This window comes from Grampus griseus (genome assembly GCF_964374135.1).
Source record: "Grampus griseus genome assembly, chromosome: 18".
NCBI lineage: Eukaryota > Metazoa > Chordata > Mammalia > Artiodactyla > Delphinidae > Grampus > Grampus griseus.
In genome coordinates this window covers 57495944-57568032 of record NC_139012.1, presented here as the reverse complement: position 1 = coordinate 57568032, position 72089 = coordinate 57495944, and the positions used below count along the sequence as shown (strand labels likewise).

Sequence of the window (72089 nt, the reverse complement as noted above, 5' to 3'; positions counted from 1 at the left end):
TTGTATTCCCACCAGCAATGTATAAGAATTCCTGTTGCTTCAAATCCTTGTCAGCATTTGGTATTGTCAGTGTTCCAGATTTTGGCCATTCTATTGGATATATAGTGGTATCTCATTGTTCTTTTAAAAGAAGCTGTAATTTTTATTTTTTTTATTTTAGAAAATAATGGTGGAATGTAAAAGTTGGAAGAGATGTCATAGGCCATCTGATCAAACCCTCCAGAAGAGGCTGAATTCCTTCCTTCAACAGAAACATTACTCATTCAGGAGAGACAGTCCAACATTTCTCGAAACAGACCCAGAAGTGATTTATTCACTTCCTCCTGACCCAGTAGCCTATTCTTTCTTCAGAAAACTCTGTTCATTTTTCTTACATCAAGAGAAAATCTGCTCCCCTGCAATCTCCCCCAGATGGACATATAAACCCTTCATTATGAAAGACTTCAGGTGTGGAAACAGGTATCATGATCCACCAGCCCTCTGTTGCCCACCTCACCCTTCCACACCATTCTCTTCTGCAGCTCAACATCACCAATTCCCTCAATAGGTATCCCCTCAATTCTTTTATTTTGTTAGAATGTAAAAATAATCAATGACTATACTAGAAAATATATTAAAGCATAGAGTAACAACTCTAGAAGCATGTGGTCTAGTTAAAAAGATGAATGTATGATATGCACACTATAAGAGCACAAAAGAAGGGCACTGAATGAAATTAGGTGGCAATGACACTGAGCTGACTGACGATGAATGAGTAGAAGGATAAGAGGCAGATTCGGAGAAGACATTCTAGAAAAGATCTTGTGATGTTCAGAGCTTGCACCACAGCCCAGAAGTAGGAAAGTGCACAGTATTTAGATGATGATAGGCGTTCTTTTTGGTAAATAGTTTGTATGAAGGACTGGTAAAAGATGAAACTAGAGAGGTGTGTGGAAATCAGATTGTGAAGGGCCTTACCTGCAAAAGAAAATGTTATTTTTGTCCCCAAAGTTATAGGAATACATGTCATTAATGTGTTTAATCAAGGGAGCATTTTTGTTGCTGAAAGTTCACTCCACTGGCAGGTGGAAAAAGAAAGGAGCAACCTAGGATCAAGAAGAGATCAGTTAGGCTATTGCAGAGAAAGAAGTGACAAAAACCAGAGTGGCAGCAGTGTTGGAATGAAAGAGAGAAAAGGAAAATATATTTCAGAGATTGAATCACTGTGACCTGTAATTGATCGAAATTTAGTGGTGAACATCTATTCAACATACTACTGAAGGTCTTGGAGCAATTAGGCAACAAAAAAAAAAAGGCAGCCAAATCAGAAAGAGAAAAGTAAAATGATCTCTGTTTACAGATAACATGTTCCTATACACAGAAAATCTAAAAATTTCACCAAAAACAATCTTAGAACTAATAATGAATTCAGTATAGTTGCAGGATAGAAAAACACACAAAAACCAGTTGCGTTTCTATATACTAACAATGAACCATGCAAAAAGGAAGGTAAGAAAACAATCCCATTTGCAGTAGCATCAAAAAGCATAAAATACTTAAAATAAACTTCACCAAGTAGTTGGAAAAACTTGTACTCTGAAAACTGTAATACACTGAAGAAAGAAATTAAAGAAGAAATTTAAAATGCAAGTAAATGGAAAATATCCCATGTTCATGGATTGGAAGACTTAATATTGTTAAGATGCCCATACTACCCAAAGCAATCTACAGGGCTCAATACTATTCCCATCAAAATCCCAATGGCATTTTTTATAGAAAAAAAATTCTAAGATTCATATGAAATCACAAAAGGCTTTGAATAGCCCAAAGCTACTTTGATCTTGAGATCTTGAGAAAGAAGAATAAAGCTGGAGGCATCCTAATTTCAAAATATATTACAGAGAGGACCTTCAAGATAGCAGAGGAGTAAAACATGGAGATCACCTTAATCCCCGCAAATACATCAAAAATAAATCTACATGTGGAACAACTCCTAATGAACACTAGCAGAAGACCTCAGACTTCCCAAAAGGCAAGAAAATCCCCACATACCTGGGTAGGGCAAGAGAAAAAAGAATAAACAGAGACAAAAGAATAGGGACAGGACCTGCACCTCTGGGAGGGAGCTGTGAAGGAGGAAAAGTTCCCACACACTAGGAAGACCATTCATGGACAGAGATGGGGGTTGGGCGGGAGGGACGATTCAGAGCCACGGAGGAGAGCGCAGCAATAGGGGTGCAGAGGGCAAAGTGGAGAGATTTCCGCACAAAGGATCAGTGCCGACCAGCACTCAACAGCCCGAGAGGCTTGTCTGCTCACCCGCCGGGGCAGGTGGGGGCTGGGAGCTGAAGCTTGGGCTTCGGAGGTCAGATCCCAGGGAGAGGACTGGGGTTGGCTGTGTGAACACAGCCTGAAGGGGGCTAGTGCGCCATAGCTAGCTGGGAGGGAGTCCGGGGAAAATTCTGGACCTGCAGAAGAGGCAACAGACCATTGTTTTGGGGTGTGTGAGGAGAGAGGATTCCTTCCCTTTCTGCCCAGAAGAGGCAGAGCACCACCTAAATGAGCGCCAGAGAAGGCCGCAAGCCACAGCTATCAGCTCAGACACCAGAGACGGGCATGAAATGCTAATGCTGCTGCTGCTGCTGCCACCAAGAATCCTGTGTGCAAGCACAGGTCACTATCCACAGCCCCCACCCTGGGGAGCCTGTGCAGCCCGCCACTGCCAGGGTCCCGTGATCCAGGGACAACTTCCCCGGGAGAACACACAGTGCATCTCAGGCTGTTGCAACGTCATGCCGGCCTCTGCCACTGGAGGCTCACCCTGCATTCCGATTATAACTACCGTACCCCTCCCTCCCCACAGCATGAGTGAACCAGAGCCCCCTAATCAGCCGCTGCTTTAACCCCATCCTGTCTGGGTGGGAACAGATGCCTGAGGGCAACCTACATGCAGAGGTTGGGCCAAAACCAAAGCTGAGCCCCAGGAGCTGTGCGAACAAAGAAGACAATGGGAAATCTCTCCCAACAGCCTCAGGAGCAGCAGATTAAATCCTCACAATAAACTTGATGTAACCTTCATCTGTGAAATACATGAATAGACAACGAATTGTCCCAAAATTGAGGTGGTGGACTGTGGGAGCAACAGTAGACTTGGGGTCGGCTGTCAATGACTGATTTGTTTCAGATTTTTATATTTAATCTTAGTACAGTTTTAGCACCTGTTATCATTGGTGGATTTGTTTATTGGTTTGGTTGCTCTCTTTTTTAATTTTAATTTAATAAATTTTTCTTTCTGTTTTCTCCCTTTCCTTCTGAGCTGTGTGGCTGACAGGGTCCTGGTGCTCTGGCCTGGTGTCAGCCCTGAGGCTCTGAGGTGGGAGAGCCGAGATCAGGACATTGGACCACCAGAGACATCCCAGCCCCATGTAATATCAATTGGTACGAGCTCTCCCAGAGATCTCCATCTCAACACTAAGACCCAGATCCACCCAACAGCCAGCAAGATCCAGTGCTGGATGCCCCATGACAGTCAACTAGCAAGACAGGAACGAATCCCACCCATTAGCAGACAGGCTGCCTAAAATCATACTAAGTTCACAGACACACCACCGGACATGGCCCTGCCCACCAGAAAGACAAGATCCAGCCTCATCCACCAGAACAGAGACACCAGTCCCCTCCACCAGGAAGCCTACACAACCCACTGAACCAACCTCACCCACTTGGGGCAGGCACCAAAAACAACAGAAACTATGAACGTGCAGCCTGTGAAAAGGAGACCCCAAACACAGTAAGTTAAGCAAAATGAGAAGACAGAGAAACACACAGCAGATGAAGGAGCAAGGTAAAAACCCACCAGACCAAATAAATGAACAGGATATAGGCAGTCTACCTGAAAAAGAATTCAGGATAATGATAGTTAATGTGACCCAGAATCTTGGAAATAGAATGGAGAATATACAAGAAACGTGTAACAAGGACCTAGAAGAACTAAAGAACAAACAAACAATGATGAACAACACAATAAATGAAATTAAAAATTATCTGGAAGGAATCAATAGAAGAATAACTGAGGCAGAAGAACGGATAAGTGACCCTGAAGATAAAATAGTGGAAATATCTACTGCAGAGCAGAATATGAAAAAAGAATGAAAAGAATTAAAGACACTCTCAGAGACCTCTGGAACAACTTTAAATGCACCAACATTCGAATTATAGGGGTCCCAGAAGAAGAGGAGAAAAAGAAGGGGACTGAGAAAATATTTAAAGAGATTATAGTTGAAAACTTCCCAAACATGGGAAAGAAAATAGGCAATCAAGTCCAAGAAGTGCATGGAGTCCCATATAGGATAAATCCAAGGAGAAACACACCAAGACACATATTAATCAAACTGTCAAATATTAAATACAAAGAAAAAAATATTAAAAGCAGCGAGGGAAAAGCGACAAATAACATACAAGGGAATCCCCATAAGGTTAACAGCTGATCTTTTGGCAGAAACCCTGCAAGCCAGAGGGGAGTGGCTGGACATATTTAAAGTGATGAAAGGGAAAAAACTACAACAAAGATTACTCTACCCAGCAAGGATCTCATTCAGATTTGACGGAGAAATTAAAACCTTTACAGACAAGCAAAAGTTAAGAGAATTCAGCACCATCAAAGCAGCTATATAACAAATACTAAAGGAACTTCTCTAGGCAGGAAACACAAGAGAAGGAAAAGACCTACAAAAACAAACCCAAAACAATTAAGAAAATGGTAATAGGAACATACATATCGATAATTATCTTAAGTGTAAATGGATTAAATGCTCCAGCCAAAAGACATAGACTGGCTGAATGGATACAAAAATAAGACCCGTATATATGCTGTCTACAAGAGACCCGCTTCAGACCTAGGGATACATACAGACTGAAGGTGAAGGGATGGAAAAAGATATTCCATGCAAATGGAAGTCAAAAGAAAGCTGGAGTAGCAATTCTCATATCAGACAAAATAGACTTTAAAATAAAGACTATTAAAAGAGACAAAGAAGGACACTACATAATGATAAAGGGATCAATCCAAGACGAAGATATAACAATTGTAAATATTTATGCACCCAACATAGAAGCACCTCAATACATAAGGCAAATGCTAACAGCCATGAAAGGGGAAATCGACAGTAACATAACAATAGTAGGGGACTGTAACACCCCACTTTCACCAATGGACAGATCATCCAAAATGAAAATAAATAAGGAAACACAAGCTTTAAATGACACATTAAAGAAGATGGACTTAATTGATACTTATAGGACATTCTATCCAAAAACAACAGAATGATATTTCTTCTCAAAGTGCTCATGGAACATTCTCCAGGACAGATCATATCTTGGGCCACAAAACAAGCCATGGTAAATTTAAGAAAATTGAAATCATATCAAGTATATTTTCTGACAACAACGCTATGAGACTAGATATCAATTACAGGAAAAGAACTGTAAAAAATACAAACACATGGAGGCTAAACAATACTCTACTAAATAGCCAAGAGATCACTGAAGAAATGAAAGAGGAATTCAAAAAATACCCAGAAACTAATAACAACAAAAACACAACGACCCAAAGCCTACGGGACTCAGCAAAAGCAGTTCTAAGAGGGAAGTTATAGCAATACAAATCCTACCTCAAAAAACAAGAAACATCTCAAATGAAGAGCCTAACCAAGAGCAATTAGAGAAAGAAAAACAAAAAACCCCAAAGTCAGCAGAAGGAAAGAAATCATAAAGATCAGATCAGATATAAATGAAAAAGAAATGAAGGAAACAATAGCAAAGATCAATAAAACTAAAAGCTGGTTCTCAAAGAAGATAAACAAAATTGATAAACCATTAGCCAGACTCATCAAGAAAAAAAGGGAGAAGACTCAAATCAACAGAATTAGAAATGAAAAAAGAGAAGTAACAACTGACACTGCAGAAATACAAACGATCATGAGAGATTATTACAAGCAACTATATGCCAATAAAATAGACAACCTGGAAGAAATGGACAAATTCTTAGAAAACCACAACTTCCGAGACTGAACCAGGAAGAAATGGAAAATATAAACAGACCGATCACAAGTAATGAAATTGAAACTGTGATTAAAAAATCTTCCAACAAAGAAAAGTCCAGGACTAGATGGCTTCACAGGCGAATTCTATCAAACATTTAGAGAAGAGCTAACACCTATCCTTCTCAAACTCTTTCAAAATATAGCAGAGGGAGGAATACTCCAAAACTCATTCTACAAGGCCACCATCACCCTGATACCAAAACCAAACAAAGATGTCACAAAAAAAGAAAACTCCTGGCCAATATCACTAAGAAGCATAGATGCAAAACTCAACAAATACTAGCAAACAGAATCCAACAGCACATTAAAAGGATCATATACCATGATCACGTGGAGTTTATCCCAGGAATGCAAGGATTCTTCAATATATGAAGATCAATCAATGTGATACACCACAAATTGATGTATAACAAATTGATGTATAAAAACCATATGATCATCTCAATAGATGCAGAAAAAACTTGCGACAAAGTTCAACACCTATTTATGATAAAAACTCTCCAGAAAGTGGGCATAGAGGGAACTTACCTCAACATAATAAAGGCCATATATGACAAACCTACAGCCAACAACATTCTCAATGGTGAAAAACTGAAACCATTTCATCTAAGATCAGGAACAAGACAAAGTTGCCCACTCTCACCACTATTATTCAACATAGTTTTGGAAGTTTTAGCCATAGCAATCAGAGAAGAAAAAGAAATAAAAGGAATCTAAATTGGAAAAGAAGAAGTAAAACTGTCACTGTTTGCAGATGACATGATACTATACTTAGAGAATCCTAAAGATATTACCAGAAAACTACTAGAATGAATTTGGTAAAGTAGCAGGACACAAAATTAATACACAGAAATCTCTTGCATTCCTATACACTAATGATGAAAAATCTGAAAGAGAAATGAAGGAAACACTCCCATTTACCACTGCAACAAAAAGAATAAAATACCTAGGAATAAACCTACCTAAGGAGACAAAAGACCTGTATGCAGAAAACTATAAGACACTGATGAAAGAAATTAAAGATAATACAAACAGATGGAGAAATATACTATGTTCTTGGATTGGAAGAATCAATATTGTGAAAATGACTATACTACCCAAAACATTCTACAGATTCAATACAATCCCTATCAAACTACCAATGACATTTTTCACAGAACTAGAACAAAATATTTCACAATTTGTGTGGAAACACAAAAGACCCCGAATAGCCAAAGTAACCTTGAGAAAGAAAAATGGAACTGGAGGAATCAGGCTCTCTGACTTCAGACTATACTACAAAGCTACAGTAATCAAGACAGTATGGTACTGGCACAAAAACAGAAATATAGATCAATGGAACAGGACAGAAAGCCCAGAGATAAACCCATGCACATATGGTCACCTTATTTTTGATAAAGGAGGCAAGAATATACAATGGAGAAAAGCCACCCTCTTCAATAAGTGGTGCTGTGAAAACTGGACAGCTACATGTAAAAGAATGAAATTATAATAGTCCCTAACACCATACACAAAAATAAACTCAAAATGGATTAAAGACCTAAATATAAGGCCAGACACTATAAATCTCTTAGAGGAAAACATAGGCAGAACACTCTATGACATAAATCACAGCAAGATCCTTTTTGACCCACCTCCTGGAGAAATGGAAATAAAAAGAAAAATAAACAAATGGGACCTAATGAAACTTAAAAGCTTCTGCACAGCAAAGGAAACCATAAACAAGACGAAAAGACAACCCTCAGAATGGGAGAAAATATTCGTAAATGAAGCAACTGACAAAGAATTAATCTCCAAAATATAGAAGCAGCTCATGCAGTTCAATATCAAAAAAACAAACAATCCAATCCAAAAATGGGAAAAAGACCTAAATAGACATTTCTCCAAAGAAGATATACAGATTGCCAAGAAACACATGAAAGGACGCTCAACATCAGTAATCATTAGAGAAATGCAAATCAAAACTACAATGAGTTATCACCTCTCCCTGATGGTCAGAATGGCCATCATCAAAAAATCTACAATCAGTGCTGGAGAGGGTGTGGAGAAAAGGGAACTGTTGGTGGGAATGTAAATTTATACAGCCACTACGGAGAACATTATGGAGGTTCCTTAAAAAACTAAAAATAGAACTACTATATGACCCAGCAATCTCACTACTGGGCATATACCCTGAGAAAACCATAATTCAAAAAGAGACATGTACCACAGTGTTCATTGCAGCACTAGTTACAATAGCCAGGACATGGAAGCAACCTAAGTGTCCATCGACAGATGAATGGATAAAGAAGATGTGGCACATATATACAATGGATTACTACTCAGCCATATAAAGAAATGAAACTGAACTATTTGTAGTGAGGTGGATGGACCTAGAGTCTGTCATACAGAGTGAAGCAAGTCAGAAAGGGAAAAATAAATACCGTATGCTAACGCATATATATGGAATCTAAGGGAAAAAAAAGAAAAAAAGGTCATGAAGAACCTAGGGGCAAGATGGGAATAAAGACACAGACCTACTAGAGAATGGACTTGAGGATATGGGGAGGGGGAAGGGTAAGCTGTGACAAAGTGAGAGAGTGGCATGGACATATATACACCACCAAACGTAAAATAGGTAGCTAGTGGGGAGTAGCCGCATAGCACAGGGAGATCAGGTCGGTGCTTTGTGACCACCTAGAGGGGTGGCATAGGGAGGTTTGGAGGGAGGCGCAAGAGGGAGGGGATATGGGAACATATGTGTACATGCAGCTGATTCACTTTGTCATACAGCACAAACTAACACAACATTGTAAAGCAATTATACTCCAATAAAGATGTTTAAAAATATATATTACAAAGCTACAATCATTAAAATAATATGATACTAGAAGAGAAAGACCATCTGAATAATGAGTAGAAAAAAGTACAAAAAGGGAAAGGTACAGAATAGGTGTTGGTCCAAAGGAAAGAAAAGTCCAACCACTATAAAATAATCAAATTATATCTAAAGATGTCCAAGTAAACTAGAAGCCTTCACCACAAGAACAATAAGTCTCCTTCACGGGAAAGAAAAGCACTAGCACACCAATTCAATTCCCCAAAATAAAGGGAAGAAAGATATTTTTAAAAAACAGGTCACAATAATGTTCAGCTGAGTCATACTTATAATAAAGGATGTAATAATTGAGAGAAATCTAATAGTCTGCCTTTAAACAAAAAGGGTAAACAAGTAATTCAATCTCTATGGAAGAGAAAAATGGCAGAATTTTTAAAGAAGAAAGGATCTCATTTCCAAAAGATGTTAGTACAAGTTACATAGGTTTTCTGTAGGACTTAATGTTTTTTACAACCATAATCCTGCAAGCCATGGGAATAGTAAAGAATTTAATCATTTAACTAGGCAATTGACTATTGAAGCAGTTTGGTTTTACCAAAAGAAAGAAAAAAATAGACATAATCTTGGAAACTTTTGCCAGTTCAACATTTTTTATAATGAGCCAAACAAATTACCTTCTAGCTAGAAGAAAACTGTGTGAAATTCAGATGGAGAAAAATCAAGTTGGTGTCAAGGAAATGCTTGAATTGATCAATTCCAGCCCTTACAAGCAGGCTGAGGAAAATTTCAAACATAGTCATGAGGTAATGTCCATTATTGGCAGAGAAATAGGCTGTGTGTTCCCATCTCAAATTGTTCTAACTCTTCAATTTACCCTTTTCCAAATAATTTATTCCATAAGGCGAGAATGTTTACCTTCTGATCCAAAGGAAGAGGGCCAATACATTTTTCCATCCACTTGTCTTTTTAAAAATAAGACAAAAAAGAAAAATAATAAAAAGAAAATGTATCAATTCCTAATAGACCCTAATAGCTAGATAGTAATAATGGATAGATCCTAATAGACCTAATTCCTTCTACTAGGGGCCTGCTCACATAGGTTCATAGACAAAATATTCTAAAACCTCACCCTTCTGTTGTGTAAACAAATATCCCCTCCAGAGACAGAAATAACTGATATCTTGTTTCTATATCAAACACACATGTGGGAATAGCTCCTAAAACTCTCTAAGGATATTTGCCCACTGTAAATAAAACATTTTCTGAGTATCTAGACCTGCAGTTGAGGGACTTTTTTTTCTTGTCATTATTTTCCAGATTCCACCAGAGGTCTATTGAAAGTGTTTTCTAGCAGATTCAGCAGTGAAGGCTACCTGAAGAATAGGCCCAACTCAGCTCCGATGCTCCACCATCAAGGTGGGAAAGCAACATCTGCAGCTTTGCTGCAGGGTCTCTGTTGGTGTAAGAAACTCTCAATACTGAGACAGACTTTCAATACTAAGCTTCCATGGAAGGTCTTCCTCTAGTGCTGACAAACTTGGGAATCGTGAAAGGAGGGAACACTGAAGTAACAAAACATTGGCGTTCAGTATTATGCTAACTGGAACTGAAGTAAACCCAAATACCAGACCTCAAGTAGCCAATATGAAACTCACTACAAGAAATGAACAAAACGCAAACATCCTCCAGTGTAAAATGATGGCACAGAAACATTGTTCTGATTCACCAAGCTTTCTAATCCTTTCTAGTCTTTATAATTATCCCAGTTCTTGCTTGAGCATTAAATGTACTCATTAAATTTCTCTCTGTTAGGCTACAGAAAATTAAGCCTTAGTGGGTGGGTTTGTTTTTGTGCCCTTCACATTCCCCAAAAGTTTTGTTTCAAAATCTAAAACTCTATTAATCCACACTAGTAGCCACTAGAATCCTGTCCTATCTTGGACTCTTCGAATGACTTATTACTGTACTCAAGTGAAGCGCATATTTTTTATTTCCTGTTCTAGTTTAGTTTCTCTTTCTTAACATGGGAACGATTAGTAGGGTACCTATAATTTTTCTTAACAGAGTTATGGTAAATGTTCTGCAAAAATTAGCTCACAGATATTTTTTCTGAACAAATATGAAGAGCCATTTCATATTGGAACTGTTATGACACACTTAATAAACGCTGATATAGAAGATTATAGTAATAGCTTCATAGTGGCTAACAGAGCTGAAAGTTGTAATTATACATACACTCCAGCCCTCGGGATACCATATTACTGTCCACAATCCTTTTAACTTCTCAGGAATGGATGACCTGATGATCCATTCGGTTTTGCCTTTATCATCAAAATAGTTTATATCAACAAAAATTCAATCCACTAAAAGGCTATGGACTGTGACTCAGATATTTTAAAAACTGACCAAAGTATCATCCAGTGGACATCTCAGATTCCTACTAGCCCAGGATACGTATGCAAATCTAACTCACTATTTAATATTATAAATGTTATTTTGATGGGCAATCTAAGTCAATGGGTAAAAAGAGTAGAATTATAAAGCAGGACAAAGCATATGTAATCCAGTTTACATCCATTATCGTGGGGCCCAATTCACCAAGATGCTAGCTTTTTGCTACTTAAGGTTACAAGGATTCCAGCCTCCAGTGAGGTATTGGACTGGATCACCTCTGCATTCACTTTCTGAGAAAGGTTGTATAGAATGACAGGAAGGGTTTAGGTTTTAACTCCCTATCCCCGTGTTGGATTTCAGTTTTGTCTGTGGTATCATACTGAACAAATCATTTAATCCTGAGTCTTGGTTTCTAATGTATGAAGTGGGAACAATAAAGCAAGCTTGGAGAATTGTAAATGCTTTTGTTGCATTCGTTCCATGACATTTTGATTTGTTCACAGTTCTGTCCTGGAGCTTCTTGAGGGCAGGGACTGTGTCTTATCCATCTCTAAATCTTAAATGCCCAACAAATACCCAGCAAATGAAAGACACTCAATAAATGAACTATGACCTCTCAGAAACATTTGTCACAATAATAATGACTTCCCATTCAGCAGCAATGCCTCTTTTTTTTTATTATTTTTAATTTTTTGAGAAACCTCCACACTGTTTTCCATAGTGCCTGCACCAATTTACAATCTCACCAACAATACACAGGGGTTCCCTTTTTTCCACATCCTCACCAACACCTGTTATTTCTTGTCTTTTTGATAATAGCCATTTTGACAGTGTGAGGTGATAGCTCATTGAGGTTTTGATTCGTATTTCCCTGATGATTAGTGATGTTGATTAGTGATGTCATTTCCTATTCCCTTTCCCTGCTTCTTGTTTTTTCACAGCACTTACTCTTTAGCAGTGACTTTATATTATAGATCTATTAATTTATTTGTTTATTGTATCCCTCTTGACTAGAATGCCCTTCATGAGGGCAGAAATTTGATCTTGTTACCTGCTGCATCTCCAGCACCCAGGAAAAAGTCTGGTATGGTATATATTAGGTATTCAATAAATATTTGTTGAGTGAATAATTAATGTCCAAATTCACTCTTTTGAATTATTCAATATCCATTTATTTTATGTAACAGTACCAGGCAAGCAACAGCTTTAGATCTCAGGGTGGGATTACACATGCTGCCTGCATTACTTACCACCCAGCATGCTGGGATGGAGGAGGTTGAGCCAAGGGGCACCACAAAAGGGGGGCTGGGGAGTGGCGGCAATTCTAAATTTCATCCAAACCAGAGAATGGCAAACCCAGTGCAGCCCACTGCAGTTGTTGGTATTAGAGTAGGGAAACAACGGGATGGGAGAGCCTTAGCATAAGGGCACAGCTTCCTACTATCAGGAGAAGAGTAGAGACCACAGGACTCCAAATAGCGAACAAGGTTATCTGGGGAAACTGTCAGATGTACTGGAGCAGAAGAAGATTTGCAAAGCTCACAAGAGATCTATCACCTTAATGGTTGATTCCTTGATTCCAGTGCAGGATCATGGCTGCCTACTGGTTTGACTGATGCTCAATCCAGTATAAGGCATGGGGATGGGCTGGGACAGGTATTGTGGGGATTGAGCAAAGACAAATAAAATCTCTATCTTCAAAGTGGCTGGAGACTTATGGGAGATGATAAGACACAGCTAATAGAAGTAAGAGCATTACATAATATGTATGTGCTCAGTGGAGCCGTGGAGTCATAGCAAGTTATGTCTGTAAAGGAGGCTATTTCTGGATTGTGTTTAAATATAGAACTAGTCTCTTGGGTAAAAGAAGAACAATTTACCAGTTGCAAATCAGTTCATCTGCAAAAATGTAGGCTTTAAATAGAATTCATTTCTCTGTGTCCCTCTATTTCTAAATTGCTATCATTCTTAATTCATATACATGTAACCCTGTATACATACACATATATACGTAGATAATAAAACCTCATTAATTGGACTTTGCTAATTTGGGATTTATAATCAACCATCAGAGTGAGGCTAGTTTAATTTTAATTTTGCTCTATCAGTCATGTTAGTAGCTTGTCCAACAAACAGTGTAAACAAATTATAAAAGGAATGTTCACCAACTTTAAAGAGCAAACTGTTTTCAAATACAAAATTTCAAACACAAATAGCTGAAGTGGAGTCAGACACTTAGACTAATGTTTTGATACACTTCTTACAGATCCCTGAGCTAAGGCCCCCTGGAGAGAAGGAGGTTGACACACAAGGTCCCTGACCCTCACCTCACCTTAGAGCATCAGGAGTCAGAGCTTGACTTGACTTAAAGAAGAAGCCAAAGGAATTATCTCAGAAGAAATGTGACCTCGCCACTTATCCCTGGAGCCTCTACTGTACTTCTTGCTCTGGTGGTAAAAAGTCCTTGTGAAAAATGTGTAATAGAAAAGATGTATTCTTTTTTTAATAGGTTATTACATAAAATTCATTCATTTATAAAGATTTATCAGATGGCTACTATGCAGGAGGCACGATTATATATCCACCTTACATTATGGATTTTTCAGTACCATGCGTTTATCTATCCACAGTTCTTGAAAATATGCTAGAAGAATATCTCAATATCTCAAAAGACTGCATGTATACCTCACAGGAAAATGGGAATCTTACCCAAAATAGAAAGTAAGGTGACTAGGGAATCCTAAAACTTAGCAAAAGCTTTTAGGACTAAGGTCAGAAAAGCTGGGACTAAGTGAGAGAGTGGCATGGACATATATACACTGCCAAATGTAAAATAGATAGCTAGTGGGAAGCAGCCTCATAGCACAGGGAGATCATCTCGGTGCTTTGTGACCACCTAGAGGGGTGGGATGGCAAAGGTGGGAGGGAGACACAAGAGGGAGGAGATATGGGGATATGTGTATATGTATAGTTGATTCACTTTGTTATAAAGCAGAAACTAACACACCATTGTAAAGCAATTATACTCCAGTAAAGATGTTAAAAAATAATAAATAAAAATAAAAAAATTTAAAAAAGAAAAGCTAAAATTCAGAATGAGATGGAAATGGGAAAAAGTCAGGAAGGGAATGAAAAAAAAAACCTTGGAAACCACACAACTAGAAATTTTCATTATACCTTAGAAAAATGATCACAAAGTGAAGAGGAGCTGGATATAGGAAGGCAGAAATATGAGTCACACCACCTAGCAGCCTCTCTCTGTGGCTGAGTCGAAAGACTAATCAAGATAGGCCATGGTCCTCCATCTCCCTTGGACACGTTGAGGTTATTTCCAATTTGATTCCTTTCCTAAGGCTGCTCTCCTCACTCAGTGTCTGACTTTCAGATACTGTTCATTCTTCAGAGCTTTGCTGCAGTTCCAGCCTCTTCTCAGCACAGCCCTCTCTGTCCAAAATGACAGCCACTTTCTGGATGCACCACGAGCCCTTACACCAACACAGTTTACCACTAAGCGGCTCTTCACTGGGTGTTGAGTGCTTCGTCTGGATTAGTCTGCAGATTCCTAACTAGCAGGACTCATACCTTAAACCTTTTAATAATGTATGAACTTCCTTATGAGAAAAGTCTTACAAGAGATAAAAAATTAAATCATCTTAAATTTATACATTTAATGACTTGTGTTTATTAAAAAGAATAATACTGTAGGAAGTGAACCTGTCTTGGAAAGTTTGGAATATGTGTTCCACAAGACCCATTCACTTAACTCCTAAAATATTTTTGACTGCATATTGATTAGATTGATGTGAGGTAGTAGGAGATGTTTCTTTACGGAGACTTTTCATTCTAACCTGTGTGTTAATAATGTATGAAGTTGATTAGTGCAAATAATCAGATAATATGTCCCGAAGTAGACTCGAGACATTCATTACCACCACCACCTAAAAACTGCTCAGCCTCCTGTATCCTCTATCCTGCTTAATGACATCACCACTCACCCAGTGACCTAAATCAGGGTACCAGTGGTTACCCAGCACTCTTCTTACTCTCATATTTGATTCCTCATCAAATTCTGTTGAATCTCTCTGATTCATCCCTGCGTCTCCTTCAGACAGCTTCTTCCTTGGTTCGGGCCTTAGTTTCTCCACCCAGGCTCTATGGTCATTTCCTAACTGGTTACCTTATATCTGGTCTCACCTCTCTCCAATCCATGCCACATACAGCTGCAGATGATCTTTCTAAAATGCAAATGTTTGTGTCATCCCCCTTTTTAAATATTAAAATGACTCTTAATGTCTAAAGCATAAAGTCCTAACTTTTTTGCGTGTCATTCAAAGGGCCTCATAATCTGATCCCTGCCTTTCCTTTTCATACCAACTTTAAGCATTTGCCTACATACATCGTACCTTCTACCTATGCTAAAATTGTCAGACTTTGAAATACCATGCCATTCCATCTCACTATGTAAAACCATCTTTAACTCTGTATCCATTTACACTGTTTGAGTTAACTTCAGTCCTAACCCAGGGGCCAATTTCTTTCTTGACCATCTCTACAAGGCTGATACTTTTGTCACCACTGTGCCTGGTAAATGCTTTCAATGTATTTGTTCATACACCCATTTTACCAACTAGATATCCTCTACCCTCAGAAGAGTAAGGAGGAACACAGCAGTATGTGGAGAGAGTATGTAGTTTGGGACTTCATATATTACCAGTCACCATAATGACTACTCCAGTGTTTGCTGAACATGGGTGAGTCAGTGATGAAAGAGTGTAAAGGAGGAATTTCAGGGAAAGAGAACATCAGGAGCAAAGGCTCAGAAGCAGCAGTGAAATTGCAGGAGGCTGAGACCAGACCAGGGTGTTTTTACCCTGACACTTCTAAATTGGAGATATTTATGAAGGGGTTATAGGTAAATGAAGAAGCCAGTTTGAACAAGCAGTGACTCAATAAGTAAAACATGAAATGAAACAAAAATAACTCAAAGATTTCTGCCTGGGAGGCTGGAAGATTGGCTGCACCTTCGCAGAACATGATAAACCTGGATTACACATTCAGACAAGTTCTCACCACCTGAATTTGAAAAAATGTCTAAGAGGAAAAACTGAATGGTTACCTACAAATTACTTACAAATATCCTTGCCAGTCTGAGGGTTTACGCCACCTGGTGGCAGTATACCCAATTTTAGATTCTATTTAAAGTGGTATAAACTCTCCAAATTTGTAGGTACCTGCAAATCCTAGCACAGTGTCAGGTATGAAGCAGTTACTCAGGCATTTTTTGTTGAACAAATGAATGAGCTAAACGTATAAATCAATTATTAAATGAGGCAAAGCTCTGTGGTGAAAAGAGCTCTGACCTGAAGTTCGAAGGTCAAGTGAGTAGGTGTCCGGTTCCATACTATTAACTGCGGGGTGACCTAAGAAAGTCACCAGATCTCTGGGTCTCAGTGTTGGTGTCTGTAGAATCTCTAAGTAGGGCCAGAAGAGAAGATACATATCAGTACTAAAAGTACAGAAAGATTCATTGGGGATGACTGAATTTTGTTTTGTATTGTTTTTAATTGAAATATTTAGTTGATTTACAATATTTTAGTTTCAAGTGTACACCATAGTGATTCAAAATTTTTACAGATTATACTCCATTTAAAGTTATTATAAAATATTGACTATATTCTCTGTTGTACAATATATCCTGTAGCTTATTTATTTTATACATAGTAGTTTGTACCTCTTAATCCCCTACCCCTATCTTGCCCCTCCCCCCTTCCCTCTCCCCACCAGTAACCACTAGTTTGTCCTCTTTATCTGTGAGTCTGTCTCTTTTGTTATATTCATTCGTTCACTTTATTTTTTAGATTCCACATATGACTGATATCGTATGATATTTGTCTTTGTCTTACTTCACTTAGTATGATAATCTAAATCCACCTATGTTGCTGCTAATGACATTATTTCATTCTTTTTATGGCTGAGTAGTATTCCATTGTATATACGCACCACATCTCCTTTATCCATTCATGGATGGACATTTAGGTTGCTTCCATATCTTGGCTATTGTGAATAGTGCTGCTATGGACACTGGGGTGCATGTATGTTTTCAAATTAGTGTTTTTGTTTCCTTTGGATATAAATAAATTATTGAATAAATAATAAGGGGAGGAGAGTAGATAAATCTGTGCAGAAAATTTTCCAATTATTTATGTAGATACTCTCCCTTCACAGAGGTGGAACATAATTCCCTACTAAGTATAGCTGTGTACACACCACCAAAGAGTATAAAGCATGGAAAGGAGGAATGAAAGAGTGACTTTATCATGGAGAAACCTGACAAACACTACCTCAGCAAGGTGATCAATGGTGCTAAGTCATGCTGATTAGTACTTACCCTTGACATGACTTCATCTCCGCAGTCTTCTTCCCCAATATCCATAATTCAAGTCTATTCAATAGAAACACATCAGAGAAATCCCAGTTGAGGGGCATTCTACAAAATACCTAACGAGTATTCCTCAAAGCTGCTGAGGTCATGAAAAAATAAGGAAAGCTTGAGAAACTGTCACAGCCAAGAGGAGCTTAAGGAGATATGATGGCTAAATGTAATGTGGTGTCCTGGATAGGATCCTGGAACAGAACAAAGGACTCGAAAACAAAGGAAATCTAAATAAGGTATGAACTTTAGTTAACAATATTGTATCAATATTGGTTCATTAATTGCAACAAATGTACCAACCTAACGTAAGATGTTAGTAATAGAGAAAAGTGGGGTTTTTACAATTTTACAATGCTAAAACTATGCTAAAATAAAGATTGTTTTTAAAAAAAGAAAGCACGAGCCAAACCTCCCATCACACTCAGCACCATGTGGAGATTCAAGGAAACGTCAAAATATTATTAAGTACCTTTTGGAAAATTAGACAGCCAAGGATATGTGAAAGAAAAAGGAGGTTTTCAATCCAGGAAAGAGAAAGATAAAATATGGTTTAGGCACAGTTAGATATAATTTTTTCTTTTGAAAAAAGTATAGTTCATTAAAATACATAGAAAAAATAGAAAATATAGAAAAATACAGAAAAGCAGAAAGGGGAAACAAAAGTTTTCATAATCTCACCATCTAATGCAACTACTATTACTACTATTTTATTTTCAATTTTTAAAAAATATATAAAGTTTTGTGGGTTTTCTCATGTTGTAATCACACTTAATATACAATTTAATTTGGAAGTTTTTCCCCCTCTTAACTTGAAGATAAATCTTACACAGAGCTAGTTAATTAGTATTATTCTGCATTTTGGACAATTAAGTCAAGTGAAAGGGAACTACAGGACTTCCCAAGACTCAATGAATCTCCTGAATCTGCTCTCCTTATCTAGGATGTAGTACAGAACCAGAGAGCATGTATACTATGTTATATAGGAGCTTAATGATGTGTCTCTTGATTTCACTGTGAAGGAGATGTGGTATTTAAGAAACAAAATGGAAAAGGGGAAAAATTCACTGTCAGGCAAGAGCCACAGAAATGAGAGGTGGGGAACTAAGAGTGTTGGGGTCAGAAAATAGTTTAGGGGAAAATAGAAGGGGCATGTGTGTGTTTAAGGAATAATTATAAAATGGCATGGATTGAGAAGAGCACAAGAGATCATCTATTTTGCAAATGTGTGGCCTGTGAACATATTGGGAGAAGAATGTGGTTAAGAGTAAATGGTAGGAAGTATTAACATTATTAAATTCTCTGTAGGTAGGAGCTTGAATTCAGGCAATATTGTTTCTTAAGATTTGATACAATGACAATTTTCCAAATAAAAGTTTGATGTCTTAATTTCAGTTAGACTGAGGGAACTAGAAACAGTAAACATTCTCGAGTACACATTGCCACCCAGTGGATGAATGTACATGATGCACAAATCATATGCAAAGGAAAAGACAAAGGAAGACTGTGAGAGGTTATCACCATGATGCTAGTGTTAAAACTTTACGTTCAGTGATATCATATGTGATCCAAACCTGAATCACACCACTCATTCAGAAAGCCAGACTAGATTTTAATACACATTTTTCAAAGTATTCTGGTAAATATTATGAAAGGCTTTCAGCAATGAAAGAAAAATATTGAGTGTGCTTACCACCACATTAGATACTAAAGTTTCATTAACGCTAATAAAACTTACGTTCATGAATTTCCAATAGGACAAGTCAGAGATACTTAACTCGTCATATGGCAGAAAGAGGGCTGTCAAGGCAGAGATTCGAGATTCCAGTCTTTACTCCCCAGGGTGCTAAAAGCTTTGACGTGAAATCAGAGATGAATTACATCTTTGGCATAATAATTTTGAGTCTCCCTTCATCTGAAGGCAAATAAAAAATATGAGATTAGGGATACACAGAGACAATGGGTGAAGTTGGGTCATTTAAATACGTATTGAGGCCATGTTTATATAGGGATTTCCTAGTGGTTCAACTTGGAGGGGCATAGCAATATTCTCTTGGAGTAACTCAGTAAGAATCTTCTGGTATTCTACAGACAAGTCTAAATTTATATACTGTCTTTCCTAAAAAGAAAAATAAAATTTATGCAATTGGCATGACATTGAATGTCTAAGGAAAACTAGTCTGGGGCTTTGGTTTTTGCTATGTTTATGCAGTATCCTAAATAGAGGTTTATCCATTCACTTTTGAACACCTCTCAATAGGGAACCCACGAACTAATGTGCTTCTTTCTTGGATCTGGGATTTATCAATCTAATCCTACTTATGGGCTAATAAATTAGTCTATCACCAGTACTGGCAGAAGATGTGAGATGACTGAGTTAGAGACAAAAGATTTCATTATTCATAGTTAACAAGTAGGATAAACATCTTATCTGAGTTAGTTCCCTTCCCTCCAAGTCCCATGGGGGCACCAAAGAGGGGCTCAGGTGTATTGTATGCACATAGTAGGTTTTTGTCCTAGGTTAAGAACACTGAGCTTGGGGAATTCACTTTTATAATAAGTGGTAAGCAAGTCTGCCTTTTCTCCAAAATGGTATCTTAACCTATCCCTCAAGATTGCTTGCTGTAAACACAACCCTGATAAATGTCCTGGGAAAAAAAAGAGCAAACAGGGCCTTGCTGGAGTACTTAAGGCCCATGGCAGATAGTCTTTCTCAACATTCATACTAATCCAAAATCAGTCTTCCTATAATTTCCACTAATTTGTTCTATTTTTTTCTATTCCATCAGCATTCTGTACTTCAAATATCTATGGTGTGTTGTTTAAATTCCACTGAGACTTCTTTTCTCCAAGCTAATCATTTCTAGTCCCTTTGACCCATCCCTCCCATAATCTGGCTTTGGGCCCCCTCACCATTAGTATTGCTTTTCTCTGACCTTGTTTAAGGGGTACTTCCCAAAATGTACTACAATACCCCAAGTATGGTCTAATCAATTTAGAACAGAATAGAAACATTGCTTTGCTCATCCTAGAAGTATATTTCTATATGGCAACCTGGGATCCCATGAGGTTTTTTGGCAGTCCCATTAATTCTCATTGAAAAACACTAACTTTTACCATAAACTGCTATTAAGCCATACACTTTTATTCTATTCTATTCTTATGCCAGAGGGTGGAAGTTCCATGTAGTTTTTCATTAAAGGAATCATCATACCAACCAGATTCCACTTAACAAAATAGAAAATGTAAAAGTAAGCTTATTATTTTAGGATAGTTATTTAGCAGAAAAGTGTGGCTCCTTATTGTTTCCTATTTTGTGAATTATAGACCTCCTGTGTTAATATAAATGGCATATAATGCTCATATTCTTCATTCAAACAAGAATCCAACAGTCAGATATGTTTGCTTTCTCCTCTCCACTCCCCACACCATGCATATAAAAGAATGAGTTGACAATGTTCATCTTCTGCTTTAATAAAGAAAATTGTAATGTGTACATTTTCTAAACAAAAATTGTTACTTTAAATATTACTAGCAGTGCAAGAAGTTTAAATTTTTAAAAATTATGGCTAAATTTCAAACATTCACGAAAGTAGAGAAAACAGTACAATGAACCCCCAGATAACCATCGCTCGGGTTTAACAGTTCAAGATTTTGCCATGTTTGCATCATATCCTTATTACTATCATTATTATTGAAACATTTGGTAGCAACTGGCATGTAACACATCAGTTTACTCCTACACAGTTCAATACAGATCAACATAGATATTTTTTACAGAACTTCAATATCATTAACCTCTAGAAAAACTAATGATAATTCCTGGCATCATTTAATACCTAGATCATATTCAAATTTTTCCCAATTGTCTCAAAAATATGTTCTATAGTTTATTTCTTCTCATTGGAATCCAAACTAGGCCCACTCATTTCATGGGACTGTTAGGTCTAATAAATTTATTTTAATCCAGAATAGTCCCCCTCTTATCTTTTTTTTTGGTAAAATGATATAGCCACTTTTTTATTTAAAAAAAATTTTATTGAAGTATAGTTGACATATTGGTTTCAGCTGTATCTCCCACCCTTTTTAAAATTCTTGACCAGTTTCAAAAAGTGGATCACTTTTTTACCACCCCAAATTTGTGGTATCCTTTAACTTAATCCTCCCTCCCCCATATTTCTTACACATTGATAATTAGCTCTAGAGCTTGATTAGATTCAGGCTAAAACAAGTACTTAAGGAAAGTGAAATAATAAGGAAGCACTGGTAAGATGTAAACTGTAGGAATGTATGATGAAAAAATAAATAAGAAGAAAATAAAGGAAAATAAAAATTCAAAACTCAATTGTCACCACGAACAGGTCTATTTTCTACAGATGTTTCTCATGGAATGAGAGTACCCTTTTTGTTGTTGTTAGAAAGGAATGTGGTATTTTGAGCTACTGAATCTGCTAGAAATTTTAATTGTTTAATAAGATACAGTAACTGGACACCCCAGTCTTTTGAGAACTACATAAAAGAAAAAGCCTGCTCCAGATACAGAAAGGACATAGCTCACCTCAGGCAATTGGCACAGACATAGGGAGCGTGATGTAACCATTTCTTTCTCTACGAAGAAAATGTGTCTACGGAGAGTATGAGAAGTTTGTCTCCACACAACTGACATGTGATCATTGTGAGTCCAAACCAAATGCATTAATCCGGAAAAAGCAGTACTGGCAGATTTCTTTTTCCTTCATTAAGCAATGACCTCACACGGAACAATGCATTACTTACAGCAGTTGCCTCATCTTTGAAATCACAAGTAAAGTTTAAAAACACTGCCTACAATGGAAATGGACGTGCTCTAGACCAGAGCTCCCATAAACACATACAGTGAGCATAAGGACCATGCTTCCATTCTTTACTGCCCGATATACAAAATTTTTATAGAGAGAAATCTATGATTCCACTGCATCCAATGTATTTTGTGTGACTTTACAGTAGCTGGGGCAAAGAGGCTATGCACCATACATGGCACATACTTCTTGTTTACCATTTAGCACACACACAGATCCATGTCTAAGATTGGTGGCACGAAGAGTTCACATAAAAGGATGGACACATCGGAAGTATAACTTTAGGACAACTGAGTGAAAACAAAGATCAAATCCTACTTTGAGATATAAAATGAGTTCATATGTCACTGTCCTCTTATTTCCAGCTTCTGAATCCATGGGTATCATGTATGTTTTTGTCATGTGACACAGAATAAGCTTCTTTGAATCCCTCCCACCCCCCAATCTATTTACAGAAGAGCAGTTACTGGAGATTCTGTAGAAGTGAGACCCAGGTAGGTGAGGATTCCTAAATGTTTTTACCTACTTGAACTATAATAAGTTGCATCTACAGTAAGAGCTATATATGTGTTTTGTACAAATAAATAGAGATTAAGATTGGTTCAACTTTATACCAAGAAACAGAGCAGAGCTACTTGTAGAAATACTACCTCCTAGTGGAAAGATCATTTTTTCCTTTGCTTTATAAAGCAATGGAGTATAGCATATTTAATCACTATGCTACTCTTCAGAATTTAAAATTACAATTAGATAAATTTTAGTTCGCTAATTAGCACCTCTAAAAAATCATGTCATGAACTCTGATTTACAAACTTAATTTATCGTCTTACTAAAATGACAACTTATATTTTCTATGTGCAGTTAGTAGTAGTGCTTAGATTGAAAACAGAACAAAACTTATTAAAAGTCATCATTGTAGTTACACCCTGAAAGTCCCAGAAACCTATATACAAATGCTTAAAAATGAGAGAGATCTTGTAGAGGCAATAAGATATGACTATTTAACAACCAACATTCTGTTTTTGAGTTACTGAATAAATACTTTTCACTCAGTAAAACAGCAAGGAGACAACTTTTCATTCTATGCTTTGACACAGATAATGCAAAATCAGATAATCAAACATAATTTTTATTTGGTTTTGGAGTACTTTGATACATAAAGTAAAACATGGCTGCCTAATACTCTGCATTCAACAAAATAATATACAGTGAAGAAGTGGAAAATTATCCATCTTTCTCAATGGAATTATTTCTTAATCTTATTGTTATCATGAAACAAGAGTATTTTACATGAGTTTGATTGCATGAGTTTGTCCTATGATTTGTATTTAATGCCTTCCCTAAATTAGAAGAAATGAGGTATTATATATAAATTTCACACTGAGCTATGAGTTACATAAAAGAATTAAACAACCTTACAACACATATCACAGTATTAAAATTGTTGCTTTATTGAATGTCACTTTCACTGGATATTAAATATCTTGAGGGCCATAACTATAATTTTTAACCTACCCTAGCACCTCAACAAAATTTTGACTGAGTGGATGAATACGTGATATTAACAAAAAGTTGCAAAAATTTAATTTAGATAGCTCTGATTAACTGTAAAATCTGAAATGACATTTGGAGTCACAAGATGTGGGTTCAAATCTTACTTTATCACAAATTATGTGATTTTAGCCTCTACCTGAACGAGGCTCAGTTTTCTCATCTGAATAAAAGGAATAGCACCTGACATGTACTTCAAGGTACCTGTAAAGGTAAAATGAGGTAATGGACTTGAAAGTCCTTTATAAGTACCAAACAAATGTAATTTTCTGCATATTCAGGTAAGAAATATATGTATGAAATAAGAAATCTTTTTAAGGTACAATGTGACAATTCACATTAAAAGTATGTACCATACATACCATTTTTCCCAAGTGAAAACAGCCTAACTCCTCTCTTCAGCCTACAAATACACTTAAGACTACTCATCCCCCCTACACACACACACACACACACACACACACACACACACACACACACACACACACACACACACACACACACACACACACACACACACACACACACACCATGCTTCAAAATACAGCCCTCGGTGCTTTATTTTCTCCAATAAATACTAGCGAAGAAGGGTTGACACTGGTGCATCCTCGTCCTCAAAGAACTGAAATCTGACTCCTCCACCATGACCTATAGAACAGCTTCAACATGGTTAATCCATTGGTTTCTTCTCATTTTCTCTCTGAAGATTTCTTTTTTTTTTTTAACTTACTTATTTATTTTTGTATTTTGGCCACGCTGAATGGCATGCAGGATGCGGACCAGGGATCAAATCAGGGCCTCCATAGTGAAAGCACCAAATCCTAACCACTAGGCCACCAGGGAACTCCCTGAAGATTTCTTTTCCTCTCATATCGATGCTGGCTTCTTTCTCCAAAATGACTATACATTTTTTTCTTCTAGGATCAATCGTTTTGACTGGTTCAGCTTCTGGCTCTCCAAATGCAAGTGTTGCATGAGGTTTCATCCTTGGACCTCCCTTCTTCTCACTCTATGTTTCTACGGAGATGATCCAGCCTATTCCAGCAGACTCGGGCATTGCCTCTGCATAGCCAACTCCCAAATTGCTGTCTTTTTCGCAACTCCCTCCCAGGTTCCTGGTCTCTATTTCTAATTGTTGACCACATAATTTCCATCTGGATGTACTTCAGTCTTTGTGTCAATCTCATCATCCCTCCCCATTGCCCCAAACCTCCTCCCCATCTTTGCTGCCACTCTAGGTAGTCAGCCAAGCAGAGACTGTGGAGGCATCAGGGACTTCTCCACTCTTCCTCATCTCTTACCTCCATGATCTAGGAACAGGATCTGCAGATTCCATCTCTGAAATGTCTCGCTAATTCATCTACTCTTGCCTCTGTTTTAATTTCCACTGCATTCAGGTTTCATTATTTCTTTTTAAAAGTATCGTGACTGCCTCTTAACTAATCTCTCTGCTTTAGTCTCTCACAAGTTAAATCCATCCTGTTAAATATAATGCCAAGGACATAAAAACACTCTCCTACTTTCTATGCCTACTCTTTGCCTGGAAAATAAACTCCAAACTCTCTCACAGTATTCAAGACCTGAACTAATCTGTTTCTAACCTGTTTTTCCAGTAACTCCTGCCCACACCTTTCTCTTTGCAGAACATGTTATACACGTACAGCTTCACGCCCTAGTTTATGGTATTCCCTCTACCTGTTATGGCTGTTCTTTATTTGTCAAAAGCCTATACATCATCTTTCAGGCGCATGTGGTAAATCATGTTCCCTGTAATACCTTCTCTATTCTGCCTTTCACATAGAATTAATCCTCCCTTCTCCTGTACTCTTTGGCTATTAAAATTAAAGTGTTAGAAGTGTTTATCTCTTCCACTGCATTAGACTCAAAGGGAAAAAGTATTACTCATCTTGATTTCACCTATGATTCACACAACACTTGACAAATAGAGGCTACCCAATAAATACTAAACTGAATAGACCTATTCCTGATTTACATAACAAATACAGACTACAAACTTTAAGAATAATCCTTATCTGTGTAACATATAAACTATTGGGTTGGCCAAAAAGTTCATTTGGGTTTAAGTAAAAATAAAAGACACATTTTTCATTTTCACCAAGAACATTATTGAACAACGTATTCATTAACTGAGCAAACCTTTTGGCCAACCCAATACATCATATTAATTTTGTGTCAGTTATAGTTAGAATCAATGAAATCATTTGGCTTTGGATAATAATGAAAATATATCTGAAAGATGAATTATTCATTATAATCCTTTTGGTTTTAAGTATATCAAACAGCTAAATTTCTCTCTTACAGTTGGTTTGGAAGGAAGCAGGAAATAGTTATGCAAAAATCCAGTCAAGTATCTGTAAAAATACATAGAAATCAAATATGAGGAGGCCATTAGTAGTGCTATTAAAATATCAATGTAAGAATCACTAAATCTATCAAAGCCTTTTGTATATTAAAGAGTTAAAGACATTGTAAAGCCTAAAAACGATATTAATTCAATTAAAAGTAACCTTAAAGAAAATCAGGTATATGCTAAAGGGTCAGTGCCAAATCACTGTCACAAAATATTTTTTGTATAACTAAAAAAAAAAGTCCATCTCTAAGAAATACTAATTTAATGAAATTACGCTAAATCTTGCTCTATGATTGTAGCTCAAGTGTCAGCAAACTATACCCTGTGGACCAAATCTTTATTTTGTAAATAAAGTTTTACTGAAGCTGGACATACTCATTCATTCCTGCTCCTGTCTGCTTTTGCTCTACAAAAGCAGAGTTGAATAGCTGAGCAGAGACTACATGTTGCACAAAGCCTAAAATATGTACTATCTAGCCCTTTAAAGAAAACTGACCAACTCCTACTATAGATAATCAGCTGGAAATTTGGTTGTAAAACCAGGCTGGTCTGTGTATGTATTATCATTATAGAATTTCGAATTTTTATGTAAAGATTTCTTCTCAAAAATTAAAAGAATTTAAAAAAGAAAGATATAAAGATGTTATGATAGAAAATATACGGATGTCAAAAAATATATACAGATGTCAAAAAAAGAAAATATACAGATGTCAAGTACATAGGAGAGTTAAATGGCATATATAACATGATTTTTTAATGAAAAAATTATTTTATTTTTATACTTTTATATATACTTATAATATATTCTTCATTAACTAGGAAAAGAAGTAGCTGCTCTTTATATTAGAGTATGTCACAGAAAATTAACTGTTCTACTACTATTGCTTCACTAAAGAGTAGAGAATTAATTCTTCCTATAGGAATAAATAAGTAAAGTTAAATATAATTAATTATTTTTTAAAATGAGGGGAGGGAAAGGTGGAAAGAGGGAGGAGAAGGGAGAAGGAGCAGGGAGAGAGAAGCTACTATACCTCATTCTCTAACTGATATGAAGCCAATCTGTGTACCAAAGTTAAGGCCATCTCGGACATGGGAGAAAAACTTGTCAGGATGACAGGAGGTACAGAGGTTGAGATCTTGGTTCTGGTCCTGAATATTCTGTGGCAGAATTCCTCCCTGTTCTAGAAGAATCCTTAGGATAAAGATTTTTCAAAAGACAGAAAGTTTACTTTACCAACAGCCAAAGCAATATGGAAAAAGTATGGATATTGGTGTAAAAGAATTCTGGGAAAGATCTGCTTGGAACAATGCAAATTGTTATTCAGTTTCAGAACAAGGACAAGTCAGGAAATGGTAGATTTCACCACCATTAATCATCTAAGTTCATATGTGAACTGTATAACCTCCATATTGTCCTGCAGACATGATCTGGGTATAGGATTCTATAAGCAAAATCAAGTAATTATTTAAGAAGAAACTTTTATAAGCAAAATCAAGTACTAATTTAAGAAGAATCTTGAAGACAAGATTCAATTGATTCAGACAGAGCGTGCTTTGTAGTCATCTGGCTCTCCCGCCTCCTTTCCTTCTATTAACCAGATTTTTCACAGAAAATTTGCTTCTCCTTGAACACTTCATGGTATGAAATATGACTATAAATTAGTGACACTTATTTCACAGGTCACATTTAAGAATCAATTTCAATCCTTTCTACTTATGTACTAAATGAGGCAGAATCTGGGTAAGGTTTTGCTGACTGGAAAAGAAACACGATTCAAATCAGACATCAATTTTCCTTTGTAGAAATGACAAATAATTTTTATTATCTATTAATAGCAAAATTTCATAAATTCAAAAATGCAAGGGACCATAAAAAACTTGAAAGTATCTATGTGTTTATATTATCTAGTATTTTTGTTGAAAAACATATTCCTCCAGTTAATTAGAGAATAAGAATAATTTTAAAATATCAGTTTCCTGATAGTTTATTATATTTAGGAGAATTTAGCTGAGGAATGTCTGTGACGTGCCATTCTTTTCTATAAAAAGTGCCAACTTTTCTATATGAAGTTTAAGTAGATCTCTTAAAATTAAATGCCAGCTGTTTCTTCCTTCACTTTTAAATCAATAAGAGATACCAGATCAAAAGACTGCTGTTATTCAAACTTCAATGAGAAAAGATTTCATATTTAAAATTAGTTTTTGTGTAAGTGTATATGTCAGCTACTTAAATATCTGCCACCTGAATTTTTCTTGGAGTTACTAATTGTTTTCTAAAATTATCTTCATTTTAGAAGCAATAAGCAATAATCAAACTTGCAGTTCTGGACTGAAATCAAGCATACCTCGTGGCTTTACGGATGTCAACATAGGGATTTGGTGAGCCAAAGAGCCGTACACATCCGGGATCAAGATTATGAAATGCCTTTGCTGATTCCCTTGGAAGAGTAAAACAGCAAGGTCCTACTGAAGGCCCCAGTACAACAATAATGTCTTCCAAACTACAGCCGTATTCTGCTATCATAGCATTCACTGTAGCCATAGCAACACCTAACAAAGTACCTCTCCAACCTAGTAAATACGAAGAAAAAGAGATAAGCAAAGTTAAAACATAAGACAATTTCATCATAATTTATATCTAAGTTAAAAATGAACAGAGTCAGTTTATGTATTTTCGAAGTCCAGAAATAGTAAATGAATCACAAAATTAATTAATTAAGCCAAATAGTCAACTAATTAATTAAAATACTGGGTTTTAAATGAGGTATATTATACAAAGCACCTGACACAGAAGAGACATTTAATGGGAGGTCCCTTCCACTTCCTTTTTAAAATGTTCTATACTTTCAGTTTCCACTGGAATTATATCTTCTTAGTCTTCTCTCCTTCACTTTTTATGCACACTTTTAAAAATCGTGGGAAAAAACACATAACATAAAATTTACCATTTTAACTGTTTACAAGTGTACTCTTCAGTAACGTTAAGTCTATTCACATTGTTGTGCAACCAATCTCCAGAACTTTCTCATTTTGCAAACTAAAACTCTATGCCCATTAAACAAGAACTTGGCCTTTCCACCTTCCCCAGTCTCTGGCAACCACCCGTCTTCTTTCAGTTCCTATGAATTTGACTATGCTAGGTACCTCCTATAAGTGGAATCATATAGTATTTGTCTTTTTGTGACTGGCTTATTTCACTTAGCATAATATCCTCAAGATTCATTCAATGTTGTAGCATGGGTCAGGATTTCCTTCCTTTTTAAGGCTGGATAATATTCCATTGTATGAATTTTGCTTATCCATTCAATCATGGATAGACACTTGGGTTACTTTCACCTCTTAGCTACTGTGAATAGTTCTGCTATGAGGATGGGTGTGCAAATATTCTGCCAACATCCTGCTTTCAATTCTTTTGGATATATATTCAGAAGTGGAATTGCTGGGTAATATGATAATTCTATTTAAAAATTTTTGAGGAACCATCATACTGTTTTCTATAGGAGCTGCACCATTTTATACTCCCACCAATAGTGCATTATGGTTTCCATTTCTCTTCACCAACACTTTTTTTTTTATAGTATTAGCCATCCTAATGGGTGTGAGGTGATATCCTGTGGTTTTGATTTGCTTTTCCCAAATTATTAGTGATGTTGGGCATCTTTTCACATGCTTGTTGGACATTTGCATATCATCTTTGGAGAATGTTCTATTGAAGTCCTTTACCCATTTTTCAATCAAGTTGGTTTTTGTTGTTGTTGCTGAACTGTAGGTGTTCTTTATATATTCTGAATATTAACTCCTTAGTAGATATACGAATTGCAAATATTTACTCTCAATCGGTTGGGTTGACTTTTCACTTTGTTTACTGTGTCCTTTGATGCACAGAAGTTTTTACTTTTGACAAAATTCAATTTATCTATTTTTACTTCTGTTGCTTGTGCTTTTGGCATCATATCTAAGAAACCATTGCTTAATCCAAGATCACAAGGATTTACGATTACACTTTCTTCTATGAGTTTTAGAGTTTTAGCTCTTACATTTAGATCTTTGATCCATTTTGAGTTAATTTTTATATATGACATAAGATAAGGGTCTAACATTATTTTTTTGCATATGACTATCCGGTTTTCCCAGTACCATTTGTTAAAGAAACTGTCCTTTCCCCATTGTATAGTCTAGGTACCTTGTGAAAAATCATTTGACCGTATATGCAAGGGTTTATTGCTGGGATGTCTATTCTATTCCATTGCTCTATACGTCTGTCTTTATACCAGCACCATACATACTGTTCTTTTTTTCTTTGCAGTACGCGGGCCTCTCACTGCCGTGGCCTCTCCCGTTCTGGAGCACAGGCTCCGGACGCGCAGGCTCAGCGGCCATGGCTCACGGGCCCAGCCGCTCCGCGGCATGTGGGATCCTCCCGGACCAGGGCACGAACCCGTGTCCCCTGCATCGGCAGGCGGACTCTCAACCACTGCGCCACCAGGGAAGCCCATACATACTGTTTTGATTACTGTAGCTTTATAACAAGTTTTGAAATCGAGACGTGTGAGACATCTAACTTTGTTCCTTTTCAAGACTGTTTCTTTTATCTTTGATACTTTTGAATTTAATGTTTCAAAACCCAGGAAGTAGCAAATAATATTCCCGTTTTATATCCAGGAACTAAAACTCAAATTTTAAGTAACTTTTGACAATGTCACTGACTTCTAGTCATTCATTACTTTAGCTAGATCAAAAGAAAAATGCACCACTTTCTTATTTATCTATAGTCTAAAATGCAAAGTAATCGTTGATTTACAAGCAGAAGAAAATCTAAAAGATCATTCTTCATTTTACATAGACTCATAACCACTGGATAGTCTAAACAGTATTTTTTAAAAAAAATCACCAGAAAACAAAATTCCATTAACATAACACAGAACCTAAAAATTCTTTGTTCTTATCTTCAGAGAACAGCTAAAGCCACTAGACTACAGCATATTAAACTAAATGCGGTTTTCCAAACATATCTTGCTTTTTCTTACCTCCACACCTTTACACATGCTGCTGCATTTTCATAAACACCTTCTGCGACCCAACATGTCTCAACTTCCTATTCCCTATTACCTGGACTTCAAGGGTTCTCAACTAGAGGCAGTACAACTCCCTGGGAGTGTTTTGAAAAGCATGGAGGCTTTGTTTTTTCTTTTGGTTCTTACAACTCTGAGTGCTACTGGCATGAAGAATTTCAAAAAGCCAAGTAAACTTGGTCTGCAGTCAGCATAAGACTATCTTGCCCCAAATGTTAATAGCACCCCTGCTGAGAAACACTGGCACCTAGCCAAATCCTATAAATCCCCCAGGAATCAGCCTAAGTACTGCTTTCTTTGGGAATTATACTCTGATTCATATAATTTAACTTAGGGACTCCTTTTATCTGCTCCTGTCCTAAGAGTCTGCTAGCTCTTCCCTATCTTTACACTTATCACCATGGGTAGTAATTAACTATTTGTAATATCCATCAGAAAGAAATTATAACTTTTCCCGTACCAAAAAAATTGGTAAAATCCTAGATGTTTAATTAAGTACACTTACCAGAGTGAGCAACCCCACATGCTTTTCTGACAGGATCGGCAAAAACTATCGGTATACAGTCAGCACCAAGAGCCGCTATTGTGACTCCTCTTTGATTTGTGGTGATTCCATCGTAAGATTCAGGCTCCTTCCTTCCCATAATCCAGACATCATTGGCATGATCAGTCTAATACCAAAGATGTGAGAAAAAAATGTTTTGAAGATAGAGTTTCTCATACCATAAGCTTTTCTTAAAGTACGCATCTTGTACAAAATTATATAACCAGTTTAAGGTTACAAGCATTCATTAAATATATCAGGTCCATATATGATAAAATAACAAACTTACGTATTTAACTTTATGATATGATAATCTCTGCATATTTTCCTCAAAGGAAAGCAGACTTTTACATTTAACAAACATTTTAAAAAATTCAAAATAGTCCATCCATCATGAATACCTCCCACTAGAGATGGGTAAATCTCTAATTGCAGTACTTTCCACAAAGTACTAATTTACTGAAAGAAATTAAATTTCCAAATCAATGATCTTTTTACTTTTCCTGGAGTCAAGTAATGCTGGAATTCTGTAAGAAACAATTATCTCATCAGTTGTACCCGAGTTCCTCCTAGTGTTGATTAATAATGGGTTTTCTCTCCCACCAAGCAGGAACCTTCCTTCTAAATCAAAAAGGGCAGTGGTACTATACTCTGAGAATTCACTGTACTTTTAGATGTGAGGAACTCCAGATGAAATATATATATATCATCATAGAATTGATCTTTAGGTTATGGTATACAGCTCTAAGAAAAATAATCACAAATACTATCCTAAATCTTAGATTAAAACACTAGATGCAAAAGTTAAATAACTTATTTAAAGTCCACGTAGTCATTAGCAGAGTCAAGAATATACTTTAGGGACTTCCCCGGTGGTGCCGCGGTTAGGAATCCACCTGCCAATGCAGAAGACACCAGGGTTCGATCCCTGGTCCGGGAAGATCCCACACGCCACGGAGCAACTAAGCCCATGCGCCACAACTACTGAGCCTGTGTTCTAGAGCCTGCAAGCCACAACTACAGAGCCTGCGCACCACAACTATAGAAGCCTGCACGCCTACAGCCTGCGCTCCACAACAAGAGAAGCCACCACAATGAGAAGCCCACGCACCGCAAGGAAGAGTAGCCCTTGCTCGTCGCAACTAGAGAAAGCCCGCATGCAGCAACGAAGACCCAACACAGCAATAAATAAATAAATAAATAAATAAATAAGAATATACTTTACATCTTCCAAAATAGGAAATAAAATTGTACCTTTATTCGGTAAAATTTCTTCACGTTAAATCCTGCTGCATTCCCCAGCCTACGCAGATTTTCTTGAACAACAGCCTTGGGATCTCTCCGTTTGGAACTACTGAAGAGGTTGAATGAGCTAAGAGTTGGTATGTAAGATATCCCACCTGTTCTTGTAGTAAATCCATGTATGAAAGTATCTGTTGAAGATAAACAATGAAGATTAAAAACATGACATACAAAAGACTATAAGCATTACAAACCCAGTCTCTCATTAAGACTTTCCCTAATCACCTCATCCTGCATTAGTTTATCTGCCTTCTAATTTCTACAGTTCTTTATACCTCCACCTATTCTTACGACATAATGCTTTGAGTTTGTTTTACCTTTTCTGTGGGATTATTGCTCTTCAAAGGGTATCTTTTGTCCCATTTGTCTTTGTTATCCCAATAGCATATAGCTCACAGTAAACTTCATTCTTCTGTGAAAGCACCAATGAGTTAAGGTTTCAGAATTTCTGAGTAGGAAATGCTTACGGTCATAAATCTCATTTAAAAGGAAGGCTGGGGGATTTGTCTTAAAGCTGAATTCGCATAAAGAGAAATTATTTACTTAGGGTGGCTATCCCTTGACACCCCTGACACTACAAGGCAATGCATGACACTCCCATGTTGTAACTGATGCTAATGAACACATAAATTCATAACAGTCTACAAAAGAAAGAAGCAAAAAGAGGTGAACAACCTGTAAAGAAAGACTGGCTTTTCACATCCAGTAAAATCAACAGATAGTGTTTAACGTACCTGGGATCAAAGGAGATGTGATAATGGTTAATTCTCCTTTCAGTGTTGGCAAACTTCTCAAATATGTTTCTATTTCATTCTGGATTGCCTCTAGTTCTTGAGCTGTGATTATGTTTATTTCAGTAGGCTGTTTCAAAAGACCTCCCCTCAAAGTCATCTGTAAATCTTCAAACTCAAAATTGTAAACATCAGTGAAGAGTTGACCAATAAAAGCCTTCATTAATGTCTTCCGGTGCACAGGCACAATTACCTTAATGCTGCTCAAATTTTTTTCATCAATTTTTTGTTTAATGGTATACAATGAGGCAGCCATGCTGGAATTGCTAACAGTCTCAAATTCTCTCAGGAAAGCAGATAATCCATTGCTTGTTTCTAATTCACAATCATCATGGTCACAGCTGATGTTACTGCAACACATTATGCAAAGGAACTTGGCCTTGGCACCATGGTGGTTTCGGACAGCATTCAATGTCATTAGTAATGTCTGATGACAGTTTTTCTGAGAGTTTAATTTCAAACCAAAGAGATCTATCAACACTGCTTCTGCCATCCTTCAACACTGTACAAAGTTCTTCAAAGAAGGTTTTTGTGCCCCCCAAAATCACCTGTAAAGAAAAATTAGCCTAAGTAAGAATACAAAGTTATATCAATCTCCTTATAGTTACAACAGAAACTTGTGGATGGGTAAAAAGAATTGCATTGACTTAAAAATGTAACCAAAATAGTGAATCTAGACTCCTCCCAGAAAAGCTAGTGCACTATTTGTCAGAACCAGGACAATGAAAAGCAAAGCCATCTCTTAATTCATTTTGTGAAAGTACTTTACATCTTTCCAGCAGAACAACAGTTTTTGTTTTGTTTTGTTTTCAGGTAGCAATTTTTTAAAAATATCTTTATTGGAGTATAATTGCTTTACAATGGTGCAGGTAGCAAATTTTAAGCAGGGAATTACTTGTTGACTTAGACAAAGTCCTGTATTTTAATTACAGGGTGTCAACTTATTGATATATCATTAATCCGGATATCACTGGTTTGTTAATTTACATCCCTTCATATGAAATACCTGGGTGTCGAGTTCAATAGGTTAAAAGGAGCTGCACCTAAAAATTAAAATTTTTAAATTCTTAATTGCTTTTTTTTTCCTTCAGAAAAATTGCATTTTGTTATTGTTGTTTTTCAGAAGCAGACTCACAGATACAGAGGACAAACTAGTGGTTACCAGCGTGGAGAGGGAAGGAGGGAGGGGCAAGATAGGGGTCGGAGATTAAGAGGTACAAACTACTACGTATAAAATAAATAAGCTACAAGGATATATTGTACAGCACAGAGAATATAACCAATATTTGATAATAACTTTAAACGGCATAAAATCTATAAAAATATTGACTCACTATGTTGTACACCTGAAACTAATATTGTAAATCAACTACAATTTTTTTAAATGCGTTTTTAAGGAGATAAAAGCAGACTCCAGGATTCACGCAGGACTCAGGTATGGCAATTATCTCATAAGCAACGGCAATTTGGATCAGGTGTGCGTCCCACCTGCTCTCCTCTTCACTCTCCGCCCACAGATCTTCTCCCCCCAGCCCCTGCCCTCCCCCACCCCAGGCTGCCGGTCTCTCTTTGGTGACCCCTTCGGTGACCCCCTGTGCCCCGGATGGTTTTCTCCTGCCGCCACTCCTAACCCCCTCGCTCTGGACCGTGAAAAGCCCCACGACGCCTCTGCCACCCGCCCGGTCCGCGCTCGGCCCTGTGGGGCGCCGATCCTCACCTGCCGGACTCCTCCCGCCCTTTCGAGATTTTCCGACGGCCGGACGCACACCCGAGGTCGTTCTCCGTCCTCGCCCGTCGCGCGTCGCCTTCCGCTGCACACTCGGTGAGCGGCGAGCTCTGAGGCGTCTGCCGCCCCCAGTCCTCCGCCTGAACGAGACCAGGAGGCCGCGAGCGTGTGCCCGGGCGCTGGGCGGGCGGCGCCCGTCCCGCCTCACCCGCCTGACCGCGGACTGACGGAGCCCCCGCCCGGCAGCCCCCTGACAGCCGCGGAGGCCGGGCCGGGGGGCTGGGTGCGGGGAAAAGGGAGCGACCCGGGGAGCGACCCTCGGGTCGGACGCGCCAGACCGCGGGGAACCGTCAGCAGTTCCGGGTCAGGAGGGCGCAAGCCCGCACCAGCCGCCAGGAAGAGGAACGGGAACCGGAGCAGCCGACCGACCGAGTGACCGGAGCCAGGCGGGTCCGCTGGGCGGGGTGGGCGGGGCGCGAGGGAGCGGGGCGGGCCTCCGGACTGGGCGCGCGGCCGAGCGGCCTCGGGTCGATGACCTCCTCCCCCTGCCCGGGAGCGATGAAGCCCCTTCCCGGCGTCCGCGCTCCCAGTCGGGCCACAGCGAGTCGCCGGCCAGGTAGCGCGGTCTGGCCACTCGGTTTCCTCCCCAGAGCCCAGGCCTGAGAACCTCCTCGCGTTAGCGCTTGGCACTCTGTCCCATCCAAGTTCAAGTAACGTGCCTCCTGAGGTAGACTTTTTAAATTTTTGTAGCGGTTTTGCTTTAGTTGTTTCCAGAAACGAGTTGGCTGAACCCCTCCTTTGCCTTTTTGCTGATCCAGCCTAACTTGCTGACTAAACTTTACAGCTCCTGCACGTGTGTGGATAAACGGAGGTCCTAGGTGCCCTTTGAAAACTACGCGCCAGGAGTAGAAAATTAGAAGGCACTGACCCTTAGAGTTGTGATAAAGATGTAAATTAGCATCCTTTCTCTGCCCTGAAAGAGCATAACATTCATTTATTTAAAAATATTGAACAGCTCCTATGTATATGGAAGGCAGACACTCTGACCAAGGGGAAATATCTCCAACCTTCAAAGAGTAGGAGAAAGGATGCTTCCTGTGGAACTGGTTATGACAGAAGGAGGGGGTCCCTTCTGACAGTCACTCAGACAATAAGTGCTGAAGAACCTGTCCCTGAGAGAAAGAATCTCAGCCATCTGGGAGTTTAGAAGAGCACCTGAAGTGGGCAGGTGCTGCTATTCTATGGCATCACCAACCCACAATAGGAACCCACTGTTCAGTGTCTGGCAGATGTTTCTGTCAAAAATTGTACTTTCATCATTTTTGCTGGACATTTATTAAGAGCACTGAGTGCTATGTGGTGCACCTGATGCACTCTGCTCTGAGCTTGCTTTATGTTAAATATTAGTGTAAGCAAAATAGAGGTCTTTAGTTACAAAGCTGGGTGAAAACATTTATCTCTGTTTTTATAGACAATGGTGGGAATTCATTTTCTGTCATGCAACAGTAACAGTAAAAAAGGTAAAAAAGAAATATTTCAGAATAGGGAAGCTGTCAGGGAAGAGAAAGTTTGCTGTTATATTGTATTTATATACCATTTCCTTTCATCATCTGGTACTGGGCTGTGGCCTCATCTAGCACTCTCTTACCTCATCCCCATTCCCCCCACGCCAGTGGCTCTCAATCCTGGCTACACCTCAGAACTACAAGTAGAACTTTAAAAAAATATAAATCCAGGGAGCTTCCCCCTCCCCCACCTCCAGATATACATTTGAATCAGAAACTCGGGGAGTCAAGTCTCACTCCGGGCGTCAAGTCTCGACCTGTTTTGCTTTGCTTTTTGTTTTCTTTTAATCTCTACAGATGATTCAGATGCATAATTAGATTTGAAAAAACAACTTCCCTATTCCCAAGCCACTCAAACTAAAGGCTGTTCCTTGGAACACCATATGATTTCATCCTTTGCATAAGCTATCCCTTCTGCTTAGAACACTCTTCTCTTTATATGCTTTTTTTAGCTGTTACTTGTTCAAGACCCTTCAAGCTCAAACATCACCTTGAATCCCCATCCCCTTGCTAAGCAGAATTAACTGCTTCTTTTAGCATTTTGTTTGTATAGGAGAAGCTCTCTCATAGATGCAATCTGTATCCATAACCAAGCAGTACATTGAAAAAGTCAATTAAACATTAAATTGTATACCTCATAAAGATGAACATGGTAGTATATAAATTATATCTAAATAAAACTGTTTCAAAGGAAAGTCAGTTAAACCAGAGACTTATGAAAATATACCATAATACCTTAAACATTTTTTAACCTAAAACAACTATATGCTTGTTTGCCAATCTGTTGAGAAGGTCCAAGGCCTTTTCTTTGCACATGGCCTCCTGATTAGAGTTCTGCATCATATCTCTTCCATAAACTACACTTCTCAACCATCAGCTAAGCTTTCCCAAGATTCGGTTCCTTTAAGAGGAAAATAACCTAGAGGCACTTGTGAAGCTGAGTGCAGATTTCTTCTTTATAATCATTTATAGTTATCTCACACATTCAAACAACTCACCTTAATTGGGTCTTTCCAAAATATTAAACATAGCTTTTAAAGAAACAACAAACTTTATTTCCACACTATTTCATTGGTTTACATAATATTTAATTAAATTATGAAAGTACAGTGACAAGTACAACTGGCATAAACAGGTTCAGGAACAAACACAAGTGACATTGTCAGCTGTACAGTTCCACTGGTAGGAGCAGAAGTGGGCAGACTCACTGGAGACTAGCTTTGTAACCCTTTAGCATTCAGCATGCGCATTCAGCGTGATGTGGGAATTAGCAGCTTATGATTTAAAAGGAAACAAAATGAGTCAATTGGTTAGAGGTTAAGTGTAGGTAGACTGAGAGAACACCTACTGTTCCTCTACATTTTCATTATTTGACTTTGCATCTGTTTCCCCCATAGAGACATAGAGCATTTTGGGGGCAGAGAGAGTGCCTGGCTGTTGAGGGGAACCTTTGGGAAAATCCCCAGGCATTCTTAATCACCATGTAAATCCTTATCATGAAAACAATTAGAATAAAACTGGGAACACTTGTCTTTAAACCATTCACACTAGGGTTTATGAGTCCTTCCAGAAAAGGACATGTAACATGCAAATTTCCTTATTAAAAGATTATGTTAGTTTCCTAAGTTTTCCATAACAAATGACCACAAACTGGATGGCTTAAAACAACAAAAATGTGTTGTGTTATAGTTATGGAGGCAGAAGTCTTAAATCAAGGTGTGTCAGGACCGTGCTCCCTTCAAAGCTTTCCTTGCCTCTTCCAGCTTCTGTTGGCTCCACGTGTTCCTTGCGTTGGGATTTATTTATTCCAAAATTTATTCTTTTTGGATGACTCTGATGATGTAACTTCTCTTGAAAACATGTGGTTGAAAAGACTTGTCCTCTTTTTTACCTGAAGTATGTACTATTGATTCTTACTGATTTGTGCAGTTTGTTACATTTTCCCCATGATTCCTCTTTAATTTATTGTTGGAATTGAACCATCCAGAACTGATTCCATCATGCTTATGACAAATATAGACATAATTTTAAACTCTCAATTCCAGGAAAACTTTTCTCTCTTCCCCAGGTCAGTTTTCTTAGCTTCCCCAGTTAAACATCAGCTTCAGTTATTAAACTCCCCTTCCACTTGGAAAACAAAAACAAAAGCAATTTCGCACTTATGTGAAAATTAACTAAGTAATTTTTCTTTCCTTGTTTTCTAATCAAATGTATGTTCTAAAGGGGGTAGGAGGTAATTATAAACTTAACTACTTAAACTGCTTGGCAGGTCCACATAGCAGCTTTTTCCATTCAGGATGAAAAATGGTGCTTATGTGACATGGGCGCACATGGACAGTTGCCTCGTCTTGATTCTTTTAAGCCTGAAGCTCTCAAAACCCGAGGGGAGTTTGACAGCCTTGCTTTATTTTGCTCATTAACTTGAAGGGAGGTACCAGACGATGAGTTTCCAAAAACTCAAGCCATGGCCTTTTTAAAATCTCCTCCCAAGGGCCAATTACAGGCACTCGCCTCGAATTCAGATGAGATGGTGCACAAAAATCATGCTCATCACAATGCTTTAGTACATACTAAATACCTAATAAATGTTAATTTGGATCCTAGTTGCTTCAAATTTCATCCTTCCTGCTTGGATGTATGACCTTTGGCGAATTTCCTTATTTCTCGAAGTCTTAGTCTCCTCATTTACAAAATACAGGTAAAAATCATGTCTAGCTTATAGGATTGCTCTGAAGGCTAAAACAGATAATCTATGTGAAAGTACTTATGGTAATTAGTAAATGTTGGCTATAGTTAATATAGAACATGGTGGTTTATAGTATTTCCATTGCACTGTTTTCTGTAAAGCTACTTTTTTAGTTGAGAGTGTTTTGCCTAAATGATTTTTTTTTTTTGCAGTACGCGGGCCTCTCACTGTTGTGGCCTCTCCCGTTGCGGAGCACAGGCTCCGGACGCGCAGGCTCAGTGGCCATGGCTCACGGGCCCAGCCGCTCCGCGGCATGTGGGATCTTCCCGGACCGGGGCACGAACCCGTGTCCCCTGCATCGGCAGGCGGACTCTCAACCACTGCACCACCAGGGAAACCCCTAAATGATTTTTTATAAGTAATATTTGGATATTTACTCTCAAATACTATAGGTATTATAAGGTGTGTTTTTTTTAAATCAGTCACTAAATTCATAATTATATTTCCCACAATGCTTTGTATATAATATGTACCAACATACGTGGTTTGAATGAAAGAATAATTAATACTGTCTAGTCTCTAAACTCTTGTTTTTATTGATTTATGCAATTGTAATGAATTATCAGTAGATGGCAGTAGTTTTTTATTTTTTGTCCATTCTACAGTAGAGATCCAGAAAAAATGAAAATTTCCTCAATTTTAAACCAGATATCCTTTCATGAATAGCTGGTTTAAATAAATATCACCCAAGAGTTCTTCTATTTATGCTGCTTCAGAAATAGATATCAAGAAGTACCAGTTACTTTATTTTTTATTGTATAAATCTAATTTTCTTAATTTTTTTTTTGGTTTCTTCATCAAATATTTTAAAGAATACAAAAATGAGTAAGACTTCCTGGAGCTTATAGTCTAATAGGGAAATATAGTATAAAGTAATGTAAACAGTAGGAATAGAAATTGTTGAGTGGCAGGAATTTGCTAAATGCTTTATATTCATTATTTTACTTCATCCTCACAAAAATCTAATGAGGAAAGTACTATTATTGACAAGGAATCTGAGGCTCAGGTTGGAAAGAATTTACCTAATAAACTAGTAAGTGGCACAACCTAGCTTCAAGATTAGCCCTATCTTACCCTGAGACCTAGACTGTTATCTATCTTGGTATAATAGAGATATAGAAACAATTGTACTAAAAAGAGAGAGAGAGAGAGATCATATATACCCAGAAAGATCAAGAAAAACTTCTTAAAGAAGATGCATCTAAGGTGGAGTTGAAAGATTGGTTGCTATTTGATGTGATCAGAACAGTGTTTCAGAAGCATTATTCTATCAGTAGAACAGGGTCAACTGAAGTGGAGATAGACTATAGTTAGACACCTGTTATGTTCCAGGCACTGTTCTAGGTCTCTTCCCTCATGGAGCTTACATTAGTAAAAGGAAATAAAAAAGAAAAATGATAAAAGTGATAAATGCTGTTAAGAAAAATGACGCAGGGTAAGGAAATGGGGGATGAAGGTCATGTTTTAGAGGGATTATCAGGGAAGCCTTCTTAGCCAAGATAGTATTTGGAAGAGGTAAGGAGTGGTTGGATTCCAATATAATTTAAAGGTGGAACCAGTGAGTTTTGCCAAAAGAATTGCATGCAGCATGTAAGAGAAAGAAAAGAATCAAGATTCTGATTTGTCTATTGAGTAAAACAATTGGGGCAGCAGTCTTGGGCCACATACTTGGGGAATATCTAAAATGATTTCCCAAAGGGTCTATGGAACATCAACAATGAGCTCTCATTTATGATTATCTTGGGCAAGGCTGATTAAATTGCCTTGGGCTCTATATCCTTCTAGATACCTCCCTGACAGTATTCTAGAGTTTTGAGTGTGAATAAGAAAAATGAACTTATAATTTACTGGGATGGAGAAGACCATGAAGGAGCAGGTTTAGGGGTAGTGATGGAGTGGACAGAGACATAAAGAGTTCGGTTTGGAACATAGTAAGTTGAAATGCCTATAAAAAATTCAAGTGGAAATATCAGGTAGGAAATTGTGTATGAGTCTGGAGCTCAAGAGGGATGTCAGGTTAGGGATATGAATTTGGGAGTTGTGAGCCTATAAGGGGAGTTTAAAGCCATAGAACTGGATGACATTACCTGCAGAGTAAGTTTAGAGAAAAGAAGAGGCCTGAGGACTGAGTGCTAGGGCGCTCTAACGTAAATGACAAAGGTGAGGAGGAGCCGGCAAAGGAAACCAAGAAGTATGTTGTTTCAAGGAGGAGGACATGATCAAATGTGTCAATGACATGGATACGTTAAGGAAGATGAGGACCAAACTTGCCATTGAAGTGGCAATGTGGATGTCACAGATACCTTGATAAGAACTTTAGAGTTGTAAACGATTAATTCTGGGGGGTTCAAGAAGAATAGGTGGAGAGGAAGTAGACAGCAAGGATCTTGGCTATAAAGGAGAGCAAAGAAAGGGGTCAATAGCTGAAAGAGATTAAAGTGTCAAGCAAAAGTGGTTATTGTTGTTGATGATTATACGATAGGCTGTCCAGGATAATATGTTTGACCAAATAAAGGAGGAAATTCTATTGATGGGACGTTTGAAGGAGCAATGTCCTTGAGTAGGAGAGGAAGGGGTACAGAAGGAGAGGATTGGCCCTAGGTCAGAGCAAGTACACTTTATTCACTGCAAGAAAAGAATAGACTAGTATATAGGTATAGGTCCAGGAAGACTGGTAGATGGGGTGATTTACCACCCTCTCTGATATTTTCCTACTATCTCAGTTAAATAAGAAGAAGGGTTATCAACTGAAAGAGGAGGAGGAAAGAGATGTGGGAGGTTTGAAGACAGAGAAGAAGGAGTGAAATAATCATCCATGAAACTTGATGAATCCTAGGGGCCTAGCATCAAGGGCCCACTTGACATAAAGTGTCTTGAATTTTAAGTGAGACCACAGCACAGGTGTGTGCTTTTCTTGAGGCATATTCAGCTACTAGTATGTAAGCAAAGCAACTAGTTGGAATTTTTCCAGGGAAGTAGGACAGGGAGAGAGCGGTACAAAAAAAGTGAGGTTGAATGCAAAGGAATCTAAACTGGGTAAGTGACGTGAGTACATGAAAGGCTAAGGGACCATGAAAAGGTAGAAGAGTCAATGTGGTTGAACAGCTCTTACAGTCAAAATACTAGGAGGGATGAGCTGAAAAATAAGTGTTTGAATCTGAGATTATGGATGAGGTGTAGTGATACTCTGTGGGTGGCTGGGGAGGATGGATAAGGAAAAACATCAAAGAACTTAGAAGTCAGGGGATTAAAAGTACCACCTGTGTGGATGTTGAAATTCCAAAGAAATATTTTAAAAAGTAGTAATAGAGACACAGTAAGTCAGATACTGTAATCTAGGAGTGAAGGGTAGAGATTTATAAGTCAACTGATAATAAGGAAGAGTAAAGCTTACCTTACTTTTTACTTTTTCTTACTTTACTCATCTGAAGCTCATGATGGCATGAACTTCAGAGAAACTAGGTGGTTTTAGGGAGAAGATGTTTTTAAAAGGATGTCATCTAAAAAGAAAAATCCATATGTTCAAATGTTAAGCAGGAACACTACATTCCTTTTATTAATCATGCAAAATTGTATGATTTCTTTTGTATAGGAATGGACGGGCACAATCAGATACGCTTTTTCCAAAGACTGGTAGTGCCTTTAACTCTGCCAACTCAGCATTCATTTGTTGCACTGGTACAGGAAAGAACTCTTTCTCTCCATCTTTCAGGGGAGAAAAAAATCTACCCCTTCATCTCATCCATTTCTCCTACGTATAGAAGAGATTGAATGGTGATTTTAAACTTGCGTAAGGCTTACCCTGGCCTTACACAGGAGTGCCATATTCCCTGTATCCTATACCCATGACAGAAGTTGCTAATTCAGCTTGGCACTGTTTTTCACAGATTCTGATTATAGTTTTAGAATCCATTTCATAATAGTTCTAGAGGTACTAGCTACTAATCCAGAATAATTAGTTACTCACTCTATGTCATTTACTGTGCTAAGCATGTTACATACATTAATTATTACAACAGCCCTATGAGGTTTTACAGATGAGGACACTGATGAGCAAAGAAATTAAGAAACTTCCCAGGGTCATAACAGCTGAAAAGCAGGACAACCAAGATGGAAGGACAGTTCTACTTTTTCCCCAAATCTCTCACTCAGTCACTGTATTTTAATTCTTGCAGCTGATGACGAATGTCATTGTCATCCTTGTGAGATATTTGACAATTAATTTACTTTCAGGATCACTCATACATGACGGAAAAAAAAAAGAAAAGTGAAAGATTATCTACACTGATTATTTTGTAGGAGTACAGAAGGTGAACTAGAAAGGGGAAAAGAGACACAAGAATGTCAGGCAACGAAGAAAGGAAGAGTCAAGGAGTTCCTGAAGAAGGTAATGAAGCTATCTTCAGAAATATATAACTAAAAGATGAGTGGTAACAAAAAAGTAGTATGCTAGGATAATTGTGTTAAAATTAATAGCAAATTAGAATAGAGGGAAGCTGTTGAAGTTTACCGGGAGGAAACTTATAGAATGTTTAGAAAAAGTATAACAACCTGAAAATGCAGGCCTATAATGAAAATTCATCAACTGCAATTGAGAAATGGTTATGGTACCACTATAATTGTAGTATATGTGCAAATGGTATAGATAAAAATTTTTAGGACAATCAAAATATTTATACTGTTCCATAAAGTAACAGGTATAATATTGTAGTAGGTGACTTTGAATTGTCTGTTTTTATGGCCTTTGATTTTGGTTTTGTTTATAGTCAAAAAGGAAGAGTACCAACCCTAAATTTAGTTTATTTTTGAGAAAACATAACAATTTTCATGACTTTGAGTGAAGAAATATGTTTCTTAGAATGTTTGCATTTAGATTTTATTATATACTTTATTTTGTCTAGCTCTGGCTAAACAAGACATATCTTCATTAACTGATGCTGTCGAGCAAGTTGCACAGCAACAACAATCACAAGCATCAGAAATAGAAAAAAACAAAAAAGTTCTGTTCAATTTGCAGGTAACCTATTTCACACAGTCTTTTAAATGAGTCTTTATGTTCTTCAAAGCTATATTAAATTTGTAACAGGAAAGTTATTAAGCATAACTTAATAACTCTGAGGAGGCAACTTAAAATGTCTGTTTTTCATATTTACACCTTCTAAATTATTCTGGTATCCCTAAGTAAAGTCTACATGAGTATTCCAGTTTCATGGAACATTTTACACATCCAGTGTGCAAACATTCAACAATGTCACTGTGACTATAAATAAGCATAAAAAATATGTCACATAGAATTATTTTAAATTCACTCTATTTGATAGTTTTTCCTAAAATTCTGAATTGAAAGAAGGTTAAGTTTTTAAGCCTGTGTTCTTAAAGCTATGGCTCATGAATTACAAGTTGCCAGTGAACATTTCAGGTAGGTAAGGAACATTTCTGTGTTCCTTAAATTTCAAAATATGTTCATAATTCCACCACAGGCATCTGGAAGCCATACTTGTTTTTGTATTCAGCATAATTAGACATAACTGTTCTCTGTTAATATAGCTAAAGGAGCAAAAGTTAAAACAGTGTATTTAATTTTTAAAGGTTTTTTAATTAAATATAACATAGAAATGAAAAGAATATGCTCTAGAGCAGGGGTCCCCAGCCCCTGGGCCACGGACAGGTACCGATCTGTGGCCTGTTAGGAACTGGGCCACACAGCAGGAGGTGAGCAGCAGACGAACGAGCAAAGCTTCATCTGTATTTACAGCCGCTCCCCATTGCTCACATTACCTCTCTGCCTCCTGTCAGATGAGTGGTGGCATTAGATTCCCATAGGAGCGCGAACCCTACTGTGAACTGCACATGCGAGGGATCTAGGTTGTGCGCTCCTCATGAGAATCTAATGCCTGATGATCTGAGGTGGAGCTGAGGCACTGGGGAGCATCTGTAAATACAGATTATCGTTAGCAGAGAGGTTTGACTGCACAGAGACCATAATAAATCAATTGCTTGCAGATTCATATCAAAACCCTATCAGTGAGTGACAAGTGAAAACAAGCTCAGGGCTCCCACTGATTCTGCATTATGGTGAGTTGTATAATTATTTCATTATATATCACAATGTAATAATAATAGAAATAAAGTGCACAATAAATGTGATGTGCTTGAATCATCCCGAAACCATCTCCCCCCCAGTCCCCCACCCTAGGCCGAGGAAAAACTGTCTTCCATGAAACCTGTCCCTGGTGCCAAAAAGGTTGGGGACTGCTGCTCTAGAGCTGAACTGCCTAGTTTAAAAGAAGAGATTTGCTACTTCTGGTTCCATGGTTTAATCTCTCCATGCTTCTGTTTTCTCATTTGTAAAATGGAGATAATAATAAGACCTGCCTGTAAGGTTTTCATGACAATTAAATGAAATAATACTTGTAAACATTATGTAAGATATCCTTGCTGGGACCCTGGTAGGCAGTATGGGACCAGATTTTGATAATGGCTTTAGGTATTAGTGTATCAACAGAGATATGATGATAATAATTATACCTTTTTGGTAATATAGATTTCTTATAAGTATTTGCATTGCATTAGTCACTTTCAGAAAAGAATACATGTTGACAATAGGATATAATACAAAGATAATAATGTCTTAGATTTCTATAAAGAAATTTTCTATAAAAATTGTCAATCTTCAAAGAGTTTTACAGATGTTATTTCACTTATGTTGAGGGCCTAATTTCTATTAAGCATTTTGCTAAATATAGTCCTCACTTTTACACTACTCACCGTCTATTAAAGAGGGAGACAAATAAGTAAACAAATAATTACATGCAGGGAAGTGGTGTCAACAGTAGAAGCGCAAACACAGATTTAACACTGAAAGAGGAGTGATCGGTTGAGTTTTAAAAAATATCTGGAGTTCACTTGAATGATTAGGTGTCTGGGATAGATTTGAGGGTTAGGGGGTGAGGAGGATGATATTCCAGACAAAAAGAACCTGAAAAAATTCACAGAGTCCTGAAATAAAATTGGTACATTTATAGAACTATAAGTAGTTTGATAGTGGAATAACATAAACTGTATCTTGAGAAGCAACAAGAGATGTATAGCATGATAAAAAACTTGAACTTTATTCTAGAGATGATGGGAGGGTTTTGATGGACTTCAAGCAAAAGAGTGAATGATTAAATTTATGTTTTAGAAAGAGAATTCTAGAAGCATGAAAGACACTTGTTACAATCCAACATCAATTTAAGATAAAAACTTCCAGCAAATTAGGGATAGAAGAGAGCTCCAGCCAACTGAAATAGGGCATCTACATAAATCCTACAGCCAACAGCATACCTAACAGGGAGAGACTGAATATTTCTCGCCTAAGATCAGGGATAAGGCAAGCATGTGTCTTCTCATCACTTTTATTCATTCTACGGTACTGATAATTCAAGCCACTCCTTGCAAGAAAAAGAAATAAAAGGCATCCAGATTGGAAAGGAGGGAGTAAAACTGTTTTTATTCACAAATAGCATGATTATTTCTGGAAAATCCTAAGGAATCTATTATTTTAAAAAGCTATTAGGACTAATAAGGGAGTTTAGAAAGGTTGCAAGATAAGATTAATTATAAATATCAGTTGTATTTACATATATTGAAAGAAACTATCAGAACTTAAAATTTTTAAAGCATTATCATTTACAGTAACATCAAAACTATGAAATACTTAGGGGTAAATTTGATGAAAGTTTTTGTGTTATAGACTGAATGTTTGTATCTCCCCAAAATTCATATGTTGAAGCCTTAATCACCAATGTGATTGTATTTGGAGGTGAGGTCTTTGGGAGGTAATTAGGCTTAGATGAGGTCATGAGAATGGGGTCCTGGTGGTAGGATTAGTGCCCTTATAAAAAGAGACTCCAGAGAGCTTTCTTTCTGCCATGTGAGGACACAGTGAGAAGGTGGCCCTCTACAAGCCAGGAAGAGTTCTCACCAGAACCTGACTATGCTGACACCCTTTCCAGCCTACAGAACTGTGAGAAATAAATTTCTGTTGTCTTAGCCACTAAGTCTATGGTATTTTGTTATGGCAGCGCCAGCAAACTAAGACAATATGTAAGACCTGTATACTGAAAACTATGAAACACTGCTGAGAGAAATTAAGGACCAAAATAGAGAGATATACCATTTTCATGAATCATAATATTCAGTATTGTTAACATGTGAGTTCTTTCTATTTTATCTATTGTTTAAAAGCAGCTCCAATCAAAATCCCAGCAGGCATTTTTTAGAGAAATTGACAGGCTGATTCTAAAAGTCCTATGGAAACGCAAAGAACCTATAGTAGCCAAAACAACTGTGAAGAACAATGTTGGAAGTACTACTATTACTTTGTTTTTGTTTTTTTTTTTTGGCCGCGCCACACAGCTTGCAGGATCTCAGTTCCCCAACCAGGGATTGAACCCGGGCCCTTGGTAGTGAGAGCCCAGAATCCTAACCACTAGGCCACCAGGGAACTCCCATAATATTACCTGACTTTGAGATTTATTATGGAGTACAGTAATCAGGACAGTGTAACATGGCATAGAGACAGACATATAGATCCATGGAACAGAACAGAGTAGTATCCAGAAATAGCCCCACACATAATAATTGATTTCAGAGGTGCTCTCATGGACAGAATGTTTGTGTTCCTTCCAATGTGATGGTATTTGGAGGTGAGGCTTTTAGGAGGTACATAGGTTTAGATGAGGTTGTGAGGGTGGGGGCCCTATGATGGGATTATAGGAAGAAAAAGAGATCCCAGAGCTTTTCTCTCTCCTTCTCCTTCTCCTTCTCCCTCTCCCCTTCCCCTCCCCTCCCCTCCCCTCCCCTCCCCTCCCCTCCCCTCCCCCCTCCCCTCCCCTCCCCTCCCCCTCCCCTCCCCTCCCCTCCCCTCCCCCCTCCCCTCCCCCCCCTCCCCTCCCCTCCCCTCCCCCTCCCCCTCCCCCTCCCCCTCCCTCTCCCTCCCTCTCTCTCTGCCATATGAGGACACAGCAAAAAGGTGTTTGTCTGCAAGCCAGGAATAGGCCTCTCACCAGTAACCAAATCTGCTGCACCTCGATCTTGGACTTTCTAGCCTCCAGAGTTGTAAGAAATCAAGTCGGTTGTTTATGCCACCCAGTCTATGGTGTTTTTCCGTTGTTTTTTTTTTTTTTTTTATAGAAGCCCGAGCTGATTAAGACGGGTGCCAAGGCACTTCATTAGAGAAATGATAATCTTTCAACAAGTGGTGGAGGACAGCTACATGCTAAAAGTGAACTTCAATTTCCACCTCATACTGTATATGAAAATTAACTAAAAATGGATCATAGGCCTAAGTACAAGAATTGAAAGTACAAAGTATCTAGAAGAAAATATAGGAGAAAAACTTAGTGATGCTGGGTCTGGCAAAGGTTTCTTAAATAGTACACAAAAATTTTAAAAATTGGACTTCATTAAAAAACGTTTTTATTTCTGTTCAAAAGGCACTGTTATGAAAATGAATGTGAGGTATACCTGCTGGGGCCCTATGGGCATTTGGGTTGTCATAGACTGGGAGAAAATACTTGAAAACATACCTGACAATGTACTTGAATTTATTTATACTATATAAAGAACTCTTACAATTCAGGAAGGCAAACAACCCAGTTTAAAAATGGGCAAAAGATTTCAATGGTCATTTCATGCAAAAAGATATTGCAAAAGACAAGCACATGAAAAGATACTCAGTATCATCAATTATTAAAGAAATGCAAATTGAAATCATAATGAGATTTCATTCTATACCCACTAGAATGGGTAAATTTAAAACGACTGACCATACCAAGTGCTGGTGCAGATATAAAAGAACTGGAATTCTCAGACCCAATTATTTTGGAATGTAAGTGATGTACCATTTGAGAAAATAGTTTACAGTTTGTTAAAAGTTTAAAATATGTCTACCATATAACCCATACATTCAATTTCTAGCTATTCATTTACCCAAGAGAAATAAAAGTGTATGCCCACTGGAAAACCAGGAACAACACAGATGTCTACCAGATGAATGAGTAAACAAAGTGTGGTATATTCGTACAAGAAATATTGCTCAGCAATAAAAAGAAAGAGCTACTGATATATCTAACAACATGGATGAGTCTCTAATTAGGCTGAGTGAAAGGAGTGAGACTAAAATTGTATATATTGTATGATTCTTTTCATATAAAATTCTTGAAAACGCAAACTAATTTTTGGTGACAGAGCAGATGAATGTTTGCCTGGAAACAGAGAGCTGAGGAGGGAAGGATAGATCACAAGGGATCAGGAGGAAACTTTTTTGGACATGTCTGATATTTGGACATGTGGGTAATGGATAAGTTCACTGTCTTAATTGTGACAGTCTCATGATCATAAAATTAAGTCAAAACTTATTAAATTGTAAAGTTTAAATATGTGCAGTTTATTTATATCAATTATATTTCAATAAATCTATTAACAAAGAAGGGAAGGAGAAGGGGGGAGGGAGATGAGAAAGAGGAAGGAAAGAAGGAAGGAGAGGGAGGAGGAGGAAGAGGAAGAGAAGCAGGAGGAGGGGGAGACGCAACAACAAGAAGACATAAAATTCTAGTGAAAGAGTAGAAGTGGATCAGAGGAGGAATTGAATAAAGCCAGGGAGAAAAGTCAACAGTCTATTAGTTATGTTAGTCTAAGAAAGAGAAGAGATGATGACCAAATTAGTGTAAATGCCATCTCCCCATATTGATCAATAGGGCAACAGCCTGATCTAGTTGACAGGTCATGTGTCCCTTTCCTGACCATTCCATGTACATCACTCATTCACTCATTTATTAAATATTTATAGAGCACCTACTTTGTGCCAGGTACTATTTTAACTACAGGGAAGATGGTGGTAAAGAAGTTAGACAAGTTTACTGCACCCATGGAGTTTACTTTCTAGTTAGGGCAGGCAAGCAATAAAGATATAAAGTAATTCCATTGATTGAGGTGTTACAAAGGAAATACAATAGGATATGTGTAGAGAATAATGGGGGAGGAAGGTGGATAGTTAATTTATATTTTGATTCAGGGAAGACTGTTCTGAGGAGTAGTAATAAAGCTGAATTGTGAAAGACAAAGACCCCAGCAGGTAATAGCTAGGGATAGAGAATTCTAAGGTGCAGGGAACAATTAATTACAAATGCCCTTAGGAGAGAAGGAACTAGGTGTATTTCATAAACAAAAGGAAGCTGGAAGTGGGGAGAGTAGTACACGAGAGGGATGGCAAAGTGGATAGGGATTAGAGCATGTATGGCCTTAAAAGCCATATTACAGAATTTGAATTTTATTATTAGTGCAATGGAAAACCACTGGAGGATCTTGAGCAGAGAAGTAGCATGATATGATTTATGTTTTTAAAGGATTCTTCTGCCTGAAAAATGGAGTCTAGTTGGGGGAGAGGAGGAAGCATGGAAACAGGAGACCAGTTGGAAGCTGGACTGTGCTACAAAGACTGGTCAGAAGTGAGCTGGGATTTTATATATTTTGGAGGCCCAACCATCAAGATTTGTTGGTAAATAGGTTGTGGGGGTTAAGGTAAAGGGAAGAATCAAGAATGACTACTAGGTTTTTAAGTGTCCAGGTGGAAAGTGGTACAGTTTATTGAAATCAGGAAAGCTGGAAGAGGAACATGTTGGGTGTGCAAATTAAAAGTTCTTTCCTGAACCTGTGTAGTTGAGACATCTATTACATATCCAAATAGAACTGTCAAGTGGGCATTTTAAATATTAGAGCTGGAGATAAAGGTTGAAGTTCATCAGCACGCTGTATTTTTCAGTGTACTTCCCTCTCTTGTCTCTGCCAAGAAAAGGATAGGCTGGGTCTGCCTTTCTAGTGAAGTGCTTCCCTCCCCAAATTATAGATTCATTTAAAGAGGATGACCATACTGGATAGAAGAAAAAGAATAAAGGCCTACAGTTTTATTGGTGGGAGGATCTACAGAATTTGATGAATAGTTAAATATAAAGAGAAGAGAGGGGCTTCCCTGGTGGCACAGTGGTGAGAGTCTGCCTGCTGATGCAGGGGACACGAGTTCGTGCCCTAGTCTGGGAGGATCCCACATGCTGCGGAGCGGCTGGGCCCGTGAGCCATGGCCACTGAGCCTGTGCGTCCGGAGCCTGTGCTCCGCAACGGGAGAGAACACAACAGTGAGAGGCCCGCGTACCGCAAAAAAAAAAAAAAAAAAAAGAGAAGGGAGGAATTAGATATGGCTCCCAAAGGAATACCATTAACTAAGTTTGGGAACATAGGGGTGTGGTAATTTGCATTTTTAGTCCCAAATCTTCATCCTCGTGTATACACCCTTTGCCATTTATCATTATAATGCCCTCCCATAATGGGTGGACATACTTTCTACCCCTCCACTGAAATTTGATCATGTGACCAGCTGGGATGTTATTCAAACAGAAGTTTGAAAAAGTTGTTCCATAATTGGGCTTCCATTCTTCTGCATCTGCTATCATCATGAGAAGGACATGCCTGTCCTGGCCCCCTGGAGGATAAGACACATGTGAAGCAAAGCCAAGACACCCCGGTTGGCCCAGTTGAAGCCAACCTAAATCATCTTACAGCCAACCAACCTCCAGACATTTGAGGAAATCCAACCAAAGTCAACAGAACCACCTAGCCAAGCCCAGTTGCTTCTTATCACATGAGCAATAAACACTAGTTATATGTCACGGAGGTTTTGTGATTCTGACAATAAGTGACTGATACAAGGGAGAGCAGGATGGGATCGGGGAGGGGAGGATTAGTCTGATTTTTGGACACGATGAATTTGAGATGGCCGGTGGCAGCTGGGTATAGGACTTAACAGCCACTTACATTCTGTGAATCATTAGCATATATGTATCTCAAGATCTAAGTATGGATAAGATTACCCAAGGAGTATATACAGAATGAGAGGAGGAAATTATGATGGCTGCATCCTGAGGAAAACCTGTATTTGAAGGAACCATCGAGATTGAAAAGCAATGCTCAGAGATATCTGAGGTGAAGAAGAGAAGAGTGCTGGGAGGTTTTAAAAAGGAGGTGCTGGTTAGAAATGCCAAATGCCTCAGAGAGGCAAAGCTAAATATACCTTTAAACTCATCTTACAAGTGAAGACAGTGAGGTTTGAATAGGGTAATTAAGTCTGCTATGTATGATCACCCCAACTAGTAAATAGTAGTAAGGACACTAGAACCTAGATCTTTTGTGTTTTCAATTCAGGGTTTTATCATTTTTATCATATAGTTTTTCTTTAGTTTGTACTTCTGATTGCCCACAAATATATTAGTAAAATGATTGTAAAGTATCTTTTACATATAAAATGTTAAGACAAAGGATAAAATTTTAATATTTAGAATTAGATGAACATTAAAAAATAAGAAATATATAACCCTCGGCTCCCTCTGATTATAAAATAATTTTGTTACTTTATTACATGTCTCCGGTTATGCATCAGTTTTTCTGTATCTGATAAATATATATTTTTTATGTTAAGTGATTTTTCTACACACACTATGGATCAAAACAATGACTTTTCTTTCATGTTGAATATCATGAACTAATAATAATAATGTTGAAATATCTTACAGAATGAACTTCATGAGCTTAAAACACAAATAGCATCTGTCTCTGCAGAAACTAAAGAAACGGAAAGGCAAATTTATCAGCAAGATGCTGCCATACAGACTACCAAACTTCAGTGTGGAAACCTGGAAAATCAAATCAAATCCTTACATACAGAAAATGTGAAGCTTAAATTTGACATAGAGGCAGCACAAGAAGATTTTGAGGAACAAATGATAAGATATAATGAATACTATGCAAAAATAAAAGCACATAAAGATAGTGTGAGAGAGGTAGAGAGCAAATGGTCATTCATGACTGAACTCAATGAGAAACGAGACCTTGTTAAAAAACTAAAGACAATGAAAGAGGAACTTATGCAGGATCTCCAAAATCCAGAAGGAAACCTGATGAAACAAGTACAGGTTTGAAATATCACTTATTAAAATGTTTTCTATTATTCCTTTTATTGCAAGTACACTTACTAAGTGATAAACTTATCATTAACTTAATAAAATACCCATGGGTGCTCTAACTCGATTCACAAAGTTGAAAACTTGTATAAGTGCATGAGTTATGTAACAACTATGCTATATGTGCAAATGCATGAAGGAAACATCCCCAAATCCCTTATGGATTAATAAAAATACATAGTCAAACAAAATCACAGTGAACAATTAATCCATTTGTTACAGAAGGTGTGACTCACAAAGATGTTGAAACTCTAGCTTCCAGGCTAATGGATACAGACCAATTAAAATCAATTTAGTGTGCTTAATGCTATTATACAAACAATATGAATTAATAATTGTACCCTAAGCATCTTTTTCTTAATAGTCTTTGAAGATGTTGGGAGATAAAAACTTAAAATAGCTATTATTCCTTGCTAAAGAATTTAAAAATATCCTTTATATTGTAGCTGGGCAATTGCCCCTGTGACTACCACTTTCCTTTATGTCTTATTTTCATTTGGTTTTTACTTCTATATTTTCAAATCTAAGGTTTGCTTGTTTGAACAACCATTCTTTGTTCCTCGTACCTATAGAAGTAATATTCTAATCCTATTTATCAAAATTAAATGTGATGGCTAGTTTTCTTAAATTATATAAACACTGAAAATCTTGGATTTATATTGACCATTCATTGTTTGATGTGTATATTTTAAATTCTATAAACATACAGGAAGACATTATAAACCTAAAGGATAAAATTATAACTGTAAAAGAATCCATCATTGAAAAAACTTGTTTTCTTGAGGAAGAAAAAAAGACACATGAAAAATTAAGAAAAGAAATAGAGGTAAGTCTTAATTATCTGGATTTCAATGTTTTATGGGATCATTTTTTAAACTTTTACTATAGTCATAATTTCCATAGTTTACTCTCAATTCCCAAAATAGCTAGAGAACAAAAAAGAACTACAAAAAGCAGTTGATAAGTCTAAACCATTAATAGGTAAGTATAGAGACTCCCTCATTCAAAAATATTCAAATATATAAATACATTCAAAGAAAGCAAGTACTCACTCTTATTTAAATCTGGCCTAGAATTCTTCCAGGTCGTATTCCACCAATTTTGTACCCAGTTAATGGCTAGAAAGCAGAGGCTAATACTGTATGTGGCCTTTTCAGATTGGCTTCTTTCACCTAACAATATGCATTTAAAATCCTTCCATGTGGGGGCTTCCCTGGTGGTGCAGTGGTTGAGAGTCTGCCTGCCAATGCAGGCGACACGGGTTCGTGCCCCGGTCTGGGAAGATCCCACATGCTGCGGAGTGGCTGGGCCTGTGAGCCATGGCCGCTGAGCCTGCGCGTCCAGAGCCTGTGCTCCGCAACAGGAGAGGCCACAGCAGTGAGAGGCCCGCGTACCGCAAAAAAAAAAAAAAAAATCCTTCCATGTGTTTTCATGTCTTGATAGTGAGCTGAGCGATAATTCCATTCTCTAGATGTACCACTGTTTATCCATTCACCTGCTAGAGGACATCTTTCTTGCTTCCAGGTTTAGGCCATTATGAATAAAGTTGCTATAAACATAAAAAAAAAGAGAGTAGAAGCTATCCAGTCAAAAATATGACCACTCCTAGACAGAAATTAAAGACTCTTCAAAGTAAAGTAAAGACAATGGAAGTATTGGTATTCTAAACTCCTCTGACTTCCTATTTGTAATTTTCAACTGTCCAATTAAAAACAACAAACTGATATGTAAAATTAAAAGTGAAACTAAATTTGAGGTGCCACTGGCAGACCTCTATAGTCATTATTGTTTAGATGAGGGCAGAACAAAAATGGAAAAGTGTACGTTGTTAAGGGCAAAAAAATAATTTTCACCCTTAAAAATTACTTTGGAAAATAAAAAGATGTATATTTTCAACTTGTTTGTGTCTAATTTGACACAATAAAAAAAACCTGAGGAATTTGAAGACAAAAACCTTCACCTTTACAAAACATTCTCTTCAAGAAACACCATGATTTTGTCTTATATTTTACTAGCAATCTAAATAAATGGGTATTTTTTTTACCCTTCTAGATATCAAGATTTATTATAAAACTATAATAGTAAGACAGTATATAAGTGGCATAGAAATAGAAAAAATGATTAATGAAACAGAAAAAAAGAATCCAGAAATAATCCATCATAAATGGTACAAACAAAAATAAGTTAGCCATATGAAAAAATAAAGACAATTTTGAAGTAAAATTAGATTCTTACCTCTTAACACACGCATGCACATGCTTCCACGAGGATTGAAGACAATATAGGAGACAAACTTAACCATTTGTGTTACAGAAGTATTTATTTTAAAAGACACACAGACATATATGCAAACTACATGATTAAATGTTACTTTTGACTATATCATAAATTTCTAGATTATTGAGATGCAGCATAACAATAAAGAAGACAAGACTCATTTTGAGAGAGGGTATTTGTAACATACATAAGTGACTAAGAGATAAGAAAATTTCAAACAAGTTTCAAATAGAACATTGGTAAAATGGTATGAAAAGTCTTACCTTTCAAAACATGAATATCAAAAAGAAAAACCCAATGGAAATGATGAACAACCTCGCTAACAATAAGGGGTTGATAATTCAAACCACAATAAGGCCCCATATTTAGCCTGTCAGTTATCAATATTACAATTTGTAAGATGTGGACCACCTGAATTCTAAAATACTATTGGTATGAGTATAAATTGGTCAAGGCATTTTGGAGAGAAATTTGAGATTCTTAGTAATTTTTATTAAGGTATAATTGTCATAAGAGTAGGTACACTATTTATAAGGGTTTAGCTTGATTAATTTTGGCAATTTATACATACACCTGGGTTACCATGACCTAGATCAAGATATAAAACTTTTGCATCATGCCCAGAAAGTTCTCTTGTCCCTTTTCCTCAGGCTACCACTATGCTGATTTTGAAAACAGCTTTATTGAGATATAATTCACATACCATACAATTCACCCATTTAAACTGCATAATTCAATGGGTTTTAGTACGAATACAGATAATTTGTAACCATTACCATAGTCAATTTTAGAAATTTTCATCACCTCAAAAGAAACCCCATACCCTTTAGCTGTGCCCTCTCCATGTGTCTATTGTATTTACCCATATTCTTTCTTCCTTCCTGATGTTCTAAGATTTCCTCTTTTATCATTTCCTTTCTCTTTAGAAAATTTCTAAATTCATTCTTTTAGGAGAAGTCGGCTGGTGGCAGTCCCTGGGTTTTTTCTTTTTTTTCATCTGAGAATGTCTTCATTTCCCTTTCATCTCTGAAAGATATTTTGGTGGATATAGAATTCTGGGTTGACAGTTCTTTTCAGTTGAAAAATGCTGTGCCACTTCTTTCTCGTCTCTATGATTTCTAACAGATAATCCACTGTCATTTGAATTGTTTTTCTCTCTACAGATAAGGTATTTGTTTCTTGCTGCTTTCAAGCTTTCCTGTCTTTAGTTTTCAGAAATTTTACTGTTATATGTTTTGGAACTAATTTCTTTGGATTTATACTATCTGGAAAATTCTCAGCTTCTTGATTCTGTAGGCTTATGTCTTTTGCCAAGTTTGAGAAGTTTTCAGCTCTGATTTATTTGTATACTTTTGCAGTTCTGCCCTCTTTTCTCCTAACCTTCCAGGACTCTGATGACACAAATCATAGGTCTTTTTGTGATATAGCCCTACAGGTCCCTGAGGCTCTCTTCATTTCTTTTTTTCAGTCTTTTGTCTCTCAGTTTTTCAGATTGAGTAATCCTTAGAGTTCTATCTTCCATTCACTGATTCTTTCCTTTATCCTCTCCATTCTGCTATTGAACCATCCCATGAAATTTTTTATTTCAGTTACTGTGTTTTTTCCATTTGGTTCTTTGTATCCTTTTTTCCTTTGCTGAGACTTTTTATAATATTCATTTGTTTCAGGCAATTCATAATTACTCATTGAAGCAGTTTTATGATGATCGGCTTTAAAATGCTTGTCAGATGATGCTAACTTCTGCATTTTCTTGGTGTTGGCACATGTTGATTGTTATTTCTTACTCACTTTGAGGTCTTCCTGGTTCTTGCTTTGAGGAGAGATTTTCTATTGAGATCTGGACATGTTGGGTACTATGTTTTAAGACTGTGGGTCATTGTTGCTTCCAGGTAGTACTGGAAGTTCAGAGTCTCCATGGACACTCATGGAGGGAAGAAGGGCTTCTTGTTACTGCTAGTCAAAAGTGGGAGTTCTGGCTGCCCACTAGGCTTCTGTTGATAAGCCCGTGGCTGGGAAAGGGCAGGAGCACCTCTTTACTGCTCCCGTGTAGATGTGGCCTTGCTACTACTGAGCGGTGGTAAAAGCCCTGACTCTCCACTAGGCCTCCTCTGACATTCTCCCAGTGAGGAGGGGGAAGAATGCCTTGTTACCACTAGATGGGAGTAGAAGTCCAGCCTTCCCAGATGGGCTCCACTCACACCAGAGGATGTGGTTTGTTACTTTCCAGAGGGAATGAAAAGTCCTGGCTCCCCAGTCAGCCTTCTCTGACACCGCCCCAGCAGGAGGACCAGGGCATCTTTTAATAGCCCAGCAAAGGTGAAAGTGTAGGCTTTGCTAGTGTGGGTGGTGGTGGGGCCATAGTTTTTTCTGTGGTGTTTGACTTGAGTAGTTACTACCTAGAAGTTTTCAGTCTTGCATAGTCTGCCTTTTTCCTGGTCCTTTGGCTAGATAACAGGCTTTTCTTGGAGTTTTTTGTTTTGTTTTGTTTTTGTCTGCACCTATTGGCATTTCCAGCTTGCTGTCTTCCCCATATCCATTCTGGGATATATGAGGCAAAATGAAAACCCAGGGAACTCATTACCAAGTCGTTCCTAGGATCCTAAGGTCTCCAGCCAGTCTGCCTTCTCTCCACCTTTCAGAAGCTTCTTATGCTAATATTACATACAGTGTCCAGGGATTTTAGTTGTACTTAGCATGAGGAATAGGTATATGAAATGCATCTACTTTATTTTGACAGAAGCAGAAGTGTACATAGGTATTTTTAGTGGTAAAGGGTGATGTAAATGTCTACTAATGACAGATTTAGATGGAATGTCATTGAGCTTGAGACCAGTTTTTAATGTTTTCATCAGTATATTTCTTATCGTGAAATTTAATACACTCTTTTAAGCTTTCATAATAGGGTTACTAAAGATACTTTTAGGCTTTTTAATTTTAGTTTTATTAACTCTAATGCATTAAAAAGTAGTCCTCAATTCTATCACAACGTTATGGTTGAAAAAATGAAAATCTAAGAAATTAGAGATTATCTGTAATAAACTATAACACTGAAGGACAAATACCACAGCCACAGCATTGTCTTGAGAGCACTGCATTTTTTCCCCAACAACTTCATTTATTGCTTGATGAGAATTTATCATTGACACAAGTAACTTCTTTCTCAAAACAACTAGTTTTTTAAGAGTATAAATTTAAGTACCAGAAGATTTTTATTACTTATTTCTTTTTTGAGTCTTTTTTTTTTTTCTATTCCTTCTGGATGTTTTTAGCCATGGTCTTGGTACAGTTCATGGTCATCTTTTGCCTGGATTATAGCATTCTTTTGTTCTAATGTTTAATTCTTTCAATATTTTGTGCTTTACATGTTTAATCTTGATATTAATGTTGCTTTTTACATTTTTTGATTAAGAAAAACTGAAAATGGTTTTTGAATTTTACATGGTTTTTTTTTTAGTCAAATGAATGTTCTTGGTAATTTTAGGCCATGTCTGAATGAAAGAAGTATTTCCAAATAATTATCCCAAAATGCCTTTTTTCCCTGTCTATTGTCTGTCCTTACATATATTTTAGAAGAAAGGAACTAAAGAGAGGAAAATAAAGATAAGTTATGAGTCACTGATGAAGAAAAGTGGGGAAGCAAAATACAAAGCAAACAAACACAAAGCATTAAGCAGGAATCATTTTTAAAAACATGTTATTTGCCAAATCCAAGAGTTTTCAGGGAAGGGAAACTAGAGCAGTTAAGAAGTTTTTAGCAAATGATGAGTGCTGCAAGTAACATTTTGTGATAAACAGGTATTGTGTAAAGCATTTTAAGATTTATTAACGGTTACCCTTGCCTAAATTTTGTTCAATTTGAGCTCCAAATTTAAGGGACAGGGAAAAATTCAGAGTGCTTTTGGAGCTACTAGGGATCAGGAACAAAATACGTTTCACTTGTTACAATGCAACATGCAGGTTACACAATTAACTAGTCTATTCATTTACTGAGGTCAGCCACAGAAATGATTACACAACTAGAAAGCCGGTCCTACATGAAAAACCCGAAGAAGCAAAGGTAAAAAGGTAAACTAAAGGCAGGATAAGAATGATTCAGATAGCTAGATGACGTGGTAACAAATTATTCTGTCTTACAAAAGGTACAAGAAGAAATGTTCAGTATTATTAAATCTATTGCTGTTTATTGAGTGCCTGGTATTTTTCAAGCACTTTGTGTAGGCTATCCCATTTAAATTCTCACAGTAGCATATTTTACAGAATTTCAGAAAATTTAAATAACTTGTACAAGGTTATATAGCTAGTGATAAGGAACAGAATAGAATATGAGTCCATGTCTTTTGGACTCTACTCCCAATCTTTTTAAAAAATGGTTTTCACTTCTGTGGAAATATATTCTCCTTGGAAAAGATTAAAATTTTAGAGGGAAGGCTAAAGTTCCTTTGACCACTGCCTCCCATTACATTGCTCTCTTATCACACTCACCTATTCCTAATGGCAACCGCTGTTTGGTGTGTGCACTTGGGTAAGCATGAGTATGTATGTATATATGTATATATACACATGTGCATGTACACACACACATGAACACACATCTATGCATAGGGGAAGATTACATAAAGTACCATACATATAATTTTGCAACTACTTTACTTACTCAATAACCTATATCATAGTTTTTTTTCATATTAGTACCTATGGGCCTACATTATTCTTTTGAACTGCTGCAAAATATCTCACAGTATGACTATACCTTAAATTATATAAACATGCCACAACTGATAGACATTATTTCCAGCATTTCACTATTAAAAGTAGTGTTGTAGTGAACATAGTACACACACCCTTTGTATCAAGAAGTAGAATTACTGGGTCGTAAGATAAGTTCCATGATCTTACTAATATTTAATATGTTCTCTTAATAATTATCACCACAAATAATAATAATAACTTACGTTTGAAATCATTTTATACTGTTTTAGGTATTCCTACCCCTCATCATGAGGTTGATTGAGTAAATATTAAATTTGGCCTTATTTGGAGCCCCAAACTTCTGTATTATCTCCCTTCAAATCCTTGGCTTTAACTTGAACTGCAGTTGCATTGGGGGCGGGGGTAAAATTTCAAGGATCACGGTGGGGAAAAACAGCTACAATGCTGAAGAACTGACCTGAGATTTTAGCATCTGCCCACTGCTGCTACTGCCACACTTTAGGAGTAAAGACCATACTCAGAACTAAGAACTAACACAAAACTAGACTAAAGACAAGGCCTAGATCTAAGAACAAAACTGAAATGGACACTCTCTAGCAAAAGTATAAAATAAAGTCTCACAAGTTCAAGATGATCCACCAGTAACTTAACTGACTGTTAGAACAAAATTCAAAACTTTTCAGAATAAAATAACATAATCCAGAGTTTATAATATATGTACACTGTTCAGTTAATTAAAAGCATTCTTACACATGTAAACAAATAGAGAAGTATTACCAATAATTAAGAGAATAATCAAGAAAAACAGTTGAATAATTAATCAAGTCACAGTTGACTCAGCAGTTGTTCGGCAGGGATGGAAAATTATGATTAAATACGTTAAATATTCTACAGCAGTGGTCCCCAACCTTTTTGGCACCAGGGACCAGTTTCGTGGCAGACAATTTTTCCACGGACAGGGATGGGGGGAGTAGAGCAATGGTTCAGGCGGTAACGCGAGTGATGAGGAGAGATGGGGAGCTGCAGATGAAGCTTTGCTCACTCGCCTACTGCTCACCTCCTGCTGTGCGGCCTGGTTCCTAACAGGCCGCAGACCAGTACTGGTCCACGGCCCCGGGGTTAGGGACTCCTGTTCTACACGAAAGATGGATACACAGTAATGGGTAAAGAGAAAGAATATTAATCATATAAAAGAACCAAATGGAAATCTTAGAACTGAAGAAAAAGTTGAAAAAAATTATTGGATGTAATTGATAGCAGGTTAGACACAGCAGGAGCAAGATCTTTCTTAAACTTGAAGACAGATCAGTAGAAGTCATCAAAGCAAGCATACAGAGAAAAAGAAAAAAAACTGAAGAAAATGCATAGAGCCTCAGTGACTTGTGAGACCATGTTAAGCAATGTGACATATGGGTAATTAGAGTTTCAGGAGGTGAGGAGAGAGAGAGAAAAGGGAACAGAAATATTAAGAAATACTGGCCAACAATTCTCCAAACTTGACTAAAAGAATAACTCATAGATTCAAGAAATTTACCAAACCCCAAGCAGGATAAATACAGAGAAAACTATCTAAGGAAATTATAGTCAAGCTACTGAAAACCAAATACAAAGAAAAAAATCTTAAAAGCAGCCAGAAAAAAAGACACATTAAATATACAAGAACAGTGATGGTTATTGATTTTTTTAATAGACTTTATTGTTTTAGAGCAGTTTTAGGTTCACAGCAAAATTGAGCAGAAGGTACAGAGTGTTCCCTCATACTCCCTGCCCCCTGGCAGCCTCCCAAGCTATCAACAGCTCCCACCAGGGTGGTACATTTGTTACAACTGATAAACCTATGTTGACACATCATTATCACCCAGAGTTCATAGTTTACATTAGGGTTTACTCTTGGTGGTGTACCTTCTATGAATTTTGACAGATGTATAATGACATGTATCCTCCATTATAATATCATACAGAAGAGTTTCAGGGGAGTGGTGGTGATGGGATGAATTGGGAGATTGAGATTGACATATATACACTAATATGTATAAAATAGATAACTAATTAAAAAAAAAAGAAGAATTTCACTGTCCAAAAAATCCTCTGTGCTCTATGTATTCATCCCTCCCTCCCCCAACCTCTGTCAGCCACAGACCTTTTTACTGTCTCCATGGTTTTACCTTTTCCAGAATATCATATAGTTAGAATCATACAGTTTGTGGCCTTTTCAGATTGGCTTCTTCCACTTAGTAATATGCATTTAAGGTTCTCTGTAACATTTCATGGCTTGATAGCTCATTTTTTGTTTTATTTATTTATCTTTTTAGTGCTAAATAATATTCTGTTGTCTGGATATACAACAGTTTATTCTTTCACCTACTGAGAGACATCTTGATTGCTTCCAAGTTTTGGCAATTACAAATAAAGCTGCTATAAACATCTGTATTTTTGTGTGGATATCAGTTTTCAACTCCTTTGGGTAAATGCCAAAGGGTGTGATTGCTGGATCATGTGGTAGAGTATGTTTAGTTTTGTAAGAAACCACCAAGCTGTCTTCCAAAGTGGCTGGACCATTTTGCATTCCCACCAGCAATGAATGGAGAGTTCCTCTTGCTCCACATCCTCACCAGCATTTGGTGTCGTCAGTGTTGCAGATTTTGGTCATTCTAATAGGTGTGTAGTGGTATCTCATTGTTTTAATTCTCATTTCCCTGATGACATTTCATGTGGAGCATGTTTTCATATGCTTATTTGCCATTTGTATATATTCTCTGGTGCGGTGTCTGTTCAAGTTTCTGGCCTATTTTTTAATCTGGTTATTTGTTTTCTTATTGTTGCATTTTAAGAGTTTGTTGTATATTTTGAATAACAGTTCTTTATCAGATGTGTCTTTTGCAAATATTTTCTCCCAGTCTGTGGCTTGTCTTATTTTCTTGACAGTGTCTTTTACAGAGCAGAAAGTTTAATTTTTATGAGGTCCAGCTTATCAATCATTTCTTTCATGGATTGTGCCTTCAGTGTTGTATGTAAAAAGACATCACCAAAGCCAGGGTCATCTAGGCTTTCTCCTGTGTTATCTTCTAGGAGTTCTATAGTTTTGCATTCTATATTTAGGTCTGTGATCCACTCTGAGTGTAGACAGAAAAGAAATAAATAAAAAAGGCAAAATAGACTAATGGAACACAAATATTGAAATGGTGGACTTAAACCCAAACATATCAGTGGTTACATCAAATGTAAATGGACTAAACATTCCAATTAAAAGGTAAAAATGATCAGATTGGATTGAAAAAACAATTTGCGAACATAACTTTTTCACAAGAGATGCACTTTGAATATAAAGACAGACAGGTTGAAAGATAGAAAAAGATAGGCTATGAAGACATCAGTCTTAAGAAAGCTGGTCATGGCTGTATTAATATCAAGTAGATTTTAAGATATGGACTACCATCAAAGTTGAAGAGGGCCAGTCAATTCACCAGAAACAAATAATAATACTAAATGTGTATTTACCTAATCATAAAGCTTCAAAATACATAAGCAAAAACTGACAAAATTAAAAAGAAAAAGATACAAATCTACAATCATACTGGAGAGCTTAACAACTTTTTTGAGTAGTTGATAGAACAATACACAAAATCAGTAAGCAAGCATATAGAAAATTTGAACAACTTATCTACCAACTAAACCTAATTACCATATATAAAATACTCCACCTAATAACTGTTGATTATACTTTATTTTCAAATGCACATGGAACATTCACCAAGATAGACAGTACACTGGATGATAAATTTCAAAGAATTTGATATTCTTTGATGACAGCAGAATTTAATTAAAAATCAGTAACAATAAGAAAGCTAGAAAATACATAAACATTTTGAAGTTGAGTATCACAATTATAAATAATCCATGAGTCAAAGAAGAAATCACAAAAAAAGAAGAAATCATGAGAATTATTACAAAATATTTGAAATTGAATGATAATGAAAACACAGCATATAAAAAACCATAGGGTATAGCTAGGGCAGTATTTAGAGGAAAATTTACAGCTTTAAGTGTGCATATTAGAAGAGAAAAAAGGTTTAAAAGCAATTATCTAAGCTTCCATCTTAAGAGACTAGAAAATAAGAATAAATTCAGCCCATAGCAAATAGGAAGAAATGACATAATAAATAGAAATCAGTGAAATAGAAAATGGAAAATCAGAGAAAATCAGCAAAGCCAAAAGTTGAAAAGACTAATAAAATTGATAAACCATAACAATACTGATCAAAAAATGAGGATCGTGGGGACACTACTTTAGGTCCTATAGACTTAAAAGGATGATAAAGGCCTATTATAAAGAACAATAAATTTAACAACTTAGATGAAATGGACAAATTCCTTGAAAAGCGCACATACCATCAGTAACACAGGAAGAAATTACTTTTATGTTTAGACCTATGATCCATTTAAAATTAGGCTATATAAATGGTGTAAAGTAGGAATCAATGAAATTGAACTCATAATTAAAACCCTCCCCACAAGGAAAGCTTCAGACTGACATGGCTTCACTGGTAAATTCTATCACACATTTAAGGAAGAAATAATACCCAGCCTATACAAATTTTTTCAGAAAATGGAGGGTGGAACTCTTCCCAGCTTATTTTAGGAGGCCAGCATAACCCTGACACAAAGAATGAACAGGAACATTACCAGAAAAGTAATTACAGACCAATGTTCCTCATGAACGTAGATGCAAAATATTTTCAAATTGACATCCGCTGGTATGTATAAAAAGGTTAGTAACTCATGACCAGGCAAAGTTTCTCAGGAATGCAGAGTTGGTTTAACTTTCAAAACACAAACAATGTAAAGAAGTGAAGGAGCCAGTCATGTAGATCTGAGGAATAGCTTTCCAGGCAAAGGAAAAAATAAGTGCAAAAGTCTTAAGATGAGAACGTACTTGGACTCAGATTCTAGAAGTGAAGTATGCCTAGAGTGAAGGGAATGAAGAGGCCACTCTTTTTGCCACTGTGTTTTCTGAGCACCACCCCTGCTTCATTATTATTCTTATTTCTGCCTTGAGTGTAACAATAACTAAATAAGAATAGTAACCCCTCCATTTCTTAGAGGCAAAAAAAGCTGTATTCTCTCCAGAACCACTACATCCTTAGCTGTGTAATGGTATTCAAGTTTGAATATTGACACATACCAAAGGCAGAATTATACCAATAGAGGCTGAACAATTGGCTGGCCTTCAAGAAGGCTCACAATGTGACCTTCATCTTTACGAAGTCACTTCTTGGCCAAAACCTCCTTTTAGCCTTGTGGGCTTAGAAAATTAACCTTTTAAATATCCCAGGGTTGCATAGACATGGAGAAGTGCTAGTAGAGTTCACAAGAACCTGATGTATAAAACTCAAATGCCAGTTTATTAGTTTACAATAATAAACAAAACTCTCAAGGAAATCAGAAAACCTATCAGTCATCAGTGCTTCTTCTCCCTGTAAGGAAACTACACTGGAAGCCAAATTATCATAAAGCTGATTACTGAGCATGGAAATCAAGTCAGTCATTTGAGTTGGAGTGTTCTTAACCTCTGGCTCTGGACACTCAAGGAGCCAATCTCCGTAACAGTGTTATTCTTATCAGACAGTCACTGGATGGGAACTACCAACACATGCCTCCTTCACTTGCCTATTTTTGTGCTACCTTCTTCACATAAACCCTTCTGATGATATATTCTTTCTTTAGTTTATATTAATACCTCCTGTGATATCTAGCTGAGGCTGGTGATCTAGAGTCCCACTAAGGGGACTTTGCATGTCTCTACTCTGATCCATGGTGTATTAGTTTCACAGCTTCACTGCTGAAGAATAATTTTAGATGCAGGCTAATATGATTTATGGAATAACCAAAATTTTGTTCTAGTTTTTTGATTTCTATTAGTATATTCTATGAACATGTATATAAGCATATTCAGTGACTATATTCTCCTTATGAATGTGTGCTATTGGATATATCAATGGATGTATTTATTACATATTAATATATGCAGTGATATGTATTACATATATACGTATAAGTTGATATATATCCCTTTGGATATACTTGATATATTAAAAATCTTCTTTTGAATATAGTTTCATTATCTAATATGATGTTTCTGTTTACCAATTTAATTTATAATTCTTTTAAAGTCATTTTCTGTTTTGCCAATATATCAGGAGGCCTAGTTCACCAATTTGAATGAACTATCTGACTTTGAAGAATTAACAAAACTGAAAACTTAAAAGGATGTTTAAAGTTTATAGCAATTTATGTGAAGTGTTACTTGACAAGTTTTCACTTTGTTTTTATACCAGTATTTTGGAATGCTTACAGTGTTTCTGTCCTAGTTCCCCTGATGCTCTGCAGAACTGTGTTTCCATATAATTGGTTTCTTTTGTATTCCTGTATGGTTATTTTATGCATTTAAAAAACATTCTAAGAAGAAGTCCATAGTCCTCACATACTATCAAAATGAGCCATGGCATAATAAAGGTGAAGAAGCTCCAAGTTAAGGGAGAAGCTGGGAAAGAGAGGGGGGAAGCTGTACTGAGGGTCCCAGTAAAAAGGGTCCCAGTAAAAAGGAAAGCTGAGTTACAGAGAGAAGGGGAGACAGGTCGGGGACAGAGTCTTAAGGCCCCAGAAACCCAGCGTCTTGTCTCCCTACAGCCATCCTAAGCTATAAACTTATTTTGGCAAATTGGTTATTTTGACAAATTTGGTGAATTGGTGTTTTGACAAATTGATTCTTCTTTGTATTGACCTAGAATCACCTTCCTGACTGACTAGAGCTCTCTCTTAAATAGACATGAGAATAAGAAGTAACTTTCCCAGCCCCACTAATCAGTTCATTTTAAAGTGGGTGTTTTACTACAATACCACTGTCACACTCACTGGAAGTACCACTTCACACCCACTAAGATGGCTATGATTATGATCAAAAAGACAGGTAATATCAACTACTTTCAGTGTGTGAAGAATTGGAACCCTCCCACATGCTGGTGAGAATGTAAACTCATGCAGCCAGAGTAGAAAACGGCATGGCAGTTCAGCAAAAAATTAAAAATAGAATTACTGTATGATCCAGCAATTCTACTTCTGGGTATATACCTAAAAGAATTGAAAGCAGAGTCTCAAAGATATATTTATATCCATATTCATAGCAGTGTTGGTCACAATAGCCAAAACTAGGAACAACCCAAGTGTCCATCAATGGATGAATGGATAAACAAACTGTGGTGTATACACACAATGAAATATTATTCAGCCTTAACCCATGCACTTTCCACTGGGCCTCACTGCCCTCCGCTGTAGCCTTGTCTGTCTCAGCATAAATACTGATCTACTTAATGGCAGGGAAATGGCCTACATGATCTCCTGGATCTTTTAGATCAATGGGTCTATGTTTCAGTGAACCACTAGATACAGGAAATGAAACCATTACTCTTAACCAGAACTGCTTTGATAAGTAGAAGGCCCTCCATCACAGATGCTTCCCTTGTGTTCAAATCCCAAACACCATCACTGGCTAGCTGTGCAACCTTGAGTGCATTACTTAAACTCTTTGATCTTCAGTTTATACAAAAGTGGGGATAATAATATTTACATCGTAAGGTGTTATGAGAATTTAATTACATGTAAAAAGCTCTCATCACAGTATCTAGCATGTAATGTGTTGAATACTTATAATTACTGTTTATTTTTATTATCATTATTATTTACAGTGAGTAATTTTTAATCAAGTGCTTTCCTCTTTAGAGTAGTCAAAATATCCTTTATGGCTGTTTACTATTTTTCCTTCTCAAGGCCCATTGACATCTGCTCTTCTTTTAATAGGTACAACATAAGAGATACGGTGCAATTCTTAAGCGTTTGCACTGTCAGGTGAACAAGCTTCAGTCAGATAGAAGACAATGGCAATGGAACATTCAACAGCTGCAAAAAACTGCAGCTGAACTGAGAAAATGCATTGGAACGAAAGATTAACATGGCCAAGGGTAATGTAGTAAAGGGTAATGCTGAGCACAGACTATGCCACAAAAATTATGGGATAGAAAGGTGAGAATATCCTTTGGGTCTTAACAAATGACATCCACTATCAGAGGGCTCTCTTAATGACAGATATGTTTTCTTTTCTTTGAATCAGTCATCTGTTTGCTGAAATGCCTTCCAACCCGATAATTGATAGCAATAGAGAGACAATAGGAAGGCTCACAGAAGAATAGTGAAAGACTCTGTATGAATATTTTGAGTGTATAAGATATATTGTACTCATGAATGCCTGTTTATAAACATGTTGCCTTCACTAGCACATGAAGCAAAAATTTAGAAGAAAAGAAGCATTTGAATTTACAGTGGTTTAAATTGTTAAGATATTTTAAATGGTTGTCTGTTTCAAACTACCTGCTTTTTACCCCTGGCTTCAAAGCAGTCCATAAATGTTGACATTTATAATAAGGTTGTTATGTGTTCAAGGCTTCAGATATTTACTTAGTTTTTCTCTTTTATCCAGAAGGTAACAATCATTTTTCTTTGCTGTTGGATAACATATTTTTAGAGTGTTGCAATGTATACAATTTTTTGTTCACTTTTCTGTCTGTATGTTCTTTCTTACTATTCTATAGCTAAATTGAATTTATAACCTCATGTAAGGCAAACATACCAGCTCTTAATGTTAACCAATGTAGACTAACTTTTTTTTTCTCATTGAAAGTCATATACTATGTCCACAGCAACAAACTTGTGCCTTTTAGAATAAAAGCGCTCCTTCTTGTGGCTCCATTGCATTAAATTTTTAGAAGCAGAAACAAAACATTAATTATTGAAGATATGGTTTTTAAATATTCACTTTTAGGATTTAGTGAGTTCAAAGCAATAACATCAAAAAGGTATCTTAGGTCCATTTTCTCCTCACCTTTCTATGTGCATAAGATTCAGTAAGAGTATAGCTGACATAAAACCTGATAATCTTGTTTGCTTAATATTAGCAGTCCTATTAGGAATTTGCATGGCTTATTATGGCTAACACTTCAAGTGGCTTATGCTGTAACACAATCAGCGTTGGCCCATGACTCAGAACTAGGTTATTTTCTTCCTTTCTTCTATTTTTTAGGATTAGGATTAGGGTTAGAGTTAGTAGATCACAGACATAAATGCAAAATTATAAAACTGCTAGAAGATAACATAGGAGAAAGCCTAGCTAACCATCAGTATGGTGATGTCTTTTTTAGATACAACACTGAAGGCACAACCCGTGAAAGAAATAATTGATAAGCTAGACTTCATTAAAATTAAAATGTCTGCTCTGTAATAGACACTGTGAAGAGAATGATAAGACAAGCTATAGACTGAAAGAAAATATTTGCAAAAGGCAAACCTGATAAAGAACTGTTATTCAAAATATAAAATAAACTCTTAAAACTCAACAATAAGAAAACAAATAACCAGATTAAAAAATGGGCCAAAGGCCTAATAGACACCTCACCAAAGAAGATACACAGATGGCAAATAAGCATATGAAAATATGCTCCACATGATATGTCATCAAGGAAATGAGAATTAAAACAATGAGATACCACTACACACCTGTTAGAATGGCCAAAATCTGTAACACTGACAACACCAAATGCTGATGAGAATGTGGAGCAACAGAAACCCCAAACAGAAATGCAAAATGGTACAACCATTGTGCAAGAAGTTCATCTCAGTCTAAGTTTAGAGGGAAATTTGACAAAACCTTCATTTGCGGGACCTGATGATGGTGGTCTCACTGGTGATACCAAGAAACTGAGTTCCTTGTATTAAGTGCACTTCATGTATTTCTAATAAGACGACTTTCCAGAAAGTGACATTTGTTATGTTCTGGCTTTTAAAAGGCGAAATATAAATAAATTTCATAATTTATCCAAGAAAACAGAAATGCAAAATGGTACAACCATTTTAGAAGATAGTTTGGTAGTTTCTTACAAAACTAAACATACCCTTAACATACGGTCCTGCGGTCACACTCCTTGGTATTTATCCAAAGGAGTAGAAAACTGATGTCCACACAAAAAACACAGATGATTATAGCAGCTTTTTTCATAATTGTCAAAACTTGGAAGCAACCAAGATGACCTTTGGTAGGTGAATGGATAAATAAACTGTGGTATATCCAGACAATGGAATATTATTTAATGCTTAAAAAAGAAATGTTTTTAAGTTATGAAAAGATACGAGGAAACTTCAATGTATATTACTAAGTGAGAGAAGCCAATCTGAAAAAGTTACATAAGTCTAACTATATGACATTCTGGAAAAAGAAAAACTATGGAAGCAGTAAAAATATCAGTGGTTGCCAGGGTTGCTGAGGGTGGGGGGTTGGAGGAGAGATGAATAGGTGGAGCACAGGGGATTTTTTTAGGGCAGTGAAAGTATTTTGTATGATGCTGTAATGATGGATATATGTCATTATACATTTGTCCAAATGCATAGAATGTACAGTACCAAGGGTGAATCCTAAGGTAAACTGTGGACTTTGGGTGATTATGATGTGTCAGTGTAGGTTCATCCTTGGTTTAAAAAGATGTACCATTATGGTGAGTAGTGTTAATGAATGGGAAGGCTGTGCATGTGTGGGACCAGGGAGTATATGGGAAACCTCTGTGACTCTCTCTCAATTTTGTTATAAACCTACAACTGCTTTAAAAATTTGTTATTTTTTAAACATCTTTATTGGAGTATAATTGCTTTACAAGGTCGTGTTAGTTTCTGCTGTATAACAAAATGAACCAGCTATACGTATACATATATCCCCATATCCC

General features: G+C 37.1%; 2 protein-coding genes across 2 annotated transcripts; one reads left to right on the top strand and one right to left on the bottom strand.

Moving 5' to 3' along the window:
• Positions 1 to 23673: 23673 nt before the first annotated feature.
• On the bottom strand, positions 23674 to 36335 carry LACC1 (laccase domain containing 1). The gene is made up of 7 exons (XM_082675800.1): positions 35909 to 36335; positions 34135 to 34739; positions 33353 to 33531; positions 32060 to 32225; positions 28828 to 29053; positions 27514 to 27674; positions 23674 to 26483 (listed from the first exon to the last, which is right to left on the bottom strand). Exons 2-6 carry the CDS (start codon positions 34682 to 34684, stop codon positions 27515 to 27517), a joined length of 1281 nt encoding a protein of 426 aa, XP_082531926.1. The 5' UTR covers positions 34685 to 34739; positions 35909 to 36335; the 3' UTR covers positions 23674 to 26483; position 27514.
• CCDC122 (coiled-coil domain containing 122) lies at positions 35881 to 69551 on the top strand. Its single transcript, XM_082675801.1, has 6 exons — positions 35881 to 36013; positions 44462 to 44615; positions 45130 to 45245; positions 53836 to 54234; positions 54992 to 55108; positions 69124 to 69551. Exons 2-6 carry the CDS (start codon positions 44570 to 44572, stop codon positions 69271 to 69273), a joined length of 828 nt encoding a protein of 275 aa, XP_082531927.1. The 5' UTR covers positions 35881 to 36013; positions 44462 to 44569; the 3' UTR covers positions 69274 to 69551.
• Positions 69552 to 72089: the final 2538 nt, after the last annotated feature.

Bases quoted from the DNA above. Each gene is read 5' to 3' on its own strand.
- CCDC122 (XM_082675801.1), top strand. From the start codon at position 44,570: ATGTCAGGCAACGAAGAAAGGAAGAGTCAAGGAGTTCCTGAAGAAG. The intron at 44,616-45,129 runs GTAATGAAGCTA...TATTTTGTCTAG, and splicing joins TCAAGGAGTTCCTGAAGAAG to CTCTGGCTAAACAAGACATA. The intron at 55,109-69,123 runs GTAAGTCTTAAT...TTCTTTTAATAG, and splicing joins AATTAAGAAAAGAAATAGAG to GTACAACATAAGAGATACGG.
- LACC1 (XM_082675800.1), bottom strand. From the start codon at position 34,684: ATGGCAGAAGCAGTGTTGATAGATCTCTTTGGTTTGAAATTAAACTCT. The intron at 29,054-32,059 runs GTAAGTGTACTT...CGTATTTACTAG, and splicing joins ATGTGGGGTTGCTCACTCTG to GTTGGAGAGGTACTTTGTTA. The intron at 27,675-28,827 runs GTATGCTTGATT...CTTTATCCTAAG, and splicing joins GACATCCGTAAAGCCACGAG to GATTCTTCTAGAACAGGGAG.